Below are 66,877 nucleotides of genomic sequence, written 5' to 3' on the forward strand. Positions count from 1 at the left end.
ACACACACACACACACACACACACACACACACACACACACACACACTCTCTTCTTCAGGGTCAGAGGATATCACAAACCTCTTGACTCACTGTGTACAAAGTAACAAAAGCAAAAGGTGTGGGCCTTCTTGAAAAACAAGCCTCCCCTAATCAAGCTTCTCTAGTTGGACTCCGCTTGAGGGCTATTAATGGATTAGGAAGATCTTTAACTCCCATTAACATTAAGACAGGGTGCTGAGCCTGGGATGTAGTGAATTCAAAGCCAGCCCCAGACAATTCTAGCTGTAGGACCCTCAGCAAATCACCTATCTCTATTTGCCTCAGTTCCTCATTTGTAAAATGAGCTGGAGAAGGAAATGGCAAACTACTCCAGCATCTTTGCCAAGAAAACCACAAATTGGGTCATGGAGAGTTGAAACGACTCAACAACAACAAAGAGATTCTGAAGCAGTTTATTTCAGCATGGGACAGAATGCTGTATGTAAAGAATATTAAGAAGGCCAGTCTGGCTAGATGACAGTGTGAATGAAGGACAGAATTGTACAATGAGGATGGAAAAATAGTTTGGAAGCTTAGGAAAAATTTTAAGTGCTAGACAGAGCTCTAGGTTTATATTTGACCCTGGAGGCAGTGAAAGGTACTTGAGTTTATTGGGTGAAATGGTCAGATACATATTTTAGGAATATTGGTTTCACAGCTATGTGGAAGATAGAGGTTGGAGAGGGGAGAGACTGGAAACTGGAAGTCTACTTTGCCTTGTTTAAGGTGGTAGCAATAAGAATGGAGAGATTTGAAAGATGTGGACATAGAAACAAGTTTGGCAACCAGTATATGAGAGGGAAGAATCAAGGATACCCATGTGGTGAACTTGTCTAAATCTCCTAAAGAATTATTACCCAGATTAACCCATAGATTATTACCCCATTAATAAGACCCCATTACTCCATTCTTTGTTTTCTAAGCTCCCAATCAAGGCTAGGACTCTTTGTTGCCTTTTCTCCTCTTCTGCTGTAAACACTGATTCATCATTTAAGCCTTTTCATGTTTGTAATAGTAATGCAATTTAAAGATCTCCCTGTATTGACTTGGTTTTCAGGTTGAGTGTTGAAACCCAGAGCTTGTGAATCCCACTTGTGGGATGGACTCATTGAAGTGAAAAGAGGGCTGAATGAGGAGGAGCTGGTGCCATGGATTTAGAGAAGGCCCAAGTAGAGACAGAGGCAGAAAAACTTTTGGGAGCAGCATTGTGGAGGATTGCTGAGAGCCAGTAGGAGCTGCCCAGGACTTTTAAGAACTGCCACCCAGAGCTGCCAGGGACTGAGGAGACATGGCTGTGATGCTGGTACTTTTTCTGTTTTGATGTTGTTTTGCCAGAGTTAGCCAGGGGTGAAGGACAGTGCTGTTGTTGAAGAGGTCCTGGAACCTTGCTGTTGGTTTAGGGGTTCTGAGACTGTTCTGCAGGCAGAGAGTGAATTGATGAGGACACTGGCAATGTATCTTTTAGCTTTGTTTAGCTTTGTCTCCCCAGGAACAGAGATTGCTGAGAACTTGATGAAATCTTAACCTGGCTGTAGCTCAGGGGTAGATGGCCTTTGTGCTCTCTACTGCCCCTTTTTAGAAAGTGCTTGGCATTAACTGATGATAATTGTAATTCAGTTGTGATCCAGGGTAGGAAACTTGACTTTTTTTTGTGCTCTGTGACTGACCAAATGAATATACTTCGTTTATGATTGGAAACTAAGCTTAATCTCCATTTGAGAAGAAAGACTTTGTTATTGACTAAATGAATGTACTGTCCAGGGGTGGAGTAGTACTTGGAAATTATTGAATCATACTTGGTGAATTCTGTATTTTGATTTTCTCTTTTCTGTAAATGTTTTGCCTTAATTTGTCACTGAATAAAACAGAGTTACTATGCTGGTATTCTGAACCTTGAAAGTTGCCTTTGCTTGGCATTACAATATTATGTAGATTAACTTTCTTTTGTTTGCTGAATTTTCATTTAAAAGTTCTTACTCATGTCTATTTTTATTAATGATCTAAATTGTGATCCCATAAAAGATTCACTTTTCAACTACCTCCTTTGTAAAATATATTCTCTCCTTTGTTGTTTTTTTTTTTTGGAGGGGGGAAGGCAGGGCAATTGGGGTTAAATGACTTGCCCAAGGTCACACAGTTAGTATTAAGTGTCTGAGTCTGGATTTGAACGCAGGTCCTCTTGACTCCAGGGCCAATGCTCTATTCACTGCAACATCTACCTGCCCCATCTCCTTTGTTAAGATGTTATTTTGAGGTGCAAACTGCTTTCCATAGTTTAGAATTTTCCTTTACTTTTTGTATGTGAATTGTCTCTTCTTGGTTGCTAGCAATTTTCTATAATAGTGCAGCTCTGGAAGTTGGTGACTACATTTCTAGAATTAAATTTAGGTTCCTATCTGATTATGTTCTGGGTATTCTATTGGATACTATTTCTACTATTGTCTATTGAACACCGTTTCCAGCATTTCCAGGAAACTGTCTTGTAAGTTACTGATTTTCAGAGTATCATATTTTTATGCAATAACAATGATTCCCAGATTGTTTTATCTTGTTTTGTCTTCAGGGTAAGTTATTTTGGTTTGCAGAGATCTTAAATATTCTTCCAATATTGCTGCCTAATGTGTATATATACATTTAAGCAATTGGAGTTAAGTAACCTGCCCAAGGTTACATGGCCAGTTTGTGTGGGTGTTAAGTATCTGAGGGTGGAACCAATCCCGGGTCCTCCCAACTCTGGGGCCAGTGCTCTTACTCACTGTGCTTCCTAGCCACCCCTCAGTACTCATATTTTACTACAATTTTCCACTGTTTTAAACCAGTGGTTCTCAAATATTTTGATCTCAGAATCCCTTTATACTCTTAAAAATTGAAGACCTCAATCTCTGAAGAGCTTTTACTTTCTACTGGTATTTACCATACTGGAAATTAAAATAGTAAGAGGTTTTTACTTCATGAACCCGCTAAAAAGATCTTATGCCACACTTTGACAACCACTGTTCTAACCTATGAATTTTTTTATAACCTTGTATTTTCCCCTCAATGAATTTCTCATTATAATACTTTGGTGACTTTTAGGGTTATTCCGTTTATAATTTCTGGGGTTCTGGTAGTATTCCTTTCTTCTCAAGAGTTCTCCCTTATTCATGCCCCAGAGTTGTTAATCATTCTTATATTATGGTTTCTTTTTTGTTTATTCATTTTTACAGTATCTCTAACAGATTTTCTGAAAGGTTTCTTTCTCACAGGAGAACTTTTTTCCTTCCACTAATATTGTTTTACCTAATTTGGCAATTTTTTTTTTTTACTATTTTCAGATGATAAAGAACTATCATGCATTCACACAACCCTACTTCTCCCATCTTGCCAGATATACCAATAAAATGCACCTTTCAAAATGCAAAAACTGACAAGTTTCAAAAATATATACTATGATGAATGTATAATATTCTCCAGAAGGTTCAGAAACAATTGTTGTTATTGTAATATATAAGATTTAGAAAAAATGAAAATCCTGTTCATTATACCAAGAAAAATTATTTTTAAGGCTATTTTTAATACAAACTCCCAAAGTCATATGAAGAATAATAAACTGTATTTTCCAAAGCCTAATGCCCACTATGTAGTAGGTACTCAATAAATGTATTGAACAAATGGATAAAATTTAATTTTAAAATTTATTTTCAGTCTTGCAATCTGTTAGCAGATTAGGGGAAAAAAAACTACACAAAAGGGATATATATGAGTCAATGTTTTAATATATTAATACATACATTTAAAACAGAATACACATAAGGTACTTACACAGCCTTCTTTTTGCATTGGCTACATTATTTTTATTTGGATTTTCACCTCTCAGAGGTGGACAACTGAAGAATAATTATAAAAATTACTCAGATACTTATTTTCCCTGAGAAAATATACCCAGATTTGTAATTTTATAATTGTATCTTTAAAATAATTAACTTATGCTGTTCAACATTCTTAGGTAAACTTTATGGAAATGATAATTTCCAGCATGTACCTCTAGAAATCTGCAAGTATTAAAAAAATCACTTGCTATTTTTATAACTTACTATTTGGAAGATTTAATTCTACTCACTACAATTCCTAATAAAGGCAAACTGTTTTCTATATGCTTATTTTTAATAGGCATTGGAATGTACTGTGTTAAGTTTTAATTTGGATTTAAATTCATGTTGTTAAAATTTTATATCAATTACTAAGACAAACAATTCTATTTTTTTAAAAAAGCTCTTATTTAGATTGTGTGCTATAAATACCAAAAATTTAGAAAATTTTGGTTTTGGAGAGAAGGGAATTCCATTTTAATTTTTGGACTTCTGTTCTTTGGTGTTAATTTATTCTGTTTATCTTCTCAATAATAGTTCCTAACTGTACCGACGATAACATACACCATCAAGGTATTCTAGAAATTTCAACAGTCCTGGACTTAGTCCCAGCTTCATTATCAAGGTAAGTTACTTAAATCTCTCTTGGTTTGGGATTAGATATTTTCTAAAGTCTCTTTTCTAGATCTTGAAAGGGAAGTCACATCCTGTGATTTAAATCTGCATTTTCTAAATTGATTTATAAAACAATTTCAAAATGTATTTAATGCTGTACTTTAAGATGAGGCAAAAAATCTAAATAAAAAAGTGTAAAAATGTATACCATTACAATATTGCAGCATCAAAAGGCAGCATGGTACTTTGGAATTCGTCCAAGAACTTGAGATCAGATCCTAGATTGTCACTACTTATCTATGTGACATTGAGCATGTTACTTTACTTCTTTACTTAGTTTCTTCATTTGTAAAATGAAGAAGTTTGATGAGATTATCACTATGTCCATTCCAATTCTAAATTCTATGAATTCTCCCAAATAGATACGAAAATATACTTGTGTATGAATACATCTTTAGAATGTTTTTAAATACAGTTGAAATGTGTATATTAATAAATTTACTTTTTGTTATTTTATTCAACTAATGGAAACATAACACAAATACCTATGCACCTTTTTTATATAGACCAATTTATCAAGAACTTATTTTATATACTTTTTGAAACAGTTTTCATTTTAAATGTTATATAAAGCATTTTCTCCCAGGGACATCTACATCCCTCAGATTCATTTCAAGATCTGAATTATATGCTATACACTTATGCTTCTGAATGACTCTTCTTGAAAGATAACATGACTCTGTGGGATCATTAGCAACACTGGTTAGTCTTAGTCTAGCATAAAAATGGTTAGACTAGACTAGCTTAGACTAAACTAGTAGAATATTAATAACTATTGCTATTAAAATGAATGTGTGTGTATGTGTGTGTGTACGTGCAATGTGATGAATAATTAGGTGAAAATATGATGACAAGGCATTTTAAGGTAAAAAAAAAAGATGAAAATATAAAATAAACTATTTCCCACTGAAAACCATCTCCAGTATATTCTCAATTCTCAGATGAAGAAACAAAGTGCATTTTAAATGATTGTCTAAGACTAAAAAGAACCGTTAATAGCCAAGATTAGAATTTAATTTTTCAATCCTTTATCTTTATTTTCATGACCTAAAAGTCATGTTTCTTTACTACAAGGAAAATATTTTTCACTAGAGGCAACTGTATGACTTATATTAACTTACATTTAACTTACATTAAATTAACTGTTTTCTGCTCCTAAGATGTTTAACAAGATAAAATTCCCCAAATCTACAATGAATGATGTGTTTTTATGTTTTAGCAGATCACCAAATATTTCTAATTTACTTAAAACTAATCAGTAATCAGGAGCAAAATAATTTGCTGAAAAGCCAGGTTCTTGAATTTAAAGGTTAGAATTCATTCCAATCCAGTGTTTGATTAGCTGGTGTGCAATAGCTCTGCTTGGTGGCACAAAGAACAACTGTTGGTTTCCTTTGGTGAGAACATCCATAACCTGAAACAAATAGACAAAAATACATTGCTTTTGAATTTCAACAAGATTAGACTTAAGTAATGCCTCTCATTTTTTGCTGTATTACAAAGAACTTTCAATAATTAATTTCATCATCTTTGGATGAAATATGAGGACTATATCAAAATAAGTAGTTAACAGCAATATTTAATGGCTCCATGACTCAGTTTTTTCCAAGCCTAGAAGTTGACATCCATTATAAAATGAATCTCTGGAAAAGCAAATAAGCTATGAAAGATATCTGGACAATATTTAGAATATATATATAAAATTAATGTTTAGTTTTCAACATTCACTTCCATAAGATTTTGAGTTTTAAATTTTCTCCCCCTTCCTCTCTTCTCACTTCCCTAGGACATCAAGAAATCTGATATAGGCTTGACTTATACATTAATATTAAATATATTTTCACATGAGATGGGACAATATTTTCTAATGGAGGATTCAAAACTGTGTCACTGTAGGGTCAGTTCGAAAAAAAGAACCACAGATGTTCAGCCAAAGGAATGGGACATAGATAGGGACTTGGATGATTTTACATACAGGAGGCATTAGACTTACCTGAAGTGGCTCCAAAGAGAAGAACTGTGATGAATGTGCAGAAGTTTGAGGGTAGTAATTCTGGCTCAATATAAGAATTTCCTAACTTTTATTTTTTTGGCCAAAGGAATTCGTGGTCATGTATAAATTGGAATAGATGGCCTCAGGTCCTGCTGATAACTCTTATCTTATATTACTTGCTATTTAGGATTTTGTGAGAATGGAATGGATTACTTTATGAAGTAGTGAGCACCGAATTACTAGAGGCCATAGGATAAACAGATTTAGAGCTGGAAAGGATCTGGCAAGTCATTTAGTATAATTTCTTTATTTTGCAGGCGAGGAAACTGAAGTACAGACAGGAGAAGGAATAAAGAACAGAAATAGAATTTGAATTCAGGTCTTCTGACTTCAAATACAAAATGAGAACACTTGAAATTTGTGGCAGAAATAAATCAGGGAAGGACAAATAACATATAAAATGAAAGGATCAGGATGGATATAATAAAGGTTAGAATAAAAGACAGAATCTGTTAAAATTAAATTTAATAAAAATAAATGTAAAAGAAGTGCACATGTGTTTAAAGAATTAACTGTTAGAAGTGTAGGACTGAGAAGCTGAAGTCATACAATAGTTCCTGTGAAAAAGACCTCAGGTTTTTAATGAGCTGCCCACTCAAAATGAATCACAAGAGTGCTGGCCAAAATTCTTTCTAATTCTTGGGTTGCATTCAGTAACAGAATTCTAAGATCCAGAACAACAGAAGCAATCATCAGCTCACATTTGGAGTACTGTATTCAATTTTTAGTGACATACTTTGAAGGGACACTGACAGCTAGAGACAATCAGATTCAGAAAACAGGAAAACTGTCACTATAATTAAAGGCTTAGTCACAAGAGTAAGCAGTAATGGTGATAAAGAACTGAATAAAAAAGGGGGAGAGGAATTTGTAGTGACTTATAATGGGTATCTGATATCTGTAATTCTATAATTCTAGGAGCAAATACTTGTTGAGGAGAACATGAAAAGGATTCATGACTGGGTAGAAGGCAAGATTAAATGAGTTCTCAGGATCCTTTCTACTCTGAAGTTCTATGATTCTGTATTTTATTTCAAACCCAAATAGCAATTAATCAAGTAGAACCCCTTCTATAAATTTTTGGAAAAATATAGCTCATTTCTTTGCACAGTGAGATATTTTAAATCACAAAAACTGTTTCCACGTTAATTTATTTAGGCAAATCTAAAATGTGTTTCAGACAACCAGAGAAAACGATTCTGTGTTCAAAAGATTAGTTTTTTTTTCAATAAAATTTTTGTATAAATGCTTATGGTGCAAAGGTAAAACAAGAGTAATTCATTTCCTGTTATTTTAACACTATGAGGAATAATACTTTCAAAAATTTTCATGAGTGTTCCTTTATCATGTAGTTCCTTTTTATGAACTAGGTTTTAAATATATCAGAAATTCTGAAATGCCTGTTTTTCTTTTTAGTAGGTAAAGGCAACTTGAATTTTTCTACAGGAAACTTGAATTGTCAAACCATGAGAAAAACACAAAGTAGGAAAATGGAACTTCTCCTTTAATTTTCATCTGAAAAATAATTTTCCTGCATTTTCAAGTTTATTAAATATACACTTAAGGAAGGACCAGGTAAATGGAACTTATTTTCAAATAAGACAATCATTGTCCTCAAAAAGATGCTGAACTTAACTGAGCACTTCAAACAATGAATTGATACTGGACATACTTCTACTACCATGTGTAATTTACAATTACAATGTAATCAGTGAACCATGTGAAGTAATATAAACACCGAATAAACTTGCTGAAAAAAATAAAAGCCCACCTACTTCATTCCAAAACTGATACAGTCAGAGAACAATCAAGAGGAAAGGGAAATTATATTGAACTTTACCTGTTCTTTAGTGAACCAGCGAGCATCATCTATTTCATTCTTGTCAACTTTAATTTCTGTAGACATAGCAACAGCCAAGCAACCAATCATTAAGGAGGAGGGCATTGGCCAAGGCTGACAAGAGATGTACTGAACACTGCCAACTTTGACTCCACTTTCCTCTTCTACTTCTCTTCGAACTGCGTCTTCTATTGTTTCCCCTAATCAAATGGGGCAAGAACAAGTGCCTGAGGAAAATGCCTTAAGCAAGAATTGTATTTTGCACTCTGAATTACTAAGAAGACAGGAAATCACTTTGAATGTTATCTACAGTAGCCTACTATAATGTCAGGAAAAAGAAGTCTAAAATTAGATTGGCATTCAAGAAGAGAAGAACAGTCAACCCATCCACAAGGCATTAAAATGATGACACAGAAATTTCCTTTCCCAATGATAAAGACAGTAGGCTCTCATAGACAACACTATGTATGTATGTATGTATGTGTATAATATTAATGTATATGTATATATGTGTTTATATTTGTGTATATACACATACATACATATGTGTGTGTGAATGTATGTGTGCATGCCATTTCAATGTCTGGAAATGTCATATTCTTTAATTTAATTGCAATTTTTTAATCATATGCAAAAGCTATTGCTAGTGAAAATAATTATTTTTATATCATTTTAGCTATCATATACCCTACTAATATTGCATATTTGAAAAACCTCATATCATAAAACACAATACTTTTTTCCTCTTAAATTCTGGCAAATTTTCCCCTCAGAGAAAACAAGCTAGATAGATTACTGTCCATTGAGACATATAATAGGAAATAAAAATGAAAGAAAATACATTATCAAACACATATAAAGTTCATCATAAATATAAAGTATAACTTTATATATATTAAAAAAGAGTCAGTAAAGATATTAATATGAAATACACTGTCAATCAGGGGTGGTGTGGCAGTGGATAAAATGCTGAACTTAGAATAAGGAACGTGAATACTTATTAGCTGTGTAAGCATAGACAAGTCAGACTCAGCTTATCTGTAAAAAAAAAAAAAGAGGTAACATCTATTCACAGAGTTGTTGTAATGCTAATAAAAAAAACAAAAACAAAGCAAAAAAACCTTCCACAAAGTACTATGCTAAGGTTTGGTTCTTGAAGGCTATGCCAGTGGAACCCCAAAATCAGGTAGTTAGTACCATTCTAGAAAGGTTCTGGGTATAGTTTTAATCAATAAACATTTATTAAGCCAGGCACTATAATGTGCCAGGCACTGTGCTTAGTTTTGGGAATATAAAACGAGGCAAAATAAAGTCCCACCTTCAAGGAGCTTACAATCAAATGGGGTGAAACAACATTAAAACAAATATATACAAAGCAAGCTATATACAGAATAAATATGAAATAATTAACATAAGGAAGGCACTAGAATTAAGGAGGGTTAGGGAAAGTATCCTGTAGAACATGGGGACTTAAGTTGGAACTTAATGGAAGATAGAGGACCCCAGGAGGCAGAGATGAAGAGGGAGAGCATTACAAACCTAGGAGTCAGCCATCAAAAATGCCTTGAGACTAGAGATGGAATGTCTTGTTCATGAAACCACCAAGGGTCCACTGTCACTGGATCAAAGAGTATATACTGGGGATAAGCTTCGAAAGGTAAGAGGCATCTAGGATATAAAGGGCTTTAAATGCCAAACAGCATTTTGTATTTGATCCACAAGAAACCATATTTACTTTAGGAGAAGCAGACTAGGTAAATATAGAGGAGGTCTTTACAAGTAGGCTTGGTGATTACTTATTTGCTATAGTAATAAACGACTCAAAGAAAAATACACATTATTAATTCTGTGGCCCCTCTGCTTCTTCAGTGGTAGTAGTAGAGTTGTGGAAAATAGGAGAAACTGATAAAAACCACAATTTTTAGACTGAGGGACATAGTGGTACCTGCCCCAAGGACTCTTTCTCTGGTGTCTGCCCAAGGACCATAGCTCTGGCAAATAAACAAAAAAACTTTTCTCCCTTAGCATCTGGTATCAACATATATCTCTGCAGACTTGCTGTATTTTCTTGTCTATAGATCACAGATGCCTTCTTTCAAAGGCGCATATGCTGACCACTCCCACCCCACATCACCTAATTAGCATATTTGACATCCTCTCTCTGTCCCTCTTTCCAACACCATCCTCACTGGCTTGCAGGTTCCCTAAGAATCCTTGCCTGCTTCTATTGGTGTCACAATAAAGTTTACTACTTCACTGGAAGAAAGTTTGAATGTATGAATTCATTCTAGGCACCTCCACTTTGTACTCTGACCTTTTGGGGTCCCAGCACCTCTAAACCATGTCAGTACCCCTAAAACGTCAGTATTTGGATTTAAAGACTGGTAAGATTAATTTCCTTAGAGTCTTGGAAATTTAATTTTAAAATCTTTAAACTTAAAAAGAAAGTTGAAGGGGAAAAATGACTTAAGTATTTCCACTATGCTACCGGAAGTAGGAAGAGTGTACATATAAGAGCCCAGACATTTACAGGAAACAAAAATCTGAGAAATCTGGGAATGTAAAACCCATGGTATCAAATGTATGTACACAAATGCCTAAAATTTTGGTGTCAAGCAATAAGGATTAGAAGTCTTACAGAAATGTGACTGGACAGACATCATTATGATTTGGTAGAATAAAAGCCATAACTGGAATACGGTTTTGGATGGTTATACCTCATTCAAATGAAGCAGCCTAGGTTAAAGAGGGAGGTGGGATTGGTAGGAAGATAGCACTATATATTGAGAAGTCACATTCATGTTAGGAAACTCTGGAATCTGCAGGAAGACTAGGGGTAGAAAGTGTGAAGATCAATAGAGAGAGAAACAGAAGTAACTTTGACAAAGAGGCCACCTGGACAAAAAGAAGGTATAGATAAGGAATATGGGGAATATGGGAAACAGATCAACTGCCTATCACAGGGTTATGTTATAGTAGTTATAGGATGTTTTAATCATCCATATAGCTGTTGAAGTTGAAGAGCCCAAAGCAGAACAGCTAATAATTTCTTGACTTGCTTTAACTTCATCTTTCAAAAGGCAGAAGCAACCATTAGGAGAAATTCTTTTATGGATCTGAATCTTACCAACAAGAAGGAACTGGTATCGGGGTCAAGGTAAGTGGAACACAGGATGATTAGTTTCTTAGGGGAAATTGACCACTACCACTTAAGAGTTTGTTACTAAAGCAAGACAATTCATTTCCACAATGTGAATGGTGACTATTTCTGTGACTATGAGGAGTATTAAAATATGGAGAATTACTCAGTTTCTTCTACCTATTTTAATTACTACATTGATAGTAAAGGAATCTTCAAATGAGTGACTATATTATAAATCAGTGTCCATGATAGGAAAGAGAAAAGGGGATCTTCCCCCATTCCCTATTAAAAAAAAACAGGCACCAGTGAAAGTTATTAAAAGATGTTCTACAAAGCTAACTTAGGCCTCAGGAAGGCTAGAGACAGGAAGGGTATTGCTAACTTTTCAAAGTCTACATGGATACTGGGCAGTTCCTAAGATGGCTTTCTTGCTTTCCTTCTTTGTACAGGAATAAGACCCATCTCTGAAATGTAATAGGGATGTTCCCTTTCTTTTGCTGGTGGTCAGTGAAGGATGAGGGGAGCTTCCAGAGTAGTTACTGGTGGGAAAATCAGATTTTACTTTATACTTCTAGATTTAGGTCTTGGGATCTTTGCACACTATACAATTTGTTGGTGAGGAAGTATATAGGATTTGAATGTCTATTTGAATGTATCTACTTAAGGTCTGCTAATGAGGATGTGAAATATTTTATCTGTGATGCTGGGGTACATGGGATCTTCTATACAAAGGATCAAGTTATAATTGAGGAAAGAAAGGGAGACCACAGATAGTTTTTAAGGATGGAAACAAAATATAGTGAGAATCAATGACAAGACAGTAACCAATTAGTATATGTATAAATATTTCCAGTCTGTTAAGAATTAAGGGGGTGGCTAGGTGGCTCAGCGAGTAAAGCGCTGGCCCTGGAGTCAGGAGGACCCGGGCTCGGTTCCGGCCTCAGACACTTAACACCCACACAAAAAATCTTTCCGTGTAACCTTGGTCAAGTTACTTAACCCCAACTGCCCTCCAAAAGGCCAAAAAAAAACCGAATTAAATTTTGCATCACCTAGAAGGTAACTGAAAAAAATACATGGTGGGCATGAATAGGTTATGATATATCACTAATGAAGAATTACACAGGAGAAGTAAGCATAAAGTATTATCAACAGATGGATGAATAGAAATGTAGGTAGGCCCATCATATATGGAGTAAAAGTAACCAGTGGATAGCCTACATGCTCCAGTGATATATAATCAATGTCAAGAGATTTAGAAGAACTACAAGAAATTGAGTAGACCCCCAGTGGAAGATGTGTGGGAGGGAATGGATAAGAGTTGCATAGGATAAGAAGGAATGGATGGGTTGCAATGAGTGTTAACTAAAAATTCTAGAATCTTGGGAGAATTCAAACAAGGAAAACAGAAGACTTAATTAAGTATAAGGGAAGCCTCGGAGCCCACCTTGCCTAGTGCATGTTGTTAATGCCAGGTGTTCATTATTAAAGCGTAGTGTGCCCCTGGTTGGGTCCTAGGACAAAGTGTGTCTTGTCTGTCAGAGAGTTTGGCCCATAATTACTTGGCAGAGCTAATGACTCCTGATCCTTGACACCTCTCCTCTAACTTCTGGGAAAAAGCAAAGAACAGGGGGACAGCAGACAAAAGAGTTATGTCAGTGGGGAAAAGTGGGTCCCAGGAAAGGAATGAATACCAGACATCAGAAGTGGTCTGTGGTCAGATTTGGTAGATGGATTAGTCACACAGTTTTACAGTATAGCTGATAGACTGGTAGACCTTGGTGGAGAGAGAAGAACACCTACCCAAGTATACCTCTAGCTGTGATCCACACTATAGGAGGGAGTACCCAAATGAACACTGAGATAAGATTTGTAGGGTTTGAATTTCCTTTCATACTTGCTAGAAGGAACATTATAGAATAAAAATCAATTCATTTTAGGCAAATCCAACATGAAAAAATGTTTATAAGATAAATGAGGAAATAATATTTTATTTTGATAAAAAAAAGGAACAATAAGATTTTTTAAGTAGCATGGTCTCCTATAAAAATAATTCAATTTTACCCAGACTTTTTAGGAATGCATCTACTATGTATTAACAAGGTACACCAGTATAAATGCTACTTGATCTAAATGCAAGTATTTCATCAGACTAAGCTGCAAGAGAAAATTCTATATACTGAACTAAGAGTACTATGGGGAGGAGAGACCCTTAAGAGTTCCCGGGCACATTATAACATTTGACATAAATAATTTCGATCTTACAAAACAATGATATTAGGAATGAATTCAGAAAATTATCTAAATCTCTTAATTGTATGTGCTTCTAAGTAACCAAATATATTCTTTTCAGATAAAAACCTTTAGGCTGGAGTATATCTGAGAGTACCTCTAAATAGAATTAATGTTTGAGGAAGATGATTATGATTATGAAGGTATTTTTGAAACTTGGTTATTATGACAGCCTTTTCTTTTTAGACATATCTATTACATGTGTATATATATATGTGTGTGTTTATGTGTGTATGTATATATGTATGTATATATATATATACACACACACACATGAGTTTGCAAATAGGAATTACTAAGAAGATAAATGAAAAGATTTTACCAAAATATGGGAGTTATGAGTTTTAAAATATATTAATATAAAAATATTTCGAGTATTCTAGCTTGTGACAATTGGAGCTTAAAAAACTCACTTAATAGTATAAACACTTGTAAAAAAAAATCCTTTTTTCTAGAATTCTTACCAGGTTCGATGAATCCAGCAAGACATGTAAACATGCCAGGAGGGAATCTTTTCTGCCTGCCTAAAAGGCACTTGTTCCCATCAGGATGAAGAACTTGCATGATTACTACTGGATCTAGAATCAATAAATGAAAGCTTAGGAAGGTGTTTTCATAATCACTTAAAAATTCCTCTGCATAGTTGTAATGTAATATCAAGCAAAGGCAACTTCCCAGGTTCAAAATACCAGCATAGGTGCTCTCTATTTTATTCAGTAATAAACCCAGAACAGAGAAGATCAAAACATGACATCATTCAAAATACAGCATTTACTAAGTGTGATTAAATAATCTCCAAGGCCTACCCCACCCCAGGACTTTCCAATCATTCAATCAATTACAAAGTCTCTGTTCCAAATACTTCTCCACCCCTAGGCTATACCTTAATTAAGTCCACCACAAAGCCCCTCTTCTCAAATGGAGATTAGTTTCCAAACATAAGTAAAATACATTCATTTGCTCAACCATAGAACACAAAAAGGTCAAAAGTTCCCCACCCCTGGATCACAATTGAATCTACCCCAGAGTTACATCAAGTTTAAACACAGCACTTAATACCCAAATGGAGGTCTTTTCTTCATCTTGACATGAGGCAAGTTCTCAGCAATCTTAGTTCCTGGGGAGACAAGGCTTAGCAAGGCCATAAGATACATTGCCAATCCCTTCATGAATTTATCCTCTGTCTGTAGAACAGTCCTAGAACCCCTGAACACATTAGCAAAGCCCTCTCCCAGGATTTCTGTAAACATACAACAAGAAAATCCTTCTTCAGGGCTTCTGAACCAACAGAAAGGCTCCCAGACCCCTGCAACAACAGCACTGTCCTTCACCAGTGGACAGTATTCATTCTGTCTGCCGGACAGTCTCCAGACCCCTGCAACAACAGTACTGTCCCTCACCAGTGGACAGTATTCACTCTCTGTCTGCAGGACAGTCTCACAGAATGAATACTGTCCACTGGTGAAGGACAGTGCTGTTGTTGCAGGGGTCTGGGAGCCTTTCTGTTGGTTCAGAAGCCCTGAAGAAGGATTTTCTTGTTGTATGTTTACAGAAATCCTGGGAGAGGGCTTTGCTAATGTGTTCAGGGGTTCTAGGACTGTTCTACAGACAGAGGATAAATTCATGAAGGGATTGGCAATGTATCTTATGGCCTTGCTAAGCCTTGTCTCCCCAGGAACTAAGATTGCTGAGAACTTGCCTTGTGTCAAGATGAAGAAAAGACCTCCATTTGGGTATTAAGTGCTGTGTTTAAACTTGATGTAACTCTGGGGTAGATTCAATTGTGATCCAGGGGTGGGGAACTTTTGACCTTTTTGTGTTCTATGGTTGAGCAAATGAATGTATTTTACTTATGTTTGGAAACTAATCTCCATTTGAGAAGAGGGGCTTTGTGGTGGACTTAATTAAGGTATAGCCTAGGGGTGGAGAAGTATTTGGAACAGAGACTTTGTAATTGATTGAATGATTGGAAAGTCCTGGGGTGGGGTAGGCCTTGGAGATTATTTAATCACACTTAGTAAATGCTGTATTTTGAATGATGTCATGTTTTGATCTTCTCTGTTCTGGGTTTGTTACTGAAATAAAATAGAGAGCACCTATGCTGGTATTTTGAACCTGGGAAGTTGCCTTTGCTTGGTATTACATTACAATAGTAGGATAATTACAAGAATAGTGACTGATATTTAGGTAGTGCTTTAAAGTCTGTAAAAAGTTTCACATATATTATCTCAATTGAGTTTTGCCACATTCCTTAGGTATAATCCCCATTTTACAGATGAGGAAATCGAAGTTTAAAAGGCTTGTGCATGGTTACTCAATTGGTAAGGATCAGAGGTGGGATCTGAACCCAAGTTTTTTGTGGCTCCAAGTCCAGTACCCTACCTAATATATCACGTGGCTTCTATAGTCACTAGCAGCTAGAAGTTATCAGAAACAAAATGTTTCTAGCATATATGATGTAATGGTTTGGCAGAGAGCTCTCTAAGGGTTGACAAGGGTTTAGGTGACATTAATCTAACATGACATAACATTAAATTTACTTCAGACGTTTAAGAAATTTAAAAAGTATTTAAAAAAGAAAACCTCCATCTATCCTAGGACTCAACTTTAGCAAACTCCAGCAAGTAAGGAAAAAATGGTTTTCCAGGAGCCAAAATAAATAGTTTTAAAGAAATCCCTAAAGCTTGTTCATTTACTCATGCACTCAAATTTTCATGCAGAACAGTTGTTTTAAAAATATTTATATTTCGTTTTCTTTTTCATTTTATTTACAATTCTTTTTTTTTCTTTTAGCAATCGGGGTTAAGTAACTTGCTCAATGTTACACAGCCAGTTATTTCTGGGTGTGGTGCTAAGTATCTGCTCCCAGATTTGATCCCCAGGTCATCCTGACACTGGAGCTGGTGCTCTTACTCGCTGAGCCACCTAGCCGCCCCTATTTACAATTCTTTTTTTAAAAATTATTAATTTATTTTTAGTTTCCAACATTCAGTTCCACAATCCCTTGAGTTCCAAATTTTCTCCCTCTCCTCTTCCCTCTCCCCCATGGTGGCATGTAATCCAATAAAGGCTCTACAAATACCTTCATATGGTAAAGAGGGGTTATAACCAATGCAGTGAACAACGAGAAAGAAGGGATGAAAGAAAACAAAACACAAAAGAGAAAGAGCAAGTAGTTTGTTTCAATCTGAATTCAGACTCTGTAATTCTTTTTTCTGGATGTGGATATCCCTTTCCATCATAAGTCTTTTGGAGTACAATTCTAACAGCAGATTTGAAGTAGCAAATTATGAAGTGGAAAATGAATTTTAGCAAGGAGTACACTGATGGTAGCAAGAAGCAATAACTGGCAGTTAGACAACAACAAAAGAAGCTTAAATATTATAGTTGATAAGATAGAGACTAGACTTGTGATTTTCCAAGTACTACTGTATGAAGAGGTACTACTGCTGCAGATTGGTACTTACATGAAACTTACAGCCTTATAGAGTTGTCTAGGGTAACTGAGATAGCATATGTCTGAAAGAGTACGTGAAAGCAGGTCTGCCTGATTCCAAGGCTACAACTTTCTATCTACTATACTATACTGCTTCAGATATAAGAACTCAAAATGCACAGCAATTTGGGGTCATTTAGTATACAAAGAAACACATACCTCAACAGACCCAGAGGACATCATCCTATTTTGGCACAATAATAACTGGTGGTTCTTAATGATCATCTCGAGTCAATAAGAAAAAACTATGTTCAGTATCCTCTGTTCAATTTGGCAGAGAAGTACATAACTCTTTAGTAGGGTCTTCAATTCATGGTTAAAATGAAGACTTGGCACTTAAATTTCCCATCTTTTCCTTCTTAACAAAGGGTGCCATCAGAAATTACCAAGCTCAGTAAGAGATCCTACATACTACTGGTAAAACTTCTTACATTCTACACATGCAACAAAAGATACCACATAAAGATACAGTAGTAGGAATCCGAAGTATACTGGTCTTGGCTTCCTGCCACTAACTAGCCTGTATGACCTTAATCAAGCCACTTAACATTTATTTCTGTGCTTTCAGTGTCCTTCCATTGCTTTCAGTCTATAAAATAGGTCTATTAGGAGATGGTCTCTGAGGTTTGTTCTTGTTTTAACATTCTAAGATACAATAACCTGAAGGGATAAACTTGCCTAACTTGATTCATTCTTATATTGATACTAGTAAGCCAAAGTGTTTTTAATATTTTTGAAGGGGGCGGCCAGGTGGTGAAGTGAGTAAGAGTGCTGGCCCCGACATCGGGAGACCCGGGATCGGTTCCAGCCTCAGATAGTTGGCACCCACACAAAATAACTAGCCGTGTACCCCTGAGCAAGTTACTTAACCCCAATTGCTTTAAAAAATATTTTTAATGATAAATTTTGTTTTACATTATCTATATTTCCAATATATCTTAACCCCCACCCCATCAAAGCTTTGTAACAAAAATTAAAAAGGGAAAAAGAAGCATTATAGCAACACAATTTAATATATTTATTATGTCTAACAGCATATGCAATATTCCACATTCATAATCTCCCATTTTTTTTTTTGCGAAGCAAAGGAATTATTCAAAATTTTAATGTAAAAAGAAAGGCTTACCAACTCTTGGGTAGGATGTATTGTGAACTCCTTGAAGGCTGGGGCAGTCTTCCTTTAAACATACTCTTTTATAGCCACCTTCTTCAATTTTAGTTGCACTTCCACATGTTGGACAAAACTTGTATCGGCTATGCCAGGCAAGAACAGATCTCGCTTGAGCTACTACCCCTTAAAGACATAACATAAGTATGCATAGTTAGGGAAATTATAAAGCATTTCTAAAGGACAAAAACATACCAATGGCTAATATAAAGACAATATGACCTTTTTCTCTTTGGCATTTTCTAATGTAATATAACTTCTTTCTCAAATATAGATAATGAAAGAAAATTAGACCTTAACTCCATTTTGACCTAATAAACTGAACCTTATTGTAGCCCTACTTTATAAGCAGTTTCCAAATTACAAATATTCAATTTTTGTATAATTTTTGTTAACAAATAATGCTAGTGAACAACATGGACACAGAAGCTACCTGAAGTTAACCACGTAAACTTTCTTTGGCTATCCAAGACAGAAATAACTAAAGGTTTTTCATATATCTAGGAAACTTAATAAAGATTTTTTTTAATGTCACTGCCAGGCACAAATGGTACATATTGCTTACATAAGATCCCCTCTTATGAGCTACAGAGTAACCTAACCTGTTTTCTTCTAATAACCAGACCAATCACCCCAAATAACAAGGTACAATTTATTTCTTACCAGCTTCTTTTTCTTTCAACTGTAGGAGAGCAGGCATTGGAGGATGAAGGAAATAACAGTCTTCATGTCTTTGTTTAAACTCTTCAGCAGAGTTGGCATCTATACCAAGGGCAAACCAAGCAACCAACCCATCCTCTTCCTCCGTGTCTGGGTCTTCCCCAATCCTATTGTTAATTAATTCTTTTTTAATTCCAAGTTCTACCCCAAGAAAAACTAGAATAACATTATCAAGATTGGTTAAATAATCTTTTATATGTATGTAGTTCAAGCGACAAAGCCTCACTTCTGGCTGTTGGCCAGTCAATGTAACCAATGGACTTAAATCTGAGAAAAGGATATAGACTGTGTCTGGATGGCTTCGTTTAATTGATAGCCATGTCAAGTTTGTTCTTTTCTCGCTCTTCCTGTCTAGAAGTGTCTTGCTAAAATAATTTTCATATTCCTCCATTTTATTGAGCAGGAAAAATGGTTTCTGTACACCCATGGTATTAGACAGTAAGGTAGCTACATGCTTATAGCCCCAGAACTTAGCAATATCCAGTGCAGTCTGGTTTGATCTATTGACAATGGACCTGTCACACCTAGAGAAAGAAGAAAGAATCAGGAGGGAAAACAGTTAAATATAATATTTTTATCCACTCATATAACAAAAAGTTTTCAGTGTCCATCTTATCATCTTTCTATATTTATTTAATGATTAGAGACTAGATGCTATACTGGGGATATTTTAAAAAAGCATTGACATATGAATAAAACTTTAAAATATCAAACAATTATAATTTTCTAGGGAATTGCTTAAGCATTAAGTACATAAAATGTAAGTATTCTTTTGTACTTTGCTCCAGAAATCCACAAAAGTATATGTGAACATGTTTAACTGTGTCTGTTCCATTACATCGAGGTCTTATATAAACTCCATATCCAGGTTCCTACCTCTGCACCTTTGCACAGGCTATTCTGCATGCCTAGAATGTATTCCTTACTTACCTGTGCTTTTCAGAATCTATATTCCTTTCATGTATCATGTCCTATATGAGGAGTTCCCTGATGCCCCTGGTTGTTAGTTTTTCTACCCTTGAAATGACCTTATATTTACTTTGAATATACTTAAATGTATACATGTTATCTTCTAAGACTAAAGCTCCTTGAGAGCAGGGGTTTTCATTTTTATCTTTGTCTCTCCAGTCACCAGCAAAATATCTGGCATATATCAGGCACTTAAAAAGTCTGTTGACTGATTAAGGATTATTCGAAAGAAAGCACCTCAGAAAACTTGGAAAATTCTGGTATATATTTCAGAGCATTTTTATGTGTTCTACCTTAAGTACTATATATTGAAAACTGAAAGGATGTGAAAAATATTCCTCTATTATATTGGAATACAGGTTGGCACAGTGCATAAAGTGCTGTGATCAAATCTGGCCACAGAATCTTGCTAGATGTGTGACTCTGGGAAAGTGACTAAACCTGTCTGCCTCAGTTTCTTCATCTGTAAAATGGGGATAATAATAGCACCTCCATCCCAGAGCTATTGTGAAACTCAAAGGAGAAAATAATAGTAAAACGCTGGGCACTTTACACCTGGTAGGTGCTACATAAATATAAGCTATTATTATTCTTATTACTATGTTCTGAATACCTTTTTCTCTCTAAATGATTATATTAAAACATTTCTTGGTGTTATTTTTCAGTAATATGCCAGCAAATGTTAAAAGTATTATGGGAAAACTATGTTTTTATATGAATGGATAGGATATTTTAAACAATTTCTAATAAGAAACAAATATGGCTACAATCTATTTTAACGCAAATCTATTTAAAGCTACTATGCTCACCCCTTTTCCAGTAGAAACCGAACAACGTGTGGATGTCCATTTCTTGCAGCATACATTAGGGCAGTCCAACCATTTTCTGAAGTTTCGTTTATAAGAAATGGATACTGATTGAGGAATACTGGCAACTTGTTGATGTTTCCTTCAGCAGCCAATGAGTGAAACTGGGAAACCAGCTCTTGTCTGAGATTTCTTTTAAAAGTAGCCATTCTCTCCTTTAAAGTAAAATAAACAAAAAAAACACCCATATTAAATAATGCATTGTTTGTTGTTACCTATGTATCAATTAGCAATATAAAAATAATTAACATTAAAATGTTTTAAGAGAGAGAATTCAGTTTAATCACTCAAGTATTCACTTAGCACTTACCAGTCCATGGAATTATTTTAGCTATATATGGTCCTTATCCTTAATAAGACTGAAATTTGGCAGTCTTAACATTTGCAGCCTTTTTGTAGTGTACATTTTTTTTTTGGCCTTTTGGAGGGCAGTTGGGGTTAAGTAGCTTGCCTAAGGTTACACAGCTAGTTTGTGTGTGTGTGTGTGTGTGTTAAGTGTCTGAGGCTGGAACCAAACTTGGGTCCTCCTGAATCTGGGGCCAGCACTTTACTCACTTCGCCATGCAGCCGCCCCCTAGTGTACATTTTTTTGTATTTAAATTGCTCACATAGGGGCAGCCAGGTAGCACAGTGAGTAAGAGCACTGGCCCCAGAGTCGGGATGACCTGGAATCAAATCCGGGCTCAGACAATGAGCACCCACCCAGAAATAACTGGCTGTGTAACCTTGAGCAAGTTACTTAACCGCAATTGCTTAAAAAAAAATTTAAAAAATAAAATGCTCACATAATTATGAATCACGAGAATGTTTCTTTTCCTTCTTAGAAACAGCTGGCGGGACACAGTCAATAGAGTGCTGGACTTCGTGTCAACAGGTAATCACAACATCAAGAGACTTATGTGAAAATCAGGTTTATCACAAGAGAAATGAACATGCGTATGGAACCCAAAGAGTTCACAGTTCTTATAGGAGTTTGCATATTCATGACAGCACAACAAAAGGAAGAGGAGAAAACAGGAAAGCGTATGGCATGCAAGGGGGAAGGTACAGAAACCCCTCCTGAAGGAGAAGAGGCACTCTTTTCTCTTGGAAAAGGCTAGACTATGAAGATAGGAGGGTCTACTTTTCTGAAAAGCACCACAGTTGCACAAGCATTTTTCCCAGCCTGGCACAGACTGACTGATGTTAGTCTTGCTTGCCAAGGAATTGCTTCAGAATTAGACTGGAGCAAATGGAAGCTAATGACTTTATGAGAAATCAAGATGCTGTTAAACAGATCCAAACAAATGAAAGAATAGGAGGCAATGTGAAATATCTCATGGGAAAAACCACTGACATGGAAAATAGATCCAGGAAAGATAATTTAAAAATTATTGGACTACACGAAAGCCATGATCAAAGAAAGAACCTAGAAATCATCCTCCAAGAAATTCTTAAGGAAAACTCCCCTGATGTTTTAGGACCAGAGGGCAAAACAGAGGTTGAAAGAATCCACTGATTACCCCCTGAAAAAGATCCCAGAAAGAAAACTCCTAGGAATATTATAGCCAGATTCTGAAATTCCCAGATCAAGGTGAGAATATTACAAGCAGCCAGAAAGAAACAATTTGAATATTGTGGAAACACAATCAGGATAACTCAGGATCTGGCAGCTTCTACACTGAGGGATCCCGAAGGGCTTGGAATGTGATATTCCGGAGGTCAAAGGATCTGGGATTAAAACTAAGAATCACCTACCCAGCAAAACTGAGTATCACGTTTCAAAGAAAAATATGGTCATTCAGTGGCATAGAGGACTTTCAAGCATTCTTGATGAAAAAAACAGAGTTGAATAGAAAATATGACATTTAGCTACAAGAATAATGAGAAGCTAATTAAATAGGGAAAAGAAATCATAAGGAACTTATTAAAGTTGAAATATTAACATTCCTACATGGAAAAATGATAATTGTAACTGATGAAACTTTTCTCAGTATGAAAACAGTTGAAGGAAATAGAAATATACATATATATATGTATATGTATATATATATGTGTGTGTGTGTGTCTATCGGAAGGTATACGGGAGTATGAATACATATGTGAATGTGTGTGTATATATGTTTACAGGTATACATAGAGGACACAGGGCCTATTTAATAGGAAGGGATGATACTTAAAAGGTGAAATCAAGAGGTGAGAGAGAAATAAAATGAGAGGAGATGGGGAGAGACAGAATGGGGTAAACTAATATAGAAGAGGCAAGGGAAAATGGTTACAATGGAGGGGAAGAATAGGAAGGCAAAAGGGAATGGGCCAACCTTATTCTCATTGAATTTGGCTTGAGGAGGGAATGAAATATACACTAAATACAGTATCTCACCCTACAAGAGAGTAGGGGGGAAGGGAATGAGAGGGGGAATGATGGAAGGGAGGGCAGGCTGGGGGTGGAGGGAAGTTGGAAGCACCCACTTTTGAAAAGGGAGGGGATCAAAGCAGAGAATAGAACAAGTGGGAGGTGGGATAGGAGGGAGGGAAATATAGTCAGTCTTTTACAATATATCTACTATGGCAGTGTTTTGCATTAGCTGCACATGTACAACCTATACTGAATTGCTTATCTTCCCAGTAAGGGTGGGTGACAAGGGAGGAAGGGAATAAATCTGGAATTCAAAGTTTTAAAATCAAATGTTTAAAAAAATATACATAGTATTATTAATACTATTTTACATGTAATTGGGAATAAGTTATATAGTCACTGGGGCATATAGATCCACCATGCCCTACTGGAAAAGTTGAATGGGGTATGGGAGAAGATATGGGAGAGAACAGATTGGAGGAGGGGATATACTGTGGGACTGCTATTTTGGGTTGGTGGGTAGGAGAAAAATGAGGAGAAAATTTGTAACTCAAAATCTGGTGGAAATGAATGATGTACATCAGAAGTTAATAAAGCATTTGAAAATGAAAAAAAATAACTGTGTTCAATAAATATAAAAACATAAATTATCTAAGAAAGATTTACTTAATTGCTAAGAACTAGAGGGAAAACTGAAAAGCAGTCTGGCAAAAATTAGGCTCAGACCAACATCATACTTTATTACACAATAAATTCAAAATGGATATGTGACGTGAATATCAACAGTCACACTATAAAATAATAAAAGAGAGGCAAATCATATACCTTTCACAGCTATGAATAGGGGTAATTTCTTAACCAAACAAGAGATAGAGGCAATTACAAGAGATTAAATGAATAATTTTGATTACATGAAATTGAAAAGCTTTTGTACCCACAAAATGAACACATCTAGAATAAGGGAAGCAGTTGAATAGGAAAAGAAAACCATCAAAAAAATCGCCTGTCAAAATTACAAGGGTTTGGTATCCAACTACCAGTAATATTTAAGACCAAAAGTCATTCCTCAACAGAGAAGTGGTGAAAGGGTATCAATAAACAATTCTCAAGAAGAACTGCAAATGTATTAACAACCAAATGAAAGAATGTTCTGAATTACTAATAAGAACAAAAATGCAAATCAAAGTAACTTTGAGGATTCATCACACAACCAGAAAATTGGCAAAGATCATATGAGATTGGAATGGTACATACTAAAGGGGGTATGGAAAGATAGGTATTCTATTGTTGGTAAAGATGTGATTAGTACAACCATTCTGGAAAGGAATTTGGAACCATGCAAATGAAGCAGATAAAATGTCCCTATCTATTGACTCTAAAATACCACTGCTAAAAGCACTGACAAAAAAGCAAGCCTCCACACACATTTTTGGGGGTAGCAAAGTGCAAGAAAAAAAAGTAGCTGCCCCACTGATTGTGGAATAACTAAAAAAACTGGCACATGAATGTGAGGGACTATTATTGTGCTATAAAGAACAATTGATATAATGAATTCAGAGAAACATGGATTACTTCAACTGATGCAAAATGATATGGACAGAGCCAGAAAAACAACATGTACAACAACTACAACAAAATAGAAAGTTACAAAACAACTGAAAATGAGTGTGGTAAAATTATAAAGAATAAATTGGGTCACAAATATAAAATATGAGAAGATGCTTCCTCTAATCCCATTGCAGAGGTTATGATGGAGTACAGGAGACAATTTATAATGTTATAACAACATTATAGAGAAAAGCAACTTCAAAACTTTGGAAACTCGACAATGCCAAGATAATCCATGAGTTTAAAAGAATGAAGCCATTCACCTCCTTACAGAGGGAACGAACATAAAATGCAGAAAGAGACATACAGTTTTAGAAGTGGCTAATGTTGCTAATTGTTTTGCTGGACTATTTAGGGATGTGTTGAGGGACCTGTGTGGTACACTGCATGATGTATTTTTTTTTTTAGTATATTGCTCTGTTTTGCTATTTTCTCTCCATTTTTCTTCTTCAGTTCTTATAAGGAATGGTTCTCTGGAAAAAGGAGAAGGGATATGGGGACAAATCTAAACTATGTAAAAATATATTAAAAAAGAAACAAAACAACAAAAAAAAGTATGGAGCAGCTACTATCAAATGGGTTCTATTCAGATAGATTATAGGTTTGAGGGAAAGAAACTCCTAAAGGTTTACTCTTGCTAATGAAAAATTCTGTAACATCATGCTTTATGGTTTTGTAAACTCTTCAAAGTACAAAGATTCCAATGGTACTCATAAACCATAACATTTTTTAAAATACAAAATTGCTATTTTAATTAAAAAGAAAACCGCTCCCAATCCAAATTCAAATTCCAATCCAAACTCCAAATTCCAAAATCCAATTCCAAAGTTATGTAAAAAAGGATTTGATTTTTCATCCTTTTGATATTTTAAAATTAATTTATTGATATATTTTATTTTACATTATTTTCATTTCCCAATATTTCTCCCCTCCTCCACCCATAAAGCTCTTATAACAAAAGATTAAAATAGGAGATAAAAGCTCAGCAAAATTTATCATCACTGCTAATTTTTTTTTGCTTTTTTTTTTGGAGGGGGGAAAGGTAGGACAATTGGGCTTAAGTGACTTGCCCAAGGTCACATGGCTAGTTTTTGTCCGTGTGTGCTAAGTGTCTGAGGCTGGATTTGAATTCAGGTCCTCCTGACTCCAGGGCTGGTGCTCTATTCACTCCACCACCTAGCCTCCCCATCACCTTTAATTTCTGATAGTACATGAATTGTTTCACATCCATAATCCCTGACCTCTGCAAAGAAGAGAGTGTTATTTCTCTTCTTTGGAATGATAATAACACATTATTCAGTACTGAGATGTTATTGGTAGTGGTCTTTCTTTTTACAGCCTTCATAGTTTCTTAATAAAGTTTTAAATTGCTCTTTGAAACTCTTTCCTCATCTGCAAATACAGGATAATAATAGCAACTGATTGTTCTAAGGCATATAACAGTGACTTGTACAGCACTATATAAATTCAGAGAGGCAGTACAGTATAGTAAATTGAGAACAAGTGTTGGAGTTTGGAAGAACTGGATTCAAGTTCCATCTCTAATATATCCTGGCTGTGACCTGGGTAACACTCAAAAGCTCTAAATTGTGGAAGTTACTAATGTGCATTGGTTGAAGAAATTTCCTCAATTGCGGTTCTCTTCTATCAATGAAATCACAAGTTCAGAATGAATGAATGAATGAAAGTACATGTACATGCACGTACACATAAACACAAGGTACTTATTAAACTTAAAATGCAAAATATATTATGTGAGTGGCTGGTTAGAATGCTTAAGAGAATCACAGCTTTAGAAATGAAAGGGACCTTTATGTTTAATCTAGCTCAATTATTTATTTTTCAGATGAGTAACTGAGACCCAAAGAGGTTAAGTGACTTGTCCATGATACTACAGTGCAGGTTACATATAATGTGACTTAGTGTTTGACTTATAGTCTCTCTGACTCTTTATTATATGTATAAGGTTATTATTTTGCTTTATAGAATTTTGTAACTATGAGTTCTCTTTCCTCACTTCAAGACATGTAAATAAATCAATATTGCTTATTCTGGAATATATACTGGTGTGTGTGTATATGTGTGTGTGTGTGTGTGTGTGTATACACACAGATTAAGTGACCAACATTATATGTCAAGCAGTAGGACTTGAACCCTGATATAACTGAACCCATGGGAGCTGATGAGATCACCAAGAAAGTAAAGTGAAAAGGGCCCAGAGCAGAGGCCAGGAGATATTCATTGCTAGGGTATGTAAATAAATGATGATCCTGAGGAGCAGCTGGACACACAATAAGTGAGAGAGGTCAGGCATAAAAACCCAGGAAGGAGATTAAATAGGAGAAAGGGATAGTCAACAATGACAAAGGCTGCAGATAAGTTAAAGAGAATGTTGAAAAAAAGGCTAATGGATGTAGTAAATGAATCACTGGTAACCCTACAGAGAAGTTTTTGTCCCTTGGTGAGTAAAAGGAAGCTATGTTATAAGTTGAGGAGAAGTGAGAAAACAGCTACTACAGAAGTTTTTTTTTCCCCTCTATGTTCAATGCTATGGGTGGATAATTATTACATTAGAACAATATGAAGATGGTAGACTGATAATCAGAAAACTTTATGTCACCAGAGATCAAGAATGCTTTGTTTCAAATAACCACCTAAAATTTGTTATAGGCTGCAGTTTTGTGCAAGTAGGGGACAACTTTGGTTATAATACATAAAATATTACTGAAAAAAATGTAAGGTGGCAAAATTATGTAGCTTACTCCTGTAAAACTAAACTCAACCATTTCCACTTTTTAAAAATTTTTTTATCTTTTTTTTTTTTATTAATTTGTTTGTTTCCTTTTAGTTTACAGGATTCAATTCCACAATTCCTTGAGTTTCACATTTTGTCCTCCTCCCTACCCTCCCCCCCATGGCGGCTTATAGTCAAGTATAGGATCTGTAAATACTTTCACATTATACATTAGTCAGGTTATAAGGACGGATTGTACCAACTGGAATGAGAAAACCATTTCCACTTCTGTAAGACTTTTTTTTTTACCTGCTTGCATAGATAGCTTATTACCCTAATTGATTCTCTCATTACTTGATTCCTCAGTTTTGGCCACCTTTTTTTCTCAAATTTATACTCACGCTCTCACAGGGATAACCTAATTGAATAATTTTCAGAAAATTAATTAAGTATTTAAGAGCTTACCATGTGCAAAGCAATGTTCTGTTTTTATAATATCTTGAAAATTTACTGTGGTTCCCCATTGTCTTTAATATAAAATTATTAGCTCACCTCTCCAATTTCATCTTTTTATTTCTACCAAGCAAACCAATCTTTTTACTACTGTTTGCACAAAATACTTTAATGTCTGTCTTTTCACAAGTTACTGTCTCAATATTACCTCTAGGAAAATCGGAATTAAGCTATGTAAAAAATGGGAACAGGCTTGGAACATATTTCCCCTAAAGAAAGGTTGGAGATTACTTGACAGGAATATTGTCAAAGGGATTCTTTTTCAGGTATGGGATGTACAAGATAGATGGCCACTGAAGGTCCCTTTAACTCTGAAATTCTTTAAGTATGTGATTCTAGTTTTATAACTCTTGAAGGTTAGAATTCATCTTGTCCAAGAAGTACCTGATGGACTACCTTATCACAACCCTGATCACTCCTTTATATCAATAACATTTAACATTTAAGTTTTATAAAGTACACTCCTCACAACAATCTGGAGAGACATTGAAAGTATCATTATCAGTGTTGTACAAATGAGGAAACTAGCTTGGATAGGTCAAGTGGCTTCCTGTGGTTGCCCAGCTAGTAATCATAAAGCAGTAATTTGAACTTGGGTATTCATGACTTGAAGTTCTGAATTCTTTTGACAATACCACACTGCCTTTCCAGAAATAATAAAAATATATTATACCTTTAAGGTTTATGAATTGTGTATGTTATCTCACTTGAACTTCACAACAATCTTGTGAAATAAGTTCACAGGAAAAGTCTAGCCCCTTTTTACAGCTCAGGAAACTGAGGCTCAAAGAAATTAAGTCTAGCTGGCTATTACCAAGGATAGACAGTATTTAAAGTAGGATTCAAAACCAGTCCCCTCTCCTGACTCAGTGCTATCTGGTCCTGTACTACACCAGTTTTCCACCTCAACATTTATGTATTCACTTACATTTCTGATATATAATTTTGTAAATGTCCTCTCATCTTTATGCTTGTAAGATATATATGGATTTCTCAAACAGATATTAAACTCTTTTGAGGACAGGGATCATAGCTTTTATTACTCACTTATTCCCCATGGGACAAAGTTCATCCCTCACACCACAAGCAATCAATAAAGGTTTACTATGAAAACTACCTCCAACTCCAAACAGTTCTGGCGAAAACTATTCCTTTGGGTAATGAACCGAGATTCTTTAGGATTTGAAAATCCAGAACCCGGCTTTCCAATTTTTTTTAGGTCTTGGCAAAGAGAAATGAAAATCTGGGAGAGACTGAAGGGAAAATACTAGTTTCAATTTGACTATACATCTTTTCTTTTCATTTCTGGCTCCCTACCAGGTGTAAAGAAAATCTTACCCAAAAAAGTAAATTAAGTGATAGTTTCTATATTATGAAATGATTCGTTGTTTTACTATAATATTAAATAGCAAAAGCTTTATTTCCCCTATGCTTTAAAAGTTGTGTCCCTGCCCGCTGGATCAGATTAAAACTTTTCAAAGAGAAGGTATTCTACCGATTCCTGGCGCACCTACCTTCTTACTCCCAGTTCTAATTGCCCAGGAAAACCCCCACGTCCTTCTTTCTTAGGGCTCCCTTGCAACAGTCCAGCTCCCGCCCCTCAAGGAGCGACTTAGGCAGAACAGGGTGGGGGAGGGGGCCCGGAGGTGGGGGAGTGACCTTGGGGGGGGGTGGGGGCGGGGCCGCGAAGGCGACCATTCTGTTAGGGAGAGGACAGTCCCAGCCCTTGGCGCGGTGCCTGGCCCGCCGGAGGCGCTTACAGCAAAAGCCCTTTAGCCCACGGGGCCGCGGTTTATCCACAGGGGTCTTTTCCTTGCATGATTTTTTTTTTCTCTTGGTGTAGTCTGAAATCAAGAAGGAGATTTAAAGGACTTGTGGGGAGCCAGGGAGGAGGGACTAGGGCTCCCTCCCCTCTGGTTAACCCCTTCCCTCCAGGGCTGGGCGCCAGCTGGGGGATACAATTCACCCTAAGCCTCAGAACCCCTCTCCTCTACTTGGGCCCTCACATAGACCCAGGACCCCCCCAAATCCCTATGGGTTCAGAGCGCTTTAAAATGGGGTTCCTTCTCTTGCTCCCGTGCCTCCTCCCCTCCCCCCCCCCCCCCCCTGCCTCTATCTGACCACCTTCCCCACGGCTTGGGTGGTGGTGCTTCTATCCCATACCGCACAGGGTGGGCCGTAACCGCCCCTGGGCCGAGCCTTCCCTGCGGTTTCGGGGAGCGCCTCAGGCCTCCGGCCCCCGGCCCCCGGCCCCCGGCCCCGCGCATGCGCACCCGCCCTGCTGGGCCACCCACCGTGACTCCGCGTGGAGCCAGGGCCGGAGCCGGAGGGAGAGTTCGCGATAGAGGGGGCGCCGACCGGCAGCGACTGCGGGGGGAGCCTACCCCACCCGGAGGCGACCAGAACGGCTGCGGCAGAAACGTAGCCCAAGGGCGGGGAGGAGTCCCTCTTTACTTTTCCTGGTCTCGGAGGAAGCCCCGGGCTACTTCCGATCTCGGGGCGGACCGTCTGTGCAAGGCCTCATGGGAGATGTGGTTTGTAAAGGAGGCAGGGTGTGCTGAGACTGAGCCATGTCTCCCAGCGCACTACCTGGCTAGGACTTGTCACCAGCACTGAGTACACACCTTTGAGGAAGTGTATTTTTGGCAGCTTGGTGGCCCAATGGACAGAGCTCTGCACTTGGAGTCAGGAAGACGCCAACCTCAGACACTGACTGGCTGTGTGCCGAAGGCAAGTCACTTAACCTTTCTGAGAGAAGTGCGGGGGGGTTCCCTCCAGTGCACGTCAAACCAGATCTTCTAAGATTTCATTTTGGACCATGGAAAGTGGACAAACTCAGACAAGCTCCACAAATCAGGGGGTGATTTATTGTTTTGTCTACTGTCTAGACTTGAAAAACAACGGAGAAAACGTTGATGCAGATTAAACTTGAAAGCATGTTCTATGAGCATTCCTCTCCCCCCCCCGCCCATTTTCAGGGTTGTCATGAGGATCAAATGAAATAATATGTGAAAGTGCTTTGGAAAACCTTAAAGCACATAATGAATGCTAGCTCTTAAGTAATTTCATGCCTTTAGCATGTTCTCCCCCCCCCCCCAAATTGCCTTTCCCATATCCACTGAGGTAAAAAAGGATAAAAAAGGGACCAAACAGCTATAACGGAATTTGAAATGGCTTTATTATGCAAGCTGCTTTCTTAATAACTAGCATTTATGACACTTTAGTGCTTGCAAAGTACTTTACACCTTTTATCTCATTTGATCCCCTTAAAAATCCCATGCAATAGATAGGTACTGTTATTTCCAGTTCTATAGGTAATGAAATGGAGACAGGTTAGCTAGGAAATGGCTGAGGCAAGATTTGAACTCAACTTTTCCTGACTAAGGGTACAATGCTACTTAGCTGTCCCCTAGCTTTCTTGTAATGATAATCGTTCTAGTTCCCTTTTACCTGTATAATTACAGGACAAATCAAATTCAAGGTGGATTGCAAAGATGGACAAAAAGAATCCTATAGTAACTATTATTGAGTCTCAGGTAAACAGATGCTGAGGTGGAGGGGACGGGAGTTCTCTCAGTGATTTGCTAGGTGACCTCAGGCAGTTTCATCACTTCCCTGGTCCACAGTTCATCTTTAAAATGTGAAGATCAACTAAGTCAGGGATGGAGAATCTGCAGCCTCTAGGCCACACGTAGCCTTCGAGGTTCCTGAGTGCAGCCTTTTGACTGAGTCCAAATTTGACAGAACAAAACCTTTTATTAAGGGTTCTGTGAAGTTTGGATTCAGAAAAAGGGCTGCACTTGAGGATCTAGAGGGCCATATATGTCCTCGAGGCCACAGGTTCTCCACCCATGGAATAGCTAGGGCCGCATTTAGCCCTTGAATTATTTCCTCGTCAGAAAACAACAGTACACTTTTGGGAGGTTTTCTTTGTTATTAAGTACTCAAAAGATTCATACTACTCTCCTGGATTTTAAGCTCCTTTGTAGACTGTACTTTGGCAGTACTGATCACCTACTGTTACTGCCTGTCCCATTACATACTGTCCCATTATTTAACAGTCTCTAGGAACCACATGGAGACTTCCATAGTAACTCAGTTTCAGTAAATATTCAAGGCTGAATAAAGTAGGGGCTGCAAATATATGATATTGAGTTAAAAGCTGTTTCATCATTTTGAGCATCACCCACGGTTACTAGTATATGTATATATAATCATATATACACAGAATTATGTATATACACATATACATGTACATATATTTATAATAATATATAGCTATATATAGTTTATCTTTAACAGATGTGACAGGGAGAATGACCTGGGGTAATATCAACAAAGCAAGTTAAGTACAACATACACAGATCCTCTAGGAGCTTGCCTTTCCTGATTACACCTAATTTCTAGTGCCTTCCTTCTCACAGTTGTATTTCAATTGAACTGTTGTGTGTGGATGTTTATTAACTTTATATTTATGCTGTATGTATTTTATGTATTTCTCTATGCCCTTATCACCCCTATTAATGCAAACTTGTAACTAGGGGTCTTTTATTATTTTATCCCCATTGTCTAGGACAGTGCTTGATCAGATACTTAATAAAAACTTTTTAAAATTATGATGATGCAGACATGGATACATTAAGGATCTATAACACTATTTTTACTGGGTCATTTGCCTGCTCAAAACCCTTCAATGGCTTGGGACTGTAATCTCCCTTTTCTATTTTATGTCCCTCCCCTCCTCTCTTGGCACTGTTCTTTTTTCATATCCTGCCTCTCACCTGGAACCATATAAGTTCTCCTAAACATCCTTCAAAGTCAGACTTAAATACATCCATAAAAACTTCCTAGCCATCCCAGTGTGACCTCTCCTTCCTCTCAATTTATAACACACAGAATTTAGAGCTAGTAGGGTCTTAGATCATCTAGTCTTCCTAGAAGAAGAATTGGTCCGAGTCTGAACAGGTCTGAGTCTGCAGTGAGTGGTAGTTTTGGGAGGAGGTGTGTTTGTGAGTGGGGGTGGGGTAAGGATGTTGCAAATAAGGTCTGACTATCAGAGGCCAAAAGGACAAATCCTTTAAAAATATTCACACTATAACACCACTGTCTGACATGACAATACATGAATATAAACATTTGTAGCCAATGTGTGTAATCGTCAGTGATAAACTCTTTTGTTATTTTTTGGTGATACATGTCCAAAACCTTTTAATCTTTTGTACTTATGTTTCCTATAAGTAGAAAATCCATTTTATGTTTAACTTACTAGTATTTTTTTTTTATCAGTTTTTCACTTTTTAAAAATACTTCTCAGGATATTTTTATTCTAGGAATTGCTTGAAAATTACTATCGATTTTTCCTTGGAAGCATCAATTTATTTTGCTTATTTTACTTTATAAAGAATTACCAGAGAGCAGTTTATTCTTATTTACAATCTTTTACCTTTTGCTGTATGATCTATGTTTTAAGAAGCAGCAACCATGACATGAAGAATTTTTCTAATCTGAAAAAAAAATTAGCTTTGCTTGAAAGAGCAGTATTCAAGTACTCAAGTTAATTGATACAGTAATTTAATCATTGAACTGCTGTTCACATTTCATGTTTGTCACTTAGCTTCATGGTTTTTTTTTATTCTTTATACTATCTAGGCTGATGAATATTTAAATGGATTTGTTTGCAACATTTAAAAAATACCCACAAAACTGATTGCATCATGACATTCATCAGATTTTGTGTTCAGATTTAGTCAAGTTCGAAGCTTTCCTAAGGAAAATAATTCTAGATTTAATACTAAGCTACACACTTTTTCTTTTTTTCCCCACACAAAAATCCAGAGTAACACAATATGTTTACTTTGTTTCTTTGTGTCTTTCTCTCTGTTATCACCTCCCCTCCTGTTTTTCCCCCTTATATTTTTTAACCTCCAGATAATTTTTCCTTTAAATTTGACTGATCTGTGATCACAGCACTGACCTCTACCCTTGAAAGACTTGCAGCAACTCTCAGGGGCAATGTCTATAGTACTCTGCAAGTTGGCTGGCAGGGATTATTTCCCAGGCCCATGACCTTCAACAAAGAACAAATGTCTGCACTGCACATAAATTCCTTCAAGCCAGTGATTGAGAGCCTCAGCTTTGCTACCTATTATATGAATCAGAGTCCATGACTTCTGTGTAGAGGATGGATAATTTAGTGCTGTATTTAAAGCCATGTGTTCTATGCTCACGTGGGTTAATTTACAGTTAGAGGTGAATGCATTTTGTTTTTGGCCCCTAGATAGTGTTAATACGGAAGTAAATCTGAAATTTTTGAATGAGAATATGGGGGTGGCTTTCTGGTGATTAGAAGGCACCTTACCTGTTATTTCCAAAGTGCTACCAACAGTGCTCTCTGTCAGCATTCTCTGACTTGTCTGATTTAAGTATCCCAGAGAGAATTTCTATTGCATCCCAAGCTCTCATTACAACAATAATGTAATGCTGATTGCCATGATATTCAGAGAATACTTTAAAAAACGGAATTAAATTTAGATTGATTAATAAACACCCTTGAATTTCTAGGTTGGCTTTTGACTTTTATTCCATACATCAATCTATCAATTTCAAAACCATGTGATGGGACCTAGTAAATTTTAATATTTTTTAAAATGTAAAAACTTATTTCTGTTTTGCATGTATTTGCTTAAAAAATTTAATATTTTGGTTACAAAATAGCATTCTGATTTTAGAAATGTCTCTATTGATGTACTTTTAAAGCTTCCCATATCAAGGAAACAGAGCTGGTTAAAAAAATGAAAAAGAAAAGAAGGAAAATCATTGGAAGCATAGAGTATTTTATGCTCTTTAACCAGATATAAAATAAATCTTGCAGACAGAATTGTAGGGCTGCTGTAGTAATATAAGAGAAGAGCTGTAACACTGCAAGCTGTATGAAGTACTTATAAAGAAAGCCAGGGTAAGGAACATTATAAAATGCCACTAGGGATATCACATATAGTATTCCATTTTGTTCTAGTTAAAGAGTCAACTGCTCTAGGTGAGAAAACTTCAAATCAAATGTCATATTGAACTTTTCTGGTGCCAGAATCATCAACGCTAAAGCAAAAATTGAAATGAAATTTCAGTGTTCATTCAGCAAATTATTATTGAGCACCTACTGTGAACAGTGCTTATAGGCATATGTTTCTTTAATTAGACTTACTGTATGTAATTGGAAGTTCTCTGCTTTGCCAAATTGTTTTAAGTAATGAAAATTAACCCTTAACTAAGTAGGACACAGCTAACTTAAACTTGGGTGAGCCAAATAGTGTTTCATTAGGTGTTTGCATTCTGTTCTTACCCACAGGATTTTTATATACATTATATAAATATATAATGGTATACATTATATAGTATATTATATAAATATATAGTGGTATACATAACCTGTAGCTTGAAGCTAGGTAGAAACCTTTGTCCTATACTCCTGGAAACAAAAAGGAGAAAAACGATAGTGATACACACACACACATACACACACACACACACACATTGTGTGTGTGTGTTGACATCATCACATTGATATGCGATGATGCTGCTGTTACCTATATTACCTGTCCCCACACTCAACCTAACAGTTTTTCCAGAAACACAATTTATTATCATTCTACCACTTGATTTGTAGCCACACTTGCTATCACTTTATGGTATCTGTCAAAGACACACACACAGAGTAGATTTTTCATCTACCTCCATGTCATAATCTGGACTATGGTTGTTGAGTCATTTTAGTTGTGTCCAATTCTTCATTGACCCCATTTTGGGATTTTCTTGGCAAAGAAACTGGAATGATTTGCCCTCGAGCTCATTTTACAGATAAGGAACTGAGGCAAACAGGGTTAAGTGACATGCCTAAGGGTCACACTTCTAGTATGTGTCTGAGAACTCATGAAGAGTCTTTCTCATTCCAAACCCAGTACTCTATCCACTACATCACCTTGCACAGCCCCAGTCTAGGCAATAGGCATTCTTTATTCATTTGTTTTTTTTTTCCTCTGTTGGTGGTTGGTCCAAACTTTTTAGTTGTTCTAAGATAGAACCAAAACAATATCACTCACAAACAAGAGCATCTGGAACACATCACTATAGAGGGTGCTCCTCTTTGACTTGAACTTTTTACATTGTATCTCCTCTATGACAGTGATGAACACCTTTGGTAAGCATATGTCTCCTTGTTTTATACTTTACCTGATATTAATGATCAGTTATCAAACAAGGTTACCTCTGTTGTAATAGTTTTCAAGGATCTTGGATGATTTTGCTGTGTATAGGAGAGAAAACCGAAAAGAAGAGAGATTTAGGAAAATCAAAGCACAATTAATTGACCTCAAACTTCTCCCTGAAACAAAGGCCCATATTTTTATAATGCCAATTTTCTACTTGTGGTATGGCAATGAGTCATGGGAGCAATGTAGTCTTGAAAGTATTAAAATTGAATCTCACTCAGAGAGCAGTAGAGAAGAACATGGTGGGTATAAGCAGGCTGTAACACATAGACCCTACTGTGGCTCTGACATTCATGCCTTACTTGCCTGACGAGCTGAATCTGTAGAGCCTGGTTATTATATCCTTTAAGAGCTTTATGAGTATCCCTAAGGGGTTTAGGGTAAGAAAGTGAATATAGATTTTTCTAGTGTTTTGGTTCTGAAGCCTCTCTGGTATACTTTCCACCATGATTATGAGTTGATTATCAATTAGCTTACCTTTTTTAAAAAAGAAAAGGATATTTACTAAGATGGTATAATATGAAGTTAGTGCAAAATACCACACCCACCCCCAAGTCTAAGATACACTCTCCCACGAGTCTATATAGAGTCCAGGAGTTCAAATTTAGAGACTACAGATTTGAGATTAGAAAAAAAGAGTAGCTCACAATTGCTAGAAGTCCTGTTGCCAGAGTCCTTAAGGCATTCCCCTTATATATGGCATGACTTCATTTCTAGGCTTTTTGTAAAGGCTTGAATATGTTTTCCACATTGTCCTTGGCTTTTTATGCAGACACTGCCCTCTGCCAATCTGGGAATACTTCTAGGATAGCAATGGGAAGATGAGTAGTACTTCAGATTTTTGAGCTTCGTGAAGTCTTCTTCTAGTCAGGGGCAGGGCTAAGGCCCGAGAATATGTTCCTTCCCTCTAAATCAATTTTATTTTAGAGGTTTAGCTAACAAATTTTCTTCTCTGCTTGTTCAGATCTTGGGCGGTTCTGACCTGGTTATATAGAAGACCCACAAAGTGTGGCTAGTTTTCCTCAGGCAACCCAAATAGACTTCCATTAACACTTAGGGAGGTGGTCAGGTCCTGTTTTCCCTCATCTAATAAATGTATCAGGGATAAATGGCATAAAGTGATTTCTACCCCACCCTTACATTACTATGTCTTTTCATTAAATGCCTTTGCTTTAAACTAATTATGTCCTCTGACTGGTTAGAGAAAAATACAGCGACTGTAAATAAATACAATATTGGGTTGGAAGTCAGGAGCTATGGTTTTTGGGAAGACAGGGATCTATGGAGTATCTTGAATCCATGGTAATGGGGACCCATGCAGGAAAGGAGGTGCTATATAAAGGCTTAGATCCAGTTTAAATCTTGAAAGTGTTTTAAGCACTCAAAGATTGTTTTGGATTGAGTTGGCAGAGAATTAGAAGAGCTAGATTACAGTCAAGGATAATATCTTTGATGATATTCATATTCATTTACCAGGAATAAGTCCAGGGCAGGTTTGCTTTTTCATTGTCTACTGAATTTTAATAAGCTAATTGTAACATTTCAGAGATATAATTTTACCCCCACCCACCCAGGTTCCCAAAACTATGCAAGGTTAGAAAGCAACTTTAGTTATAGCACATTCATTGAAAGTGAAATAATTGCTCTGGAGGAGCATATTGTGGAACACTTTTTATTTTGGTAAAATACATTAGAATGGATTAGATTGAAGTCTGTAGTCTGTACATTCTCCAAGTCCCTTCCCTGTCCCCAGTTCCCATTTCCCTCAGTAATTTATTCCCACTTTTTTTAGCTCTCTTTATTATAGATTGTCTTCCTCTGTAAGAACAGAAGCTTCTTGAGGGAAGGGGCTGTCTTTTACCTGCTATTTGTATCCCCATCAACTTAACAACCAGAGTCACCTCAGGCCCTCAATATAAAAGTACATGACCATTTTCAGAAAAACAATTTTCTCATTCAATTCACAGATTAAAGTCTCTAAAGAACTTTCTTCACATTTCTCTTCAAGATAAGGGTTAAGTTCAATCTTTCTGTAAGTTAGTCTTTCTTTTACTGTCTTATCTTCAGTCATCACAAGAAATGGTCTTTCCAGAATACACTCACAAACTCTTCATTGAATTCTTTTACATCAAAATGAAACAGATACACTCTCCCTGACTCCATGGGAGAAGCACTTTATTGCAAGACATTTCTCAACTGATTTTTAACTGCCAATACAAACTGATTTTTCTGCAACATTCCAGTTGACTCTTAAAGTTAGAGTAACAGTGTAACTCCTAAGGGGAAATGAACTGAAACAGGTATTAATATACAGAATTTCCTCAAGATGAGTCATATATTAAGATGGTCATTTTTTTTTTTTGGCTTGGACCTGTGACTTTATCAGTTGGGAAAACTACTACTGTGGAAACCTCCAATCTCAATGCATATAACCAATTCATTTCTAATTCCTACTCGTAGAATCTATGGGGCACTTGCCAAGTAACTTGTCTATAATCACAAAACCAATATGTACAAGAGTCAGGACTTGAAGCCAGGTTTTCTTCACTACAATACCCACTCTTTATCCACTACCCATGCTACCTCTCTGGTGAAGTTTTATATAACAATATTATCTTACATTAATATAGGACCTCAGGTAATAATGAAATACAATAGCTACACCTTGAATGATTCTATAACTCACTCAAGACCGTACAAATCCTAATATCAAGTGCCCTATTCTCCACCTCAACTTTCTTCAAATTACAGTGCTAAGGAAAAAGCATGTTGAATGTGTAAAGATACATATTGTCATCAAGATGATAATACCACAGTAATTGGAATTACTTTTAGAAATAATAATATACAGATCAGTACCTGTTGCAGCAAGCACCCCAGCGTACCCAGCGTGGCTGCCAACACAGGTTCTTAGATCTGCTTTGCTAAAGGAAAGCAACTCAAAATGGGTTAACAAACTTACTTCAATCAATCAAACATATATTGTTTACCTAGTTCAGGGGAAAAAGGTCAGCACCCCGAACTTCAGAGTATACGGACAGAAGTTACAAGACAGGGAAACAGATCAAGCAGACAGGCATCCAAATTGTCTGACCATTACATATATCCATACCTAATCACAGTTACCAGAGAGGGAAGCATCAACATCAGGGTTTTCAAAGCTGGGGGGCTCTCAACGGCTGCCCAGAGTCTCATCTGGTCAAATCACACAACACTTCTCAAAGTGAGCCCCAAAACAAAGTCTCACAACAGCATTTATATAGCCTTCTCCTGGCTCAGAGAATGTAACAACCCTCTTGACCCCACTGCCCAATCACAAAGTATCTCCTGAAAAATAAGCCTCCCACCACAGGCTTCAGGTGCAGATCTTAAAAATTTACATTTCTATAACAGTACCCAAAGTCTTAGAGCAGTTTTAAGCTTTTTTAGGCTTTACTAGCTTAAAACTGAGACTTTGGGGACACTGTATTTGTGATGTAACTAAATTCTCATGGTAACAGAAATTGGTCTTTTAGCTTTGTGTTTGAGCATAATTCATGATTAATAGCTAGTGTTTTCTATCAAAAATATCTCAGTTTCTCTACTTTTAAAACCAAGATAATGTCTAACCACTTTCTACTTTAAAGAGAAACTGTGAAGAATAGCTAATTGTCTTTAAAGAGCTTTTAGCCTCTTGGAAGGATTAGGTACAAGATATTATTGAATCACTGAGGAAAATGACAGCACAAATGATCCAATTCTGCTTATTCACTATGAGCCAATCATCTGGTAGAATAAGTTGAATAAAATAAGCTCTCCCTTGGAACCAAATGCTCACTAATTTCAGTTAAATTACTTCTTCCAAGAAGTCAAATAGTCTATCTGGAAATGGTTGGCCATTTTCTCTTTAAAATAATGCATTTTAGTCAGCTTTCTCTACAATCCGGGCTCATATTTTTTTCTTGTCTATTTCTCTAAACTTAAAAATATAGAGTATTTTAAATATGTCAAATTTAAATTACTAAAATTAAACAATCTCTTGATCATTTCAGAAAAGATATAAATTAGGCAAAATGTTACCTGTCAGTTAGTAGAATCTCTCTCAAACCACCAACTGGAATTTCCCCCTGTTCAGATGACATGTGTCTTCTCTAAAATTAATAGATTGAAAGAAATTAAGAGCTTCCAATACTTGGTCTTAAATAGGTTTCTTTCATTTTTGCATATCCATAAAATATATCCTTCACTGATGTGGGAAAATAAATTTGCTTCTATAATTTAATAAATATGATAAAGATTTTTAAAAACATGCGATATGTACAGTTAAATTTTTTTTTGTTGTTTTTACATTTAATTCTAATATAGCGCTCTACTCCATGGATATTCTGTTTTGGAACTAAATACCGGTAAATAACACAAATAAAATGAGAACAAAGCAATGTTCAAAGAATTCACAAAAACTTACTTATGTGAACAAAATTCTCTTATTCCTTCTATAACTCTCACTATAGTAGTGTTGCTTACTGGGAAATTTCTTTATTGAAAGGTGCTATATAAATGCAAAGTGTTCCTAAAGCTGTTGTAGCTGCATACATGAGTAGCTGGAGGCATAATTTGACTCACAGAATATAATTTAGCCATTAATGGAGCCACTTAGCCACACCTGATGGATAAAAATTGACATTTCAAAGTTGGTTCGTAAATAAAAAGGTAAAGTAATAAAGTCAAACAATGGGTTCAAATGAAATGTGTGCAAATCAATCAGTGCAACCCTATATGGGTTATATATATATATATATATCCACTAATATGGCTATATCAGCTCTCAGAAGTCTAGTGGATTTTAGTGTTTTTTTTTTCTTTTCTGTAAAACATTGGGTGAATATCCTAGGAATAGAAGTCCCATGGTTGTCAGGAACAACATCTCTCTACCAAAAATATCTAAACCTCTACAATGATGTGCCCTTTACTTACTAGAGTCTTGGCTGAGGCCCATCATGGACAAATACATATATATATATATATATACATATATATATATGTATCTATATATACACACAATCTTTATCAAAACAAGTATATATACATATATATACACATATATACATATACATATATATATGTATATACTTGTTTTGATAAAGATTGTGATTGTCACAGCCTAGTCAGGGGAAATGTGTTAATTAAACTATTACCACATCTATTATGGTGGTAAAAATATCAGTTGTTTCCTCTGCAAAACCTAGTCTTTTGATTAAAGTTTGCATCTTACAAAAGGACTTGCTCTTAGTGTAGCATATTTTTTTCTGTACTATATCAGGAAAGTTTTAATGTATAATGGTTCTCAAAATAATCTAGGAGTTAACTAAATATAAGCATTGTGAAAGCATGGGGTTCCCAATTCTACTAATTCAACTGTGCTTCCATATTACTCCAGAACTGATTTATAGTGAAAAGCAGAATGTCATCATGCATAGAGAGCTGGCCTTGGGGTGATGCCTACTATCTCTGTTACTGATGCCTAGGAAGCTGTGTGACCATAGAAAAATCTTTTAAGATTTCAGTATATCTGGCAATTCTCTTAAGACCACTGTTATCTCTCTCACATCTTGTGGGGGTTGGGGTTTTGGCACTCCAGTGATCTGGAAAATTTGCATAAAATTTTTGAACCTCCCTTCATACCAGAGAAGTCTGAATTTTTTCTTTTATGTGGTGTTTATAGTACCTTTTTGTAAAATTTGGGTTAAGCATTTGGCTATAGGCTATATGTAGGTCAATGTTAAGTAAAAATACTATACATATATTTTATGCATTTCTGAGTTTCTAAACATTTTCTGTGTCGTCTGCTGGAAATTGTATATTGTCAGGCTGCCTTTGTGTGTTGTTTGCAGCTTCTGCAAAACTCCCCCTAAATTCCTATTTGATTTCTTATGCTGACCCTTGATATATCAAAACCACAATGGGGAAAGTTGTGATGTGGAGGAGATATCTGTAAATTACTGAGGAGTTGCCTGTTTGCATTGGTAGACAGTTTATACACTAGGAGTTCCCTACTTTAATGAAATAACAAGTCGAAAAAAAAGACAAACTCCAAAAGACTTATATTACCCCCATGCCAATCTAGAATTCCTCTATCAAACAACATTACTGTAAAACACAGTGAAAAAAGCAGAAGTGAATGAAAAAAAAGCCTTACAGGTAGCTAAAATTGGTATTTAAAAGTTCACCTAACAAAAACACATGATTTATCCACTGGGGAGTCTTTCAGGCACTTATACAGATCCTACTTTGAGATTATACATATTTCTAATAAGCTTGGATTAATTTTCAACTTGATGGCTAATATAACAAAGCAGCAAATTAGAAGATATATTTATTAAATATATTAATTTTTCTAAAATATATATTCACAGTAGTGAGAAGAAACTGCCTAAAAGCAAGGAATGGGAATATAAATTTAAACATACAACACATACAGAATTCATGTAACATAGCAATCTGGACTGGAGTGATAATATTAGTATTCATAGTAATAAAAATGAGTCAAGAAAAGACTAGATTTTGGATATTACTAAATGGACATTGAAAGGAACATATCTACATCTCAGCTGTGAATGGCACCTTTACAAAAATTGACTGTGGGCTAGAAAATAAAGACATAAATAATTGTAGAAAAGCAGAAACATTAAAAAAACAACCACCTGGTGCTGACCACAAAGTAATAAAATTACAATAAAAGACATTTGAAGAAAATATTCAAACAAGCAAAAAAGTATACAATTCTAAAGCAGGGGTGGGGAACTTGTGGTCTTGAGACCACATGTGGCCTCCTAGATCCTTGGGTGCAGCCTTTTGATTGAACTCAAGTTTTACAGAACAAACCATTTTAGTAAGGGGATTTGTTCTGTGAAGTTTGGATTCAGTCAAAGGGTTTCTTTCACTTGAGGACCTAGAGGGCCACATATGGCCTTGGCCACAGGTTTGCCACCCCTGTTTAAAGAATATGCAGGTCAAAGGATAAGTCAAAGAAACTATGGATAATTTTATCAAAGAAAATGACAACAGCGAGACAAAATACTAAATATATACCAGGTTGGGATGTAGTCAAAATAGTCATGGAAAAATTTTGTGTTTAAATATTTGCACCACCAAAAGAGAGAAAACAGATCTGTGAATTGAGTATACAACAACAACAACAACAAAAAACCAGCAAAAAACAACAACAAAATAAGCAAACTAGAAAAGCAACAAATTGAAAAATCCCAACTAAATAAAAAAGAAAATTTGAAATTTTAAGAAATGAGATTGAAAGATAAAAATGATATTAACTAGAAACTTTTTTTTTTATTAAAAAAGGCTGACAAAATAAGCACAGTTATTAGCTATTTGGATTTTAAAAAGAGGAAAACCAAATTACCACATTCAAAAATTACAAAGCAGAAATTCACAACAGATAAAATGGAAATAATGGAAGTTAGAAATTGTTTTGCCTAATTAATTGTATGCCATCAAAACTGATTTTAAAATGCAATCAATGCAATATTTATATGAATTAAAAGTACAGAGATTTAACAGGACAGGAAATAAAGAATTTAGATAACCTAATCTTAGGAAAAAAATGGAACACAGGACAGGAAATAAAGAATTTAGATAACCTAATCTTAGGAAAAAAATGGAACAAGCTACAAAAAACAAAACCAAACCAAAAATTTTCAAAGAAAAATTCTTTGTTCCATGTGGATTTAATTCCAATGTTACATAAATAGTTTGCAAAAATAAGAAAAGATTTATCCTACCAAGCTCCTCTTTATAAGTCAGATATGGTCCTGATATGTAAACCAGGAAAGGAAAAAACAGAGAAAGGAATCTGAAAGACCAATATTTCTAGTGAATATTGATGCAAAAATATTGAACAGAATATTAAACAGATCAACATATTTAAAGGAATGTACACTTTGGCCAGCTAGCTTAGATAAAGTTGGTTAGGTATGAAGAAAACTATACCTGTGTTTCCCCGATAATAAGACCTATCCCGAAAATAAGCCCTCCCCTTACTGTGTAAGATTCCTCTAAAATAAGCCCTCCCCCGAAAATAAGCCCTATTAAGATTGCTACTGTAGTGAAGGTGATCCCCTGCGCTACACGCTACATTACAGTCCCCTCTGTATGCACTGTCCCCCCCCATGAAACGCATGCCGCGCTCCGAGCTGCATCCAATCAGAGCTGCAGCAGTGAGCGCATCATCCTGTTCTTCCCCAGTGATTTGCTTGCTGACGCCATTGAGAGCAGTGCCGCGGAGGAGAGCTGAGGCAGGACAACATAAGCCCTCCCCTGAAAATAAGCCCTCTGGTGTTTTTCTTTCCCAAAAAAAAAATAATAAGACAGTGTCTTATTATCGGGGAAACACGGTATAAACAGAATAGACCAGACTAATAACAAACCAAATCACATGATTATGTGAATGATACAAAAAAGTTTTGAAAAAAAAATAACACTCATTTATTTAAGAAGCATAGTAATAAATGGACATTTCTTTTCTATGAAAGACAATAACTAAAACCAAGAACTTGCATTATCTGTAATGCAACTATACTAATAATATACTATAAGTGTTTCCAAACAGATCAAGAAAAAAGAAAGGATATCCACTATTATTTGATGTATTTCTAGAAATATTAACAACCCCCCATCCCCAAATGGTAAAGGAGGAACAAAATACTAGCCTTCCCCTCCCAGGTGATAGCATGGTTTTCTTAATTAAATAGTATTTTCAGCAAAGTAGCAGAATATAAAACAAAACAACAAAATTCATAATCCTATTTTCAACAAAACCTAGCAGAGAAAAAAGTTCCATTCAAAATATACATGCATACAATATAAATATATGAACATCTCCTAAACAAAATATATGCAGTTATTATATGGATTACAACTACACTCTACTCTTTACAGAAATAGAGGAAGATAAATAATCAAAGATATATTGATTTTTCATAGTTGAGCCATTCTAATATAATAAAAATGATAATTCTACCTAAATTAACTTACAAATTTACTGATGTATAAATCATACAATCATTCACATCCTTTAAAAACCTTCACTAAAGCCTACCATCCCCTCAAACTATCATTTTATTTTTCTCCTCCATTCTCATCCAAACTCCTAGAAAAAAGTATCTGTACACCCTGCCTCTAATTCTTCTAGCTCCTTAACCCTTTGTGGTCTGACATTTTTTTTTTACTTCATCACTTAACAGAAACTGCTCTCTCTAAAGTAATCAGTGATCTCTTAATTGCCAAATCTCATAATCTTCCCTCCCTGCCCCCTCCCAGTCTCCTTTGATGGGATACCTAGATCATAACCTCTAACTGTGATTATTCCCCAAGTCTTTGTCCTAAACCACCTACTCTTTTCCTCTCTATGCTTTTTCTGAGTGAACTCACTCTGTGAACTCATCAGATCTGTTGGGTTTAATTGTCTTCTCTATGCCAGTAACTCCCATTTATAATCTTTATCTATACATGTATACATATGCTTAATCTGTGCACAATGTGTGCACATATAAATATCTCCAGTCCTAATCTTTCCCCTGAGCTTCAGTTCTACACCACCAATTCTCTATTGTATATTTCATTTGGAAATCCCAAAGACATTTGAAATTCAACATATCCAAAATCTAATCCATTATCTTTCCCTTCAAAAATGCCCTTTTCTTAATTTCCGTATTTTTGTTGAAGACGCCACCATTTTCCCAGGTTCCCAGTTTTGTAATATTGGCATTCTCTTTGATTCCCCACTTTCCCTTCACTCTGCTATTCAATCAGTGGCCAAATCTTGCTTTTTAAAAAATCCTCTATAGCATTTCATATATAAGACCCTGTTCTCTTCACTCATACAATCACCTTAGTTCAAGTGTTTCTTATCTCTTGCCTACATTATTGCATGTTTGTCGATCAGTCATTTTTCAGTCCTGTCTGACTCTTCATGATCCCACTTAGGGTTTTCTTAGCAAAGACACTGGAGTAGTTTGCCATTTCCTTCTGCTCATTTTACAGATCAGGAAACTGAGGCAAACAGGGTTAAGTGACTTGCCCAAGGTCACACCGCTAGTAAGTGTCTGCAGCCAGATTTAAACTCAGGAAGATGAATTTTCTTGATGTCAATTATAGTACTCTATTCATTGTACCATCTAGGTGCCCAACATAATTGTGATATCCTTTTAATTGGTCTTCTTGCCTCGAGTCTCTCAGCACTCTAGTCCTTATTTATTTTTTGCCAAAATGATTATCCTTAAGCAGAGATATGACCATGTCACTCCATTACTCGATAAACTCCAGTGGGTTCCTATTGCCTTTAGCATCAAATATAGAACCCTCTGTTTAGTTTTCAAATCCCTCACAATCTGGCCCCAATCTGTCTAACTTCTTTGTATATTATTCCAGCTTCTGTACTCTGATCTAATCAAACTATTCTTGTATCTCTTCCTCTCATAGGATAGGTACTCTATTTCTCCCTTCTGGCTATTTCCCAATCTCAGAACATATTTCCTCCTTGTCTCCATCTCCATAGAATCCCTGAAAGATAAAATCTTTACTGAAATCTTTACTCATCCCTTCAACTACTAGTGCCCTTCTTCTCAAACTGCTTCGCATTTATTCCACGTATAGTATATATGAATAAATACTTATATGTACACATATATGTATCTCCTTATTATCTCTTCAATTAGAAAGTAAGATCCCTTGAAGAAGACCACATTTCATTAATATTATTTGTATACCCAAGACCAACGATAAGGTAATGCATGACACAAGATTGGCTATTAATAAATGCTTGTTGAATGATAGATTGATCAATACTGCCAAAAGGGTTACTGTATAAAATTTATCAAAATAAAATAAAAAATCTGCAGTGCCAAATGACCAAGAAACTAAAAAAAAATTGAAAAAAGTAGAAGGGAAGGGGGCCTATTTGTGTTAGATTTCTAGCTCCTACAAAGCTCTAATCATCAAAAGTATTTGATACTAGGAAAAAAAACTCTATAAAATGTTTATCAAAGGAGCAGAGTAAATAAGCAAGGTTCAGAAGAAGTTAAATGTAGTCTGATCATACCAACATTATCAACTACTGGGGGAAAGAATAAAAATTGCTGGGCAAACTGGAAAGCAATTTTGCAGATACTAAATTTAAATAAACACCTTATACTATACACCCTAACTAACTTTAAAATATGTAAAATGTCATATCTTAAATAAATTAGGGAAAAAGGGAAAGAGATGACTTTGTTTTAGTTTTTTTCTCTTTATTAATTTGTTTGCTTTTAGTTTACAAGATTCATTTCCACAATTCCTTGAGTTTCAAATTTTCTATCTCCTCCCCTACAACGCCCGCCCCCCCCAACATGGTGGCATACAATCAAATATAGTACCTACAAATACTTTCACATTAGGCATTAGTCAGGTTATAAAGAAGGATTGTATCAGATGAAATGAAGAATGGGAAAGAGGAAATAAAACCAAACGAAAAAAAAAGCAGGTAGTTTGCTTCAATCTGGGTTCTAACTCAGTTCTTTCTCTGGATGTAAACATCTCTCTCCATCATGAGTCTTTTGGGGTTGACTTATAACTCTGGATTACTGAGAAGAGTCCATTTTATCAAAGTTGGTCATCACACATACATTGTGTCTGTAATTGTGTACAAATTCCTCCTGGCTCTACTCTTCTCACTCAGCATCACTTTGTATAAGCCTCTCCAGATAAATATAAAATCCATCTGCTCCTTGTTTCTTATAGCACAGTAGTAATCCATAACATTCATATACCACAACTTGTTCAGCCATTCCCCAATTGATGGGCACCCCCTTGATTTCCAAATTTTTCCTACCACAAAAAGAGCTGCTATACATATTTTTGTACATATGGGTCTTTTCCCGACTTTGATGATCTCTTTGGGATATAACCCTAGAATTGGTATTGCTGGGTCAAAGGGTATGGAATTATTTATAGCTCTTTGGGCATAATTCCAGATTGCTCTCCAGAATGGTTGGATCAGTTCACAACTCCACCAGCAATGTATTAGTGTTCCAATTTGTCCACATCCTTTCCAGCAATTGTCATTTTCCTGTTTTGTCATCTTAGCCAATCTGACTGGTGAGATGTGGTACTTCAGAGATGTTTGGATTTGCATTTCTCTAATCAATAGTGATTTAGAGCATTTTTTCATATGCTTATAAATATCTTTAATTTCTTCCTCTGAAAACTGCCTATTCATATCCTTTGACCATATATCAATTGGGGAATGACTTGTATTCTTATAGATTTGACTCAATTCTCTGTATATTTTAGAAATGAGTCATTTATCAGTGACATGGTTTGCAAAAATTCTTTCCCAATTTTCCACTTCCCTCCTAAACCTGGTTACATTGGCTTTGTTTGTACAGAAGCTTTTAAATTTAATGAAATCAAAATTATCCATTTTGCATTTTATAATGCCCTCTAATTCTTGTTTGGTCATAAAGTCTTCCCCTACAAATCTGACAGGTAAACTATTCCTTGCTTTCCCAGATTGCTTAGAGTATCAGCCTTTTTTTTTTTAAATAAGCAATTGGGGTTAAGTAACTTGCTCAAGTTATTGAGCCAGTTATTTCTGGGTGTGGTGCTAAGTATCTGAGCCCGGATTTGATCCCCAGGTCATCCCGACACTAGAGCCGGTGCTCTTACTCGCTGAGCCACCTGGGCACCTCTAGAGTATCAGCCTTTTTACCTAGATCATGCACCCATTTAGACTTGATTTTGGTATATGGTATTAGATGATGGTCTATGCCCAGTTTCTGCCATACTATATTCCAGTTTTCCCAGCAGTTTTTGTGAAATAGTGAGTTCTCATCCCCAAAACTGGGGTATTTGGGTTTATCAAACAGTAGATTACTATAGTCATTGACTGCTGAGTCTCATGTACCCAATCTATTCCATTGACCCACTACTCTATTCCTCAGCCAGTACCAAGTAGTTTTGAGGACTGCTGCTTTGTAGTACAGATTAAAATCTGGTACAGCTAGTCCACCATACCTAGCATTTCTTTTCATTAATTCCCTTGATATTCTGGACCTTTTGTTCTTCCAAATGAATTTTGTTATTATTTTTTCTAGCTCTATGTAATGGGAATGCAAATTTAAAGATCTTCCCTGCCCCTAGGCTAAAGTCCACCTGGAGCCTGGGGTGGGAGGCTTGTTTTTCAGTAGATACTTCTTGATTAGCCAGTGAGTCAATAAGGTTGTTACATTCTCTGAGCCAGGAGAAGGCTATATAAGCCCTGATGTGTAGCTTTGTTTTGGGGCTCACTTTGAAAAGTGTTCTGTGATTTGATCAGATGGAACTCTGGAAAGCCATTGTCCAGAGCCCCCCAGCTTTGAAATCCAGATGTTGTTTGGTATGGATGTAATAATGGTTGGACAGTTTGGAAAGCTGTCTACTTGATCTGTTTCTGTCTTGATAATTCTGCCTGTATACTTTGAAGTTCAGGGTACTGACCTTTTTCCCCTGAACTAGGTAAATGATACATGTTTGACTGATTAAAGTAAGCTTGTTAACCCATTTTGAGTTGCTTTCCTTTATCAAAGCAGATCCAAGAACCTGTGTTAGCAGACACCCTGGGGACGCTGGGGTGCTTGCTGCTACACTCTATAAGGTAGTTTTTTGGTAAACTGATTGATATGGCACTAAATATATAGTTTAATTTAGGTAAAATTGTCATTTTTATTATATTAGCTCAACCCAGCCACGAGCAATTGATGTCCTTCCAATTAGTTAGATCTGACTTTGTGTGACAAGTGTTTTGTAGTTGTGTTCATATAGGTCTTGGATTTGTTTTGGCAGATAGATGCCCAAATATTTGATAATGTCTACAGTAACTTTAAATGGGATTTCTCTTTCTATCTCTTGCTGTTGAATTTCATTAGAAGTATACAGGAATGCCAAGGATTTATGTGGGTTTATTTTATATCCTGCAACTTTGCCAAATTTATTTATTGTCTTAAGTAGTTTTTTACTTGATTCTCTAAGTATATCATCATATCATCTGTAAAGAGTGATAGCTTGGTCTCTTCTTTGCCTAATTTGATTCCTTTGACTTCTTTTTCTTCTCTAATTGCTACTGCTAACACTTCTAGTACCAGATTGAATAAGAGGGGTGATAGTGGACATCCTTGATTCACCCCTGATCTTATTGGAAATGCTTCTAGCTTCTCCCCATTATATATAATACTTGCTGATGGCTTTAAATAGATGCTGCCTATTATTTTAAGGAAGGCTCCATTTATTCCTATACCTTCTAGTGTTTTTAATAGGAATGGATGTTGTATTTTGTCAAAGGTCTTTTCTGCATCTATTGAGATAATCATGTGGTTTTTGCTAGTTTTATTGTTGATGTGATCAATTATACTGATGCTTTTCCTAATATTAAACCATCCTTGCATTCCTTGGTGCATATATGTTAAGTAATAATATTGCTTCATTATCGATAGTGGCTTTTAATAGGTTATCATTTCCTTCTTTATCTCTTTTAATTAGATCAGTGTTTTTGCTTGTGCTTTATCTGAGATAAGGATTGCTACCCCTGCTTTGGTTTACTTTAGCTGAGGCATGATATATTTTACTCCAGCCTTTTACCTTTACCCTGTGTGTATCCCTCTGTTTCAGATGTGTTTCTTGTAAACAGCATATTGCAGGATTATGTTTAATCCATTCTGTTATCCGCCTCCGTTTTATGGGAGAGTTCATTCCATTCACATTCACAGTTACCATTATTACCTATTTCTTTCCTTCCATCCTATTCTATCCCCTGTTAATTCTTATATTTTTTCTCCCCTCCTACTGCCTGTAGGATATTTTTATACTTAATGAAGTATGTTATTTCTTCTTCGCAACAAGAATGACAGGAACAAATCTCATGAGAAGCTCCTCTCCCTCCCCTTTTTCCCTCTATTATGATATATTTTGCATCTTTTCTCCATAGAGTCCCATGCTTAACTGGTTGTGTTATTCCCTCCTTGCACCAGAACCAATGAGGAAAAAAGCTCATATAATACTTATCTCCCTCCCTTCTTTTCCTCTGCTATATATTTTTAATGCCTCTTTTTGTGGCATAATTTACCCTTTTCCACTTCATTCATTCTTCTTCTTCCATTGAAGTCCCTTTGTAGCCCTTAATAAGATTTTTTAAATTATCATTTTGTGTAATTTATACTCATACCCTCTATTTGTCTATAAACAGTTTGCTCTTATTAAATAACAGGGTGTGTGTGTGTGTGTGTGTGTGTGTGTGTGTGTGTGTTTTCCTTGTTTACCTTTCTATGTCACTCTTGCATCTTGTAATTGGAAGTTGAATTTTCCATTGAGCTCTGGCTTTTTCATCAGGAAGGTTTGGAAATCTGTTATATCGTTGAATGACCATCACTTTTCCTGGAAGAATATGATCAGTCTCGCTGGGTAGGTGATCCTTGGTTGTAACCCGAGTTCTTTTGCCTTGTGAAAAATTGAATTCTACTGCCTCCGATCTTTCAGCGTAGAGGCTGCCAAATCCTGTGCGATCCTCACTGTGGTTCCTCAATATTTGAATTGTTTCTTTCTGGCTGCTTGAAGTATTTCCTCTTTTACCTGGTAGTTCTTAAATTTGGCCATAACATTTCGAGGACTTTTCAATTTGGGATCTCTTTCAGCAGGTGTCCGGTGGACTCTCTCAATTTCTATTTCACCCTCAGGCTCTAGTATCTCAGGGCAGTTTTCCTTAGTGAGCTCCTGGAGAATGTTGTCCAGGCTCATTTTTTCATCATAATTTTCTGGTAGGCCGATGATTCTCAGATTATCTCTCCTGGATCTGTTTTCCAGGTCAGTAATTTTTCCATTGAGATATTTTACCTCTTTTTCTAATTTTTCATTCTTGTTGTTTTGTTTGACTAATTCTTGGTTCCTCATAGAGTTATTTGCTTCAATTTGGTTGATTCTAGTTTTTAGCAAATTATTTCCCTCAGTTAGTTTTTGGAACTCCTTTTCCATATCACCCACTTTTCTTTTTAAGGAGCTGTTTTCTTCATTAAAATGTTTTTCTAATTTTGCAATTTTGATTTTAAATGAATTATTCATTTTGTCTTCTATTTTTCTCATTTTGTTTTCAGAGTTCCTTTTGAGTTCATCTAGGAGAGCTTTCTGTGCTTGGGACCTGTTCCCTGTTGATGTTTCAGCTGTGGGTGTGGAGTCAACATTGTCTCCCTCTGAGGATAGTAGGACTCCAGAGTCTTTGACTTTGTAGTCTGCTTTCTACCCATTTTGAGGCAGGGCCTTAGCCACGCCCTTCCTCTAGGGTTCCCAAGCCTTTACTATTTAGGGGTTTTCCCTGGGGCAATAATTACTATGTTTTCAGGGTGGGGGTGGGGATTGAAGCAGCCGGGGTTCACTCTGCCATCCTGGTTATTGGAGGTCCTGATAGGGGCTTTTTAAATTTCTGGTCTATGGAGTCACAGTCCCAGGAGTATTTGCTGTCCTGGACAAGGGCCCTGCATTTGTTCTTACCTTGCTCTTTCCAGTCCCAGCCCTTTGGTGATAGGCCTGGTAGTGGTCCTTGTGTTTGGTGGGATGACTTGCCCCCCACGTTGATCAGGTCTCTTCTAGACCTGCTTCTGCATGCCACGCTATCACTTCCCAGACTAAAAGACGACTTTCACAGATATAGGTAAGGTAGAGTAGGTAGAATAAAAGTCTTTGACCAAAACAAGGAATATAGATGATCATAGAAAATAAAACAGACAGACAATTTTGATTATATAAAATTGAAAAGCTTTCACATATACAAAATCAATACAGTCAGAATTAGAAGGGACACAGTTTATTTGGAAAAAACATCTTTGCAAAAATTTTTTTTCTGATTTCCAGGATAAAGAGGGTTTTGATTTTTCTTTTTTCCCCCTAGTTCAGGTTCTGAGAAAAGAAGAGAAAATGAATTTGTATTCATTAAAAAAAGAAAGAAAATAAAGAATTGATGTGAATTATAAGAACAAATTTCATTTCCCAATAGATAAAATGATCAAAGCATATGAATAGTCAGTTTTAAAAGGATAATATCAAGCTATCAACAATAATATTAAATAATGTTTCAAATCACTCATAAGAGAAATGCAAATTAAAATATGGGATTTCCATCTCTCAACTATTATATTATCGAATATGACAATAAAAGGAAAATTACAGTTGTTGGAGGTACTTTAGGAGGACACTGTTGATGAAGTTGTGAATTGGTCCAACCATTTTGGTAAGCAATTTGGAACTGAGATAAAAAAAAAAACAAAAACAAAAACATGCCACTAAGAGATATATAGCCTAAAGAGGTTGAAGACAAATGGAAAAGCCTCATATATACAAAAAATATTTGTAGTAGTACTTTTTGTTGTTGTAAAAAATGAAATAATGTGTACGCATCAATTTGGGAATAGCTTGATAAATTATGTTTTTTCCTGTATAATAGAGTAATATTGTTCTAAAATAAGGAGGGATAGATTAGGAGAAGCTTGGAAAAATTTGTACAAATTGATGCTGTATTAAGGAAGTATGCTTTTCATCTCTTTGCAGAAAGGTGATGTACTAGAAGGTACAGAATATATATATATATATATATATATATATATATATTTAATTTTATGCTTATTTTTAGTCTACAGCATTCATTTCTACAAGATTTTGCATTACAAATTTTCTCCCCTTCTTTCCCCTACCTACCACCCCCAAACAGCGATCCCACTGAATATCCCCTCCCCCAATCTGCTCTCTCCCATAACCTCCCCCATGCCCCCTCTGACTTTCCAGTAGGGCAAGATGGGATCTCCATACCTCAGTGCCTGTATATCTTATTTCCCAGTTGCATGTAAAAAAATTTTTTTTAAACATTTGATTTTAAAACTTTGAATTCCAGATTCTTTTCCTTCTTCTCTTGTCACCCACCCTTACTGAGAAGATAAGCAATTCAATGTAGGTTTTATATGTGTAGTCATGCAAAATATTTCCATAGTGGATATATTGTCTGACTATATTTCCCTCCATTCTATCCTGCCCCTCACTTGTGTGTTTCTAACTACCCTCCCTTCTGTCATCCCCCACCCTTATCCCCTTCCCCCCTACTTTCCTGTAGGGTAAGATATCCAATTTAGTGTATATGTTATTCCCTCCTTAAGCCAATTCAATGAGATTAAGGTTGACCCATTCTCTTTTGCCTTTCTGTTCTTCCCCTCTATTGTAACAGTTTTCCCTTGCCTCTTGTATATGATATAATTTACCCTATTCTGTCTCTCCCTATCTCCTTTCATTATATTCCTCTCTCACCTCTTAATTTTATTTTTAAAATATCAGTCCTTCCTATCCAATTGATCCTGTGCCCTCTGTCTATGTATACCTGTACACATATACTCATATATGCATTCATACGCACATATACCCTGCTATATAGACATATATATGTATGTATACACACATGTATACACATTTATATGCCCTTCAACTATCTTCATACTGAGAAAAGTTTCATAACTTACACTTATTGTTTTTCCATGTAGGAATGTAAATAGTTCAACTTTGATAAGTTCCTTATGATTTCTTTTACCTGTTTACCTTCTCATGCTTCTCTTGTTTCTTGTATTTGAATGTCAAATATTCTATTTAACTCTAGTTTTTTCATCAAGAATGCTTGAAAGTCCTCTATTTCATTGAATGACCATATTTTCTCCTGAAATATTTTCCTGGGTAGGTGTTTCTTGGTGATAATCCTAGCTCCTTTGAATTCCAGAATATCATATTCCAAGCCCTTCAGTCCCTTAATGTTAGAAGATGCTAGATCTTGTGTTGTCTTGATTGTGTTTCCACAATATTCAAATTGTTTCTTCTTGGCTGCTTGTAATATTTTCTCCTTGATCTGGGAACTCCAGAACCTGGCTATAATATTCCTAGGAGTTTTCTTTTTGGGATCTTTTTCAAGAGGTGAATTCTTTCAATTTCTATTTTGTCCTCTGGTTCTAAAATATCAGGGAAATTTTCCTTTAGAATTTCTTGAAGGATGATTTCTAGGTTCTTTTTTTGATATGGCTTTCAGGTAGTCCAATAATTTTAACATGATCTCTCCTGGATCAATTTTCCAGGTCAGTGGTTTTTCCAATGAGATATTTCACATTGCCTTCTATTTTTTCATTTGTTTGATCTGTATCTTGATTGTTCATAAAGTCATTAGCTTCCATTTTCTCCAATCTAATTATGAAGGAATTATTCTTTTCAGAGAGCTTTTGAAATTCTTTTTCCATCACAAATTCAGCTTTTTAAGGCATTCTTCTCTTCATTAGCTTTTTGGGCCTCTTTTGCCATTTGAATTCATCTATTTTTTAAGGTGTTGTTTTCTTCCTTCAGGTTATTGACTCTCCTTTCATGATTTTCTTGTGTCATTCTCATTTCTCTTCCCAATTTTTCCTCCACTTCTCTTACTTGATTTTTAAAATCCTTCTTGAGCTCCTCCATGGCAGGCAACCAATTCATATTTTTCTTGGAAGCTTTTGGTGAAGGAATTCTGACTTCATTGTCTTCCTCCTGTTCTATGCTTTGATCCTTTCTCTCCCCCAAAAAGGAATCTAAGGTTTGAATTCTGTGCTTGCTTTGCTTCCTTTGCTTGCTCATGTTGCCACTTAATTACTCGACTTTTGTGCTTTTTGCCACAGTAGAACTCTGCTTCCATAGAGGACAACTTTGTCCCAAAATGCTGGGGTTTTCTCAGCTGCTGGACCTATTAATTGGGTGCCCTTTCTGAAGCCTCCACAGGCACTAGCACCTGGTCACTCACCCTAGGACCTCCACCCTAGACCACAATCCAGATCCAAGCAGGTTAAAGTCATTAGCCCTCAGAATGGTTGCTTGGTCCCCCTACAATCTGCAGGCCAGGAGCTCTGAAGCTGCCACATGGCCACGGCTGCAGGGCTACAGCACTTCTGCCACCTTTTGTCCCAGGGAGCAGGGGCCAGACCATGCCCCCCAGTTCCAACAGAGCTCCACACTGACCTTTCCCTTTATCTTTGGCATTTATGGCTTGATAATTCTGGAACCTGCCATAGCTGCTGGTGATCCACTCTCCCAAAGTCAACTCTAGCTGCCGCTAGTCAGGTTAAAACTGCAAGGTCATGCAGGGCTGGGCTCTGCTCCCAGCATGCTGAGATGGATCCTTCTTGTCCACCTGCTGGGCTGCCTTCAGCAGGAGGTTTGTTTCTCTCTGCCACTTTGTGGGTTCTATAGCTCTAAACTTTGTCCAGAGTTATATTTTATAGGTATTTGTGATGGTTATGGGGGGAGCTCATGGAGTTTTCCTGCTTCTACATTGCCATCTTGGCCCCGCCCCCCCCAGAATATTTTTCTGACATAGCTAATATATGAATTTATTTTCTTTTACTATGATCATTACAAAGGAAGGATTCAGTAATTTTTTAGGTTAAGACGGGGAAATTGGTGGGGACTTTATTGATGAGCAATAGTGATTAAAAAAAGTATCAATGAAACATTAATAATACACAGAAGAGAGGAAGAAGTTCAAAAAAAGATTTGGACAAGTAGGGTATATTAGTTGCTATTATGTTAAATTTAATATACTCTAAAAATACTTTATGTGACAGAAATTCACAGTTTCATATACTACCTGCCTTTTCTGTTTCTTGTACATTGAAATGTTCATGTTTGTGGATAATGGTTAAGTTAATAACAACATCAAAAACGACAAAAATTAAACCCTTCTTGAAAGACTAAATTATTCTCATTAAATTGTACTTAAGCAGACCGGAATGTATATATGTGCATGTATTTGCATAAAAGAGTTTGGTTAATAAGTCCTGTCCTTTTGATCATACACATAGTGCCCCTGATACAGTTCCTTCTATAGCAGAGACTGGGGCGCCTGCTTATGTGAGAGTCTTGATGTTTAATTAAAGTGCCTTGGAGAGTCCAGTCAAGTCAACAAGTATTCAGTGAGCCCCTCAGTGCTGGGGATACAAAGAAAGGTAAAAATATTCCCTGACTGCAAGGACCTTACAGTCTAAGGGGAGACAGTTGTTAACACCTGTGTATAACCGTGACAGGCAGTGAAAATGCTTGGAGTCCAGGTATAACGTGTCCTGTGTAAGCAATGACAAGGAGGGCCACTGGTTCACTGAGTACACGGAGGGGAGCAAAGTGGAAGAATACGGGAAAGGCTTTCAATGAGAAAGAGACAATTTCATATTTGATCCTGGAGGTCATATGGAACCAATGAGTTTTGTTGAATTGGGAGGTGACATAGTCAGACTCGCATTTTAGAAAGATCATCTTGACAGCTGAATGAAAGGTAGACTAGAGTGGGTAGAAACTAGAAGTAGGGAGATAAACCATAAGGCAATTGTCTAGAAGTGAGGGGATATGGATCTGTACTAGGAAGATGGCAGTGTTAGTGGACAGAAGGGTTTTTTTAAGGGGATGTGGAGAAGAATCAACAGAATTTGTCAAAAAATTGGAGTTGAGAAGCCACCTCTTTGGGAGCTTGGGTGAATGGGAGGATGGGGGTATCCATCCTTACAGAAGTTGAGAAGAGAGTTTCAGGAGAAAAGTACAGAGCTCAGTTTTGGACATGTTGAGCTTAAGATGTCTGTGGGACATCGAGTTTGAGATGTTCAGTAGGCAATTCAAGATAAGAGACTAGAATCCAAGAAAGAGAGTAGAGCTGGATAAAATAGATTTTAAAGTCACCAGCATAGAGATGATGATTGAATCCATGAGAACTTATGAGATTTCCAAATGAAATAGCATAGAAGAGGAGGAAAAAGGTCTAGGACAGGAAGCTGGGGGTTACCTGCGGTTAGCAGGTTTGACTTGAATGAAGAGCCAGTGAAAAGAGATTGAGGAGGAACAGTCAGATAGATATGAGGAGAACCAGGAGAATAATACTGTCATGAAAACCTAGAGAGAAGATAGCATAAAGGAGAAGAGGATGATTCACTTGTCAGTATTCTATACAGAGAGGTTAAGGAAGAGATTTGAAAAATGGTCATTAATTTTGACAATTAAAAGATCATGGATAGCTTTAGAGCGAGTGGTTTCAGCTGAATGATGAGGTCAGAAGTAAGTCTTCAGAGAGTGAGAGGAAAAGAAATAGAGGAAATGATTATAGACAGCATTCTCAAGGGATTTATCTATGAAAGGGAGAAGAGATATAGGACAATAGCTAGAAATGGATCAAACAAATGAGGGTTGTTTTTTTTTTCTTGAGGATGAGGGGAAGATATGGGTAAATTTGCAATCAGTAGAGAAATAGCCAGTTGAAGAGGAGAGATTAAAAATAAGCAAGTGAGTCAAATTGCGTAACAGCAATGCTACTTGCAGCTGCTGTGGGGGTGTAAGACCAATAACACCAGCATACAGGAGGGTTGCCAGCACAAGTTCTTTGATCTGCTTTTCTAAAGGAAAGCAAATCAAAAGGGGTCAGCAATCTTACTTTAATCAAGCAAATATATCATTTAATTAGTTCAGGGAAAAAAGCCAGAACCCTGAACTTCAGAGAAAATACAAAAAGAAATTACAAGCAGAAATAATAGCATAAATACCAACAGACATGGCTTCTAACTATCTGACCAAATAATACATATATCACAGATCAACAGACAGATCCAACTGTCTGACCATTACACATATACATAGTTACCAAAGAGAGAAGCACTCCCATTAACATTACAGGTTGAGTGAAAGATAAATCTGGTAGAGAAGATGGGATGGAATTGGATCACTTGTGCCTGAAGAGGATTTCTCCTTAATAAGAAGAAGGGCCATCTATTCATGAAGTGAAAGAGGAAATAGTAGGGGAAGACATTTGAGTGATGTGAGAGGAGGAGAGGAGAAGAAGAGAACAGGGAGATCTCACCAAATGTTCTCAATTTTTTTCCAGAGAAATATAAAACAAGGTTCTTAACTGAGGGGGTGGGGAAATAGAAAACCGTAGGAGGTTTGAAAATGGATGAAAAGGTTTAGAAAAGTTTCTATGGTGATTGAGATAGTGAATCAATTAAGGGGTGTAAAAGGATTGCTTTGCCACAGTGAGGACCAAATTGAGTTTATATAATACAAATTAAACTTGTAGTTGACCCAGTCAGCATAGTTTCCTAATTTTCTCTTGCTTTATATAGTAGCAGGTGAATAACAGTGAAGACTGTTGATGGTGAGAGTCAACTGAGTCTTAGTTTTCTCAAATGTAATGACTATTTGGACTAGATAGTCTCAAATTGAAGGTGTCATCCCTGTAACCAGGGGTTGTCTTACTGAGCATTTCACTTTATTTTTCCTGGTTTCAAGGATACTATACCACTTCCCAGCTATGTCCATGCTATGCCACCGCTCCCCTCACTGCCTACCCCCCACCAGCTTTCCTTAACTCTAGATGAGAACAATAAAAACAACACTACCATTCCTCCTAACCCTAGTCTCTCTGTTGAGCTACAATCACTTATCTCTAATGGTCTCTTGGACAATCTGGCTACAGTCATTTCAAACTCCTTAAGCCCCGAAACCTTCCCCCTTTGGAACTCCTCCATTATGATCTGAGACATCATGATTCTTCCAGTCACCCAGGCCTATAACCATGGTGTTATTCTCAACTCTCACTGAGTTCATCCAATATATACAGGCTATTGCCAAATATTATTATATCTACGTATTATATGCTCTACATTCTTTCACATGTGTCTCCTTCCTGCCGCTGACATAACCACAACCCTAGTTCAGGCCCATATCGCATCTTGCCTTGGCTACTGCAATAGCCTATTTTCCCTGTGTCAGGTTTTTCCGTATTGTAATCCATCCTCTATTTTGCTACCAAGTTAATTTTTCTAAATTGTAGATCTGACCATATCAACCACCTGTTCATTAAGCTTTAATGGTTCTCTATTATCTCCAGAATTAATTTCTGTTAGTTATTTAAAGCCTTTAAACCTGGTGCCTTCCTACCTTTTAGCCTTCTTACACTTTTCTCCCCTCTAACCACTCTCCGGCTATATTGGCCTACTTGCAGTTCCTCTGACAGTACACTCCTTTATAGTCTCCAGGCGTTTGTATTGGCTCTCTCCCTGAAACTCTTTGTTCCCTCATCTCTGTCTCTTAGTTTCCCTGGCTTCCTTCAGGACTCAATTCAAATCCCATATTATGCCGGAGGTCCTTCCTGGGTGCCCTTGCTGCTAATTTCTTGCCCTTTCAGGCTATCTTCATTTATTTTGTAGTCATCTTAAACATATACCTTTTTATTTTCAGGTTATCTCCTCCATTAAAATGTAGCTACTTTTAAGGTGGGAATTATTTTTCTTGCTTTCTTTTTATTGCCAGTATTAAACTTAGTGTTTGGTCCACAGCAAACACTTTATAAATACCTGTTAACTGATTGGTAAGGGCATGGCATTCAATTGCCTTATTACTCCAATCACCATTCTCCTAAACCCCTTGTTGATAATATTCCTCCTTGTCCATTGCTTCCTCATATACATTATCTTCCCCGTTAGAAAGCTTTTTTTAGGGCAAAAACAATCATGTTTGCTTTTATTTGTATGTCCAGTGTTTAGGATAGTGTCTGGTATTTGGTAAGAACTTGTTTCATTCATTCATTGTACCTCCCAGCATTAAATTGGTAATTCTCAGGAATATAAAATACTATTTAAAATAATTATTTTAAGAAATATGAGGGGCAGCTAGGTAGTGCAGTGAATAGAGCACCGGCCCTGGAGTCAGGAGGACCTGAGCTCAGATCGGCCTCAGACACTTGACACACTTACTAGCTCTGTGACCTTGGGCAAGTCACTTAACCCCATTTACCTGGCCTTCCCCTTCCAAAAAAAAAGGAATATGAGCCATTTCTTTACGAAATGCAACTTTAGCATTTGTCATTCTCTTAGTTTCATTACTATTTTCATTATTAAAACCTTTATAATGAGGTGTTCTATATTTCTAATCAAGAAAATCATAAATATAAATCATTATTAATATCTCTGGAAGAAGATTGAATTAATCTTTTTTTATTCTTTTGTGGCCAACAGGGAAACCCAAAACAGTGTGAAATAAATTAGTCTTGGAAATATTATCTTGTGTGTTATCATGTTCCTTCTTATTCTTTGTTCTTTCCTTTCTCTTATTTGCAGGGCTGTGTCATGTCAGTTTTCTAGCCACATGAATGAAACCTATCCCAAAAGATCCACATCTCTTATAAATCATGGTAGTTTGGATGGAGAGATGGATGTGATAGTAATGGAGGGGGTGAGTTTTTTCTGAAGAAAAGTCTTACACTTTTTTAAAAAGGTAAGACGGTTTATAAATATAGACAGACTGAATCTATTGAAAGACTTTTGAATTAGTGTATATAACGGGGCTTTGAATATTGACTGGAATTCTGGGGTTTGTAGTTCTGGAGGACAAACAGTCCCTTTCAGTCCTATGAGTTATTTGGGACTATTTCATTCTTTGACCTAGATAGCAAAGGAGTACTTAAAGGGACAGACGCAGTCTTTCTAGACTGAGAGGAAGGAGTAGGGACTGTTAGGAGCTCAGTCACAGCAGTAACACTTCAGAGATCACATCCTCAGCCCTACCTGAGACCACCCCTAGCACAATCCTGAAAGAATCTTTGGCACAGGAGCAATAACCAATGGGAAAAACAAAAAATGAGAAACCAAAAGGAGAAATTGTGTTCTTGTTTAGTCACATCCAAATCTTCATGACCCCATTTGGGGTTTTCTTGACAAAGATTCTGGAATGGTTCTCCATTTCCTTCTCCAGTTCATTTTACAGATGAGAAAACTGAGGCAAACAGGGTTAAGTGACTTGCCCAAGGTCACACATCTAGTAAGTGTGTGAGGCCAGATTTGAACTCAGGATGGTGAGTCTTCCTGACTCCAGGCCCAGCACTCTAGCAGCCCTCAGCTAAGCATCAGGAAAGAAGGAAGAGATCAAGGTGGACTGTCAGGCCCTGCAGCACCTCAAGCCAGAATACTCAGACTGAAGCTTTTGGTTACACTTACCTCTTCAAGAACCGAAAGAAGTTCTACCCAAAGGTATGTTCTCTTGTCAGTTTTCCCTCCCTGTGACTCCAATAACAGAAAGTGTAATATATTCGATTCATTTCTATTTCCCTAAATGTTTCCAGTATTCTGATTTTGCCTCAAGCATGAAGAGGGTAGGGATTAGCTGGAGATACATAAATTGTACATTAGGACACAGAGACTAACTTCTGTATGAATGTTAGAAATTTTTCTGATTGGGGGCTATTAGCTATTGAGTTGGTACTGATATAAACTCCATAAAAAGCAGAGAAAGGGGTCATGAGGACATGAGAGTCACTATATTGCCCCTAGGCTAAACGTGAGCAAGTTATTTTAACAGTGTGACTAATTAAACCTTCAGTCTCTGAAGTGAGAAGGGAAATAGGGGAAAAATGGAAACAGGTGGAACTTAGATTTAATAGCAAGGCCTAGGTGAGATTCAGCTCCATCTCTTCTAAAAGGGAGGAAGTAGTAGAAACTGTTCATTGTTTCTTGCAGTGTAATCCACTAGTGTCAGACTTAAATGAAGTGATAGAATGACAGTGGGTCATTAATATTGCACAGAAATTTAGCAATGTTGTTGAAGTTAAAAATATGAAAGTGTTATATTTTCTTTTATTTATATTTTGTTATAATGTTTTAGTTCATTAAATTTGATTTGATTACTTTCTTTCCTCAACCTCCCCCCCACCCCCCAAATAAAGGACTTTCTGAAGTTTAAAAAAATTGCTGTATATTTTCTTTTCACATAGAGTTTTTTTTTAAGCATTAGGCTGGGGGTAGGGAAGGAGTCCTATACAAACAGTAAAGAAAACAGAAAGTGATGGACCTTGTTTATCTAATATGACATACCTCTTTGATAGTATGATAAATATAGGTTTTATTTTTCCTTGCCTTTATTAGAATCCTGGATACCCCTGACAGCAATGGTTTGTATGTAAATGGTACTTAAAATCAGTTTGGATGCTCGTTTTCCAGACCTAATTACATAATCTTTAGGGATTTTTGTCAAAAGTATTCAACTAGAAATAGAAATTACAGTAGGTGTCAGTGCTAGCAAACTTTGTGGTTCTGAGTGTATAATCATCTTAAAGCAGAAAAAGCAAAATCTCTCCAGCCTAAAGACCTGATATGATAAAAAATGAAATCATCAGGGGTTATTATTAAATGAATTTGAGTGAATATGTTATTGTATTCTAAGAGCCACAAAAGGATCCTGTTTGAAAATTTTAGTTTATAAAATGTAAGTTCAATTTTGTCTCCTCAATAAGCACATTTTAAAAATCTACTCTTTCATTCAATAGGAATTAATTAATTGTGGACCATGTTGGGTGTTAGGGATACATAGACAGAAACAAAACATTCCTTTCCTTTAAGGCATTTACATTTTGATTGTTTGAACATTAGAATTTAGAAAATTGTGTTCATATTGTACTTGTTCCTTAAAAGCATTAAAAAATTAGATTCTGATAATATGAGAAAGACTAGAACTACAGAATAGTGATCCACATTTCTCTGTAAATGCTTGCAAGAAAATACAGTGAATAGTAACATCAAACACATGATTTTGTTGTTCAAAATGGAGTTACTTTGAAATTTCATAGCAAATCTAAAGAAAATTCCTAGAAATCATAGGCATTTTAGGTTGCTATGGCAATGCTCTTTAAGAAGCTTAAAATACTTTTGATGTTTTATGGAAAATTTTGAAAAAATTCTATTTCAGTGTCATTTGTTCATAGGCCATAAGTTTGTTACATTTATTTCCTCCATTTTAAAGAAAAAATCCATGGTAACAGTATTTTTCTACTGTATGCCATTGTACTATATACTAGCAATACAAATAGTCCTCACCCTCTAAGAGTTTATTGGAGGAAAACAACATTTGTATACATATAAAATAGATAGAAAATGACACAGATTCATATTTTGAGGAGAACATTAATTTGTGGAATTATGAAGGATATCCAATAGGAGGCAACACTTGGACCTGAGACGTGAATGGAGCTGGGAGGTCCAAAGAACAGAGAGGAGGGGGACATTCCAGGTATAATCTCCACAAAGGTGTAGATGGGAGAGATAGAATGCTGTGTACAAGAAACAAGGAAGTCACTTTAGTCAAAATATAGAGTTCATGAAGAAGATTTATATTCAGCATGGGATGATAGGTTAGATCATTATTGTTAATGCTCCGAGAAGATCTTTATCCTAAAGATAAAAAAAATAAAGCCAATAGAGAGCCTCTAAGGGTTCTTAAGGTGAATAAACCTGGCTCTCCACCTGTATTTTATGGTTATCCATTCAGCAAGACTGAGGAAGATTGTTGTTCATCCTTCACTTCTGAAGAGGACCCATGACATCAGGGTGAAGTCTTGACTTGCACATGAATTGGATCTAAGTTTAAAGAGGGAAGAGACTGGAGGAATAGGGACCAATTAAGGGCGAGAGGTGATAAAAATCTGAATTAGGATGTTAGCTATGTTGAGTTGAGAGAGGAGTGTAAAAATGTGAGAGATATGGGGGGGGGGAGAATCAACAAGATGTGGTGAGCATAGTGGAAAGTGAAAAGTTGAGTATGAGAGCAACTGCTGCCCTTGACACAAATAGGGAAGTTGGGAGAAGAGGTGGGTTCAGTAGAAAGATGATGAGTTCTGTTTTGGACATCCTGTGTTTACAATGCCTAGAAAACATCCAGATGGAGATGACCAGAAGCCAGCTGATGATGCAGGATTGGAGCTTAAAAAGGGAAAAATACTAGATATATAGATTCGGGAGGTATTTGCATAGAGATGGTAGTTAAATTCATAGAAGTTGATGACATCACCAGGAGTGAGGATGCTAAGACAAGAAAAATGTTAAGGTAGAGCTTTGTGGTATCTCCACACATAGGAAAAGGAATTTGCATGATATCTACTAATGTCTATCAATGATACTAAAGGGGTGGATTGTGTTCATGGTGACCCTTCTTTGATCAATCTAATTATTTAACTAATGGATTCTCTCAAAGGACTCTTAGGTCATAAACAATTTCTATTTCAATAATACAATGGAAGCCAGATCTGATTGATGTAGTTACCCTTTCCAGAGGTGCAGATTACAACCCATGTATGCCTTCACTTCTTTTGTTTATCCTTTACAGGCCTTTTTATAAAGAATCTGTAGAGGATTGCTAGAACTCTTCTCCTAAATCTTATAACATTTCATGGGTACCAGTGTAGCTGCTGGAGCAGGTAGAGGGTACAGTGGATTAAAGCACTGGGCTTGGAATTATGAATTTAAATCCAGCCTCAGACACTTAGTAGTTGTGTGACCCTGGTCAAGTCACTTAACCCTGTTTGCTTCAGTTTCCTCATCTGTAAAATGAACTGGAGAAGGAAATGGCAAATCACTTCAGTATCTTTGCCAAGAAAACCCCAAAAATGGGGTCACAAAGAGTCGGATATGACTGAACAACAATGTGACAATTTGGTTATTCCTCCATTTTTCACTATATGACTAGCCAGTCCTTTTTGTAATCATACATTTATGATCATGATATATGTATACTGGATGATACATTTTATTCCACTTTTTTCACCACTGACAGTGTACTATATCATAGTCTACTTACATCCATAATATATCTCTCCATTGCCCTCTGGATCATCTGAAATTTTGATTTTTCCAAGTATGGTATTATATGTTTTGTATGATATTATCCTTGGAAATTATCTATAATGTTCAGAATTAAATCACTTTAGTGTTAGAAAGATGCTTTGTTTTTGTTAGGAGTTTGGGATCATTGAAGGTGCAGTACGGTTTCCCTGAATTCAGTAATTATCCATTTTCATGTTCAAGATAAATGTTCTGATTGACCACATCTAACAGCATGCCATCAGTGGACAATAGACATTTTTCATCCCCATTCTGCTTCCCACCCTGGGCCCCTGATGATTGTCCATGTACCTATTTCTTTTCAATGACTTTTATGTATTTTTAAAATGCATAAAAATATTTAAATAAGAAAAAATAACTTTAGCAGATTTATCCACCTCATTATGTAGAAATACTAATAACCCTTAATAAGGCCATAAGACTAGAGTTAAATGAAGAAACCAATAGGTTGAGAAATGAATTTTTAAAATTGGTATTTCTTTATGAGTTTGCTTATCACTGATGGATGTTATTCATTTCACAGATTTTATATATATATATATATATATATATATATATATATATATATATATAT

The 66,877-nt window shown here is 36.2% G+C and overlaps 1 protein-coding gene and 1 long non-coding RNA gene across 5 annotated transcripts in view; one reads left to right on the forward strand and one right to left on the reverse strand.

Moving 5' to 3' along the window:
• Positions 1-3,774: 3,774 nt before the first annotated feature.
• On the reverse strand, positions 3,775-31,230 carry NUDT12 (nudix hydrolase 12). 4 transcript variants are annotated; one of them, XM_069088121.1, is made up of 7 exons: positions 30,596-31,230; positions 21,052-21,263; positions 19,217-19,797; positions 18,512-18,679; positions 14,354-14,467; positions 8,456-8,655; positions 3,775-5,976 (listed from the first exon to the last, which is right to left on the reverse strand). In XM_069088121.1, exons 2-7 carry the CDS (start codon positions 21,255-21,257, stop codon positions 5,866-5,868), a joined length of 1,380 nt encoding a protein of 459 aa, XP_068944222.1. In that variant the 5' UTR covers positions 21,258-21,263; positions 30,596-31,230; the 3' UTR covers positions 3,775-5,865. The 4 variants fall into 4 exon arrangements, with proteins under 4 accessions (XP_068944222.1, XP_068944224.1, XP_068944225.1 ...); XM_069088123.1 differs by lacking the exon at positions 30,596-31,230 and adding an exon at positions 30,426-30,550; XM_069088124.1 differs by lacking the exon at positions 30,596-31,230 and adding an exon at positions 30,062-30,145.
• A 30,364-nt stretch (positions 31,231-61,594) lies between these two features.
• Positions 61,595-66,877, forward strand: part of LOC138161244 (uncharacterized) — a 196,559-nt gene continuing 191,276 nt past the window's right edge. The window contains exon 1 of the long non-coding RNA XR_011168312.1: positions 61,595-62,664. This is a non-coding gene — a long non-coding RNA (uncharacterized lncRNA). The remainder of the gene's footprint in view (positions 62,665-66,877) is intronic.

Source organism: Petaurus breviceps, unplaced genomic scaffold, assembly GCF_028583685.1.
Source record: "Petaurus breviceps papuanus isolate PSGF00001 unplaced genomic scaffold, PetGlider_PUasm1.0 184, whole genome shotgun sequence".
In the NCBI taxonomy this organism is placed as follows: domain Eukaryota; kingdom Metazoa; phylum Chordata; class Mammalia; order Diprotodontia; family Petauridae; genus Petaurus; species Petaurus breviceps.

Coding starts and splice junctions, on each gene's coding strand:
- NUDT12 (XM_069088121.1), bottom strand. CDS start 21,257: ATGGCTACTTTTAAAAGAAATCTCAGACAAGAGCTGGTTTCCCAGTTT. Junction 18,680..19,216: donor GTTGAAAGAAAAAGAAGCTG/GTAAGAAATAAA, acceptor TATGTCTTTAAG/GGGTAGTAGCTCAAGCGAGA. Junction 5,977..8,455: donor GCTGGTTCACTAAAGAACAG/GTAAAGTTCAAT, acceptor TATTTGTTTCAG/GTTATGGATGTTCTCACCAA.